Source organism: Suncus etruscus, chromosome 1, assembly GCF_024139225.1.
Source record: "Suncus etruscus isolate mSunEtr1 chromosome 1, mSunEtr1.pri.cur, whole genome shotgun sequence".
Classification (NCBI taxonomy): domain Eukaryota; kingdom Metazoa; phylum Chordata; class Mammalia; order Eulipotyphla; family Soricidae; genus Suncus; species Suncus etruscus.
The window spans coordinates 36,694,964-36,767,052 of NC_064848.1; the positions used below are offsets into that span (position 1 = coordinate 36,694,964).

Here is a 72,089-nt window from a genome sequence, read left to right on the forward strand (position 1 = left end):
ACAACTATGATTACAAACATGTTAATAGTTGGGTTTTAGTTATACAAAAGAGCACTACCACCTCTTCACCAGTGCAACAGTCTCACCACCAATGCCCTTCATAGCTCTCCTATCCCAATCGCTTTGTCTGTATTTGAGACAGGCATTATAATCAAACTTTTGATAGATTCTGTTTTGTACTACAAGTTTCTTTTATATCTAATGAAAAAATAATACTATCTTCTTTTTACTATCATTGTGTGTCCATGCATATAAATGTAGAAGCCAACAATATTTGATAATAATTTTCACTATTATATTTAATTTAGTTTTATATATGGAATATAAATATTCAGAGTATTTGAGAAGTTAAGTATTTGTTAAAAATTAATATATGTTTCAAATTTGAAGTGAAAACCAATTTATGGTCATAGATTGAAGTAATACTTTTGCTTTATTGGTAATTTTATTTAAATAAAATTAAAGAACAACTTTGGTCTAAACACAATTTCTCTAATTTCAAAGCATGTTTACATTGGTTTCATATCGATTATGTAAGGAAAATAGATTGAAAAATAAAGAATTTTTATTAAATATTTATTTTATTAAATCGTATTATTAAATTTATTGTTTATTAATTATAAATTTAAATTTTTATTAAATCTTATTTAAAATTGAAAATAAAGTTTTCTGTGACTACTCTAATAAAAATGTCTTGCTTTATTAGTAAATTTAATTATTTTAGTTTTAATATGATTTAATATTAAAATATTATGACTTATGTGAAGTTTTTTTAGACTTATAGACATCAAAACTATTCCACAGTACATCATATACTTTAAATTAATATCTAATTATATCTAATTATGAAAAAATTGAAAGATAATTGTTTTCATATGATGTCACAAGACAAGAATGACAAGAATGTTGATTCAACTTGTGGAAACGAATGAAAAAGTAAGAAATAAAAAATTAGGTGTGGGGCTGGAGAGATAGCATGGAGGTAAGGCGTTTGCCTTTTATGTAGAAGGTCATCAGTTCGAATCCCAGAGTCCCATATGGTCCCCCGTGTCTGCCAGGGCCAATTTCTGAGCATGGAGCCAGGAGTATCCCCTGAGCACTGCTGGGTGTGACACAAAAAACAGAAAAAAATATTAGGTGTAAGACACTTGTTTAACATGGATTAAAATTACTCTACATAAGATGTACATGTTGAGTATTTCGTTTTAAACTATTGGTAAAGTCACTAAACTAATTTATTGCAGTTTATGTAAATTGAGCAGCGGTTAAGATTTATATGGACTGTTTTATTCTAGTCAGTGGAATGAATTAAATGCTATAAACTAGAGGCAAAGTCTGAATTCTCCTTTTAGAAATGATTTCTTCCATTAATTGTTTTCTTGTTTTCCATAATTCATTATTATAGCCCAAACATACCATTGAATTATATGGTTGTAATTAGGTTGTTCATTTAACATGTTTTATGTCTCAGTGTTTTTATGCCTCCAAAGACATCTGATACTGGTTTTATATAAAGCTGTCTAGAGAGAATTGCTTTTTGCCTTAGAAAATTATACTGTACTAAAACATACTCTGTCTAAATTTTAAAAGCCAAAATAAAATGAAATTATATTTTTATATATTTAGGTGTGCTATTACAACATTAAATACTTTTGCTGATAAAAGATTTTGGAAAAATAATTAACAAGAAAGCCTTTATCAGTTGTTCAAAAGTCACCCTATTTATACAGACATGTATAAAGTGTATAACAGCTATGAATCATCTCATTAGAACTAACCATTTTAAATTTAAAACATTTCATTTTTTAACTTTATAAAGTAGTATTTAAAAAGCTTGTCATCAACTTAACTTTAGAATATGATTATAGAAGTCAATTGTCCTATTATAAGGATAATTTTTCAGGCAGAGAAGATAGTTTATAGCACTCAACTTTCCTGTGGCTATGGGAGCTCTGAAACTGTTTAACTCTCCAGCATCACACACTGAACACAGTTAGGTCTCACTCTTGGGTACAGAGTCAGAAATAGACCCACTGCACTGCCAGTTGTATTTCAAACCTTGTCACTCTAAAAAAAAGATTTTCAAAAAAACCCGTTTCTATTTTCATCATTAACAATTTTTAGTGGTATCTTAACTAGCTATATTCCCAACTTTCTATAAAATTGTCTGGTAAAGGATTAATTCCTATAGGACAATGACTGAACTTTCAGCCATGTATGGTGATGTATTTTATATTTATAATCAAAGATATAAAGAAACTTTATATCAAATTGCCAATGACAATAGAAATGTCAATTGGCTAATGAGAAATAGCGAATGGCCAATGGCAATAGAAACACATAGCAAGCCTCCTATAGGTATTCACTAGGAAGTTTGTCACTGAGCTGAAGTTAGGGGCAAGACATAGGAGGGAATCTGGAGTCATGGATGAAAGATAATGGACATTAGTGCAAAGATTGGTATTAGAAAAGTGTATTCCTGAAACTTGTGTATGTTTTTTTAACTTTGTAATTTACAATGATTTAATAAAAATATTCTTTATCAGTGAAAACTAAACCAATTCTTCACATAATGTTCGGAATTTAATTAAAATAAGAAAATTACTATCTCAGCTCTCTAACTTCTGCACTCTTATAATAAAATACTAAAAAAATTACAATGTATTGCTTATCTTTATTTCATTATCTCCATGATCTTTCAGAAAGTTCATTCTTAGATCTACAACAGTAGATATTTATTAACTGCAGAATTATAGAAAATCATATGTATAATTATGTATTAAGTCTTAAGATTAATAATTATTAATTTATTAACATACTATATGCCTTTTTTGCTAGGTGCATTTTACTTATAATTCCATCAAGACAAGTTCCTGCTGTACCATGATAAGTTTGTATCTTTTGTATGACTAAATTATATTTGCTGATGTATATGTGTATCTTCTTTATTCAAATATTGGCATTTCTTATGTTCACATATATAGGATATTATAGATTTTATGTTAACATTTTAATATTCTATAGATAAATATTCAGGAACAGGAGTGGTAGACCAAATAATGGAGTACATTACTAATATTTGCGATAGCTGGAGTTTAATCCCCTGCAGCAAATGGTTGTCAAAGCATTGAGAAAGTGTTTCTGATAACTCTGAGTATTACAGTTTTGAGTCAAGCACTTAACCATCAAGCCTGCACCAAAAATTCACTATTAAGTCTGAACAAGATTTATAATTAAGGGGCTGATGTGACAGCACAGAAGTAGGACTTTTGCCTTGCACGAGGCTGACCCAAGATGGATCTGGCTTTGATCCCCGTGTCCCCTATGAACCCCCAAAGACAGGAACTATTACTGAGATCAGAGCCAGGAGTAACCTTGAGTATCACCGAATGTGCCCCAAAAACAAAGGAAAAAGATTTATAATTAAGGGTTTGCATATTCTAAATGATTTTGAAAGTACAAGGCACTTTTCTACCTGAAAAAAGGTCTCACTGTGTACCTTAAATATAGCTGTGAAACCTTGTAATTCACATTGGTTTCAATAAAAACTAAAACTAAAACTAAATAAAAATAAAGACTAAAATAAAAAAATGTATTTTGTTCTGCTGAGTCAAGAATTTTTACTTGGATTGCATCTTTTTAATAAAATAAATTATTACTTAAATGTTTCAAGACAAGGTGCCTATTTGTCCTTTATTATAATTTAGTTCTCCATTGAGTGGTTGTTGCCTTGAGAAAATAACATCTCTTATAAAATAAAACAAACCTTTTCAGATTATAAATTCACAACCTTTTATAGTAACTGCATAATTAACTCATAATATCCTACCTTTAAAATGATAAAAATCTATATTAAATTCAGCACTGCAATCAAGTGTCCCAATTTGCTAGTTCTAAGTGCTTCATCTCAGATGTTCTGATTCTGATTTCCACTTTTCTCCAGCTCCTGATAGAAATTTTGACATTTTAGAAATATTGAAATATTTCACCTGAGTATGACAGATATTAAAAATGTTCATTTGAATGTACAAACTAGAAACAGACAAATTTAAATGCAGATAGTACATCACTCAAAATTTTCACTCATTCTAAAATAATTCATAGTTTCAGATTTTTTGTACAGGTAAAAGTGAGTTAGAATATCTACTTAATGGAGCACATTCCCAACCCTAAGCAATGTTTAACTAATTTTTAGGTAGTTGAAAATCTATGTAATTTTTAAATTCCTCATCTATATAGAGAAAATAAAAAAAAGAACTAAATTATCTTTTAAGAGGATTTGCTTAGAGTGATTGGTATACAGGCATTCTTTAATGACTTTTCAGGTATTTGGCTATAATCTTCTAATCCTAAAACAAAAGAAAATGATTCAAAGAATAGCCTAGAGGTAATTAATTAATTACCTATGTTATAGTTTGGATAACATCTCAATGTCCTATTTGGGACTTATAAAAGATGATATAAGTATCTTAACAGAATAGAGAATAAGAAAGCTGAGGTAGATAAAAAGAAAGAAGATTAGGTACAATATTAGATCTTTTATTTGCTAAACAAAGTTTCTATCATTTCTCAAAGTAAGTAACATCACTCTCTTTTGGACTCAGGACGTGTCATTATATGTATATATATATATATTTTTTTTTTTACATTGTTACTGAAAGATGAGGGAAGGCAGGCAGATTGTGTTGTTGCTGTTTTGTTTGTTTTCTGAAAAAGAAGCAATACATCAAAAATATTTGAGCACCTCTTATTTAAACAATGATTCATAAAGCTTTCTTACTTATACAAAAGCAGTGGTGGATATTTGTAGAGTTCATCAAGGTCTTGAGAAACTGCAGATATATTGACTATAAAAGAATCAGGTTTTAATAAGTATTTTAGGCCAATATCCTTTAGTGAATATCTTTACTAAACTTCTCACCTAGTCCCAAAGCTTAGCACTTTGAAACAAAGGGCCTGTGGCAAGCTGGAGAGCTTTAAACACAAAGACTTAAGGGAGTATGTAAAAGAAGCTAATAATTCCACACTTACTAAACTTCAAAAAGCCCAAATTTAACAAGAAGAGAACTCAAACTAATCCAAGGAGTAGAAACGTATAATGCATTTTATCAGATATATTTACTCATATTTGGGCCACATGAGGGATACTCTGGGCTTATGTCTGGATATTGAGTGCAAGTCAAACCACTTATTTGATGTAGAATCTGTCAGGTCCCAACACAATAAATTTTAAAGTTCTTGTGTGATTAGATATAGTTTTCACTAAGATAAACATATCAGAAAAATAAAGATGTCTGAATTTTTAAAGGACAGAGAGACAGTTGCTAGCATATTTAACATAAAGTTTAGTACAAGTGCTTTTTATTTATTTTCTATTTGAAATTGAATAATAAAATTAGAAGTGTTTATAAGAATAAAACTGAATTCACAAGGGGGCACTGTTTCCTTAGTACTGCAGCCCTAAGATTAATTTCAGTCATGCGGAAATCGTGGTCCTCAGATTTCTATGTTGTTCTTACTATACCCAGTATTATATTGCATGCCATTGACACAACCACTCAACCACAATGGGTAAGTCTGCCTGGATTCCAGGTAGATTACACATTTACAAGAACTGTTTCCTCAGAAAAAAGGAAGTTGTGGTCTTGTAAGCAAGGAAGACACTTGATTTAGTGATATAAAATTTTTTAAAAGAACACAAGATGGATGTGATATTGTAGCAGACCGCAAAACCGAAAGTGCTCCTCAGGTGACAGAGAAATTGTTTCAATCGATTTTAACATCCCATTAAGGGCAGCCAGCAAACCAGGGGATGTATTGTCTGCAACAATAAAGCATTCCTCCAGAGAGTTGGCCTTTGTAGAATAAATAAAAAGGGGTAATTCTTTCTATTAATTCAGTTCACGCTGACTATTGATATAAGCCAGACTCCTTGAAATAAAGTATTAGGTTTGTAAAAATCTCACATAATAGACTCTGAGGAGAATAATTCAATTAAAAGGGAATTAGAGAATAATAAGAACCATCAATTTAATATCATGCATCTTAGGGGTAACTAAAATTCCTTAGAGTAATAAAAATGAAATTAGTGACAAAATGAATAAAACATTTTAATGATCAAAACAGCTAAAGTAAAATCAGAAGCATTAAAATTAGGAGTAGAAAGAGATGGATAGGCTATCAAACAGTATTTGGCCATTCAAAATTTAAATTTAAAAATGGATAACATATGATTTATATTTAGATGTAAAATGTCATACATTTTATACAATTTAAATAATTAGAGAAAAATACAAAAATTTGAACTCATGTCTTTTTTATAATTTACAAGCCCTTCATATTTATATGTCAGGCACATAGTGAGAGTGAATTAGAGCCATTCTCACCACCAGTGTTGACCTCCCTCCACCAGAGTTCCCAGCATACATCCCATCCCTCCACCTTTAGCACCTAGTCTATCAGTGTAACAGGTCCATTTTGTGTTGATTGTTATAGTTGGATCTCTTGATTCTATCGTTGTTGACTTTGGCTTCAGTATTTAGTTCTGGCCATTGTTTTTCCACCCAATTTACCATATACTGCTTAGTTCCCAGGCCCTATCCACTTGTTTTTATTTTCTCAATTTGTAGGAAGACATAGAAATGTGAGGTACAGTAAAGTGATTCCTAAGGTTCTATGAAAGAGATGGGAGCCCCTATCTAGAGATATAAATAAAATAATTTAAAGAAAGGAATGTGGCAGGTTTTTTTTTCTTTTGATTTGCATAGGTGCAGTAATCATTGGAGGAATTAGAATTGTAATACCGTAGCCTAAAAAACAAGATTGTCTCTATCATAATACATATTGTCATAAGACAGACTACAGGCTCGACGCATATAGATTGTCTAACCCCAAGTCTTTCTTTCTTCATGGTCCCAGAAAAAGTTCTACTCGGTTGTGGTTGTCACAGTCTGACTTTTGTAATTAGAGATATTGCTTTTTGTGCAAATTTTATGTTGAAGCTGGGGTGTCACAGGGCATTTCTAATTTCATCTTATCATTAGGTAGCAAGGCAACCTGCCCTTAGAGCAAGTTGGTGCTGTTTTCTCATCACCAGGATGTCATATGAATCTACCCTGGAGCAATTGGTACCAGGACAGTATTAGGGCCTCCCCCCAGGGTAGATTTCAATCCTGGTGCTGGTCCAAAAAACCATGTCATGAACTTATGTACTTCATAGTTAAGAAAAACACAATTCCTAGTACTGTAATTGTAAAAAATAATGTCCTGAATATGGGATTACAAATAGCACCATTGTCAAGAAAAGAAGAAAAGCAATCTCAAAGACATGTTGAATCAATTATCTCAGAAAGCATTGATTACAAGTCATCAGTACATGCTCTACCCATTAGCAGATATCAGTACTGGCTTTGAACTAGTGGAGTGATGGTATTTCTTACCATTTTTCAATTCTTGTTACTAGATTATTCACATATATGTCCATAAAGGACTGTGGAATTATTCTTTAGCTAAGAAGATAAGAGAAAATCATACAGAATGGGAATTTCCAACAATAAAGGACTATCTTGAAAATGGTTTTCCTTGAACCTACAGAACCTATGAATATTTTATAGTGAACTATTATGACTCACTATATTATTGAGTCAATAGTGCCTGCTTATGTGTCTAAAAGATTTGTGAACCGCTAGCACTACCTCAATAGATCTTTCAGAAAGTATACCCTTCCCAAAAGGTAAAAAGAAAAATAAATAAATAAAAAATTTTCTTCAGAAGCATTTTTAAGACTTCTGGTCTGAATCATTTTTTATATATAGCAAATAATTTTCTTCTTGTTGATGTCATTATATGATGGAAAAAATCTAAGCATTAAATTTGATGTTGTTATATGGAAAAAGTATATATTCTAAAAATTACATGAATAATTAATCTATATTAATGAAAATAATATAGTTTCTAAAAAGTACATGAATTATAGTTAAGGATAAGAAAAAAGAAAATATTAATATTAAATTATTGAGATTTGAGCTTATAATAAAATTAATTCAATTATAAAAGCAATTTCACTACAATTACAAGAGGATTATTTTTGTCCTTTATTTAGACTTTAGCATCTGTCACATATACTATTGTCATTTTGTTTCTGATTTAAGTTTACACTTAAAATACACATCACATTTTTTCTAAATTCCTGTAGCATTTTACATCTATCCAGAGTTAGAAATCACAAAATCTCAATGAGATATAATAACATATGTGAGAAAACAATCCATGATATTCTTTAGATTAATTTTGGAGAAACACTATGTAAAAGTGAGTCTTACATCCATTTGCCCATTTATAGAACTTAAAACATTAAATTTTGTGATTGGTGTTCTTCCATCTTGAATAATACATATGAAATACCGAATTAAGAGAGAAACCAACCAACTTGCTATTCTCATGTCATTTAATCTTTACCATGGAATTCTATGGCTTGTGATATTTACCAGTAACAATGAGTATAAAGTTCCTTAAATTTCCATCTGTGTTACAAGATTGTAGAAAATAACCTCTCTTTTTTCATTCTTTTTTCAATAACATACAACTCAGATGTCTTTATGAAGTCGCTGACTGCTCAAAACACCGAACAGGAAAAATTCAATTCAAAATGAAAAAGCAAAATTTATTGCTGTTCTTTCTTTCTGTTTCCCTAGAGGAAAGTCACGACAAATTCTAGGGTATAAGCATAGAGAAACTAGCTAGATTACATTTGCTATGACTTGGTGAAGCAGAAATTGATCCCCAAATGTCCCTGAATTTAAATAAGTCATCTATCAGCTGGGTGGCTTGTGATGAAAGCCATGATCAATAGAAATCATTAAGGATTCATTGAGTTTTTTCCCCAGACAAGTCTTTTTATTTTTAATTTTTGACAGTTTGCTAGATTTGTCTGTTAAAATTATAGTATAAATGTAATAAATTCATATTTCAACAAGGATTTTACAGAAGTTTATACTTTTTATTTACTTTCAAAAAGACTAGGATGGATAATTTGTTCCTGAATAAAAGCATTTAAATGAATTACTAAAGGCTCTCGAGTGTTAGGTTACTGAAATAGACAAGAGCTCAAATAATTGGAATCAATGATTACAAAGGCTTTTAGACTGAACATTTAGTGAAGGTTGTTTTATCTGGAAAGTCTTGAATTTCCTATTAGAATCTAACTACCTATCTTGAAGCCTGTCTTCAACACTAAACTGAGACTTGACTACAATTAATTGTGAGCTCAAATGATAAGAAAATGGGGTCAAAGATTTTTGTTTCATACTTCGTAGCAAAGAAGTTACATGATGTATTGTGAAAACAAATGTTATAGAATATTGATTTACACATGTAAAACAATTTGGTTAAGTACTTTTTAACCCTAACTGATTAACATTCTTTTCTTTCCTCAGAGTATATTATCAGGTAAAGTATTAATATGGACCCTATTTAGATAATATGGGGTGCTTATGAATAAATACTTTTATTATATGGTGACTGCAAATGACGGGGATTTATTTTGTCCAAGATTTCATCTTGACAGGTTATCTTCAAAGTTACCATATTACACAGGAATTCATTTTACATTTTTTAGTCAGAAACATAAATCATATGAATTCTTCTATTTCATAAAGTTTCAAAAGAATGAATAGCAGTGACTGACTGCAAAATCTTGATCCAGGCAATCCTGAACTTATAAATTGTGCATACATTCACACAACATAAAGCATATAGACACATATACACACATTCTTGAAGTGTGAAAACATAATTAACTACATAATACTACATAATATGTAGTATTCCATTTAACCTAAAACTTACATTATTTGCTTAGTTTCTTAGCACTTGGTTACCAATGAACAGTATAAGTTAGAAACAATTGACATATTAGACAATTCAGAAGTTTTATAAGAATGGAATTTACATTGTTCTACTCAGTTTCTACAATTTTATGTGACTTTTTAGCTATGATTTATATTTTAATGTTTTAAAGTATACACAATTTATAAATACCATATAAATCGATACTTAACATTTTAGTTGATAAATTATTTCTTCAAAATCTTTAGGATAGGGCCATAGGACTAGTACAGTTGGTAGGACATTTGTCTTGCATACACTCAACTGGAATTCAGTCCCCAGTATTCCTATATCATTCCTTGAGCAACAATAGGAATAATTTCTGAGTGCAGATCCAAAACACTTCCAGATGTTGTCCAAGACATACATTAAAAACAAACAAACATAAAACACCACCACAAAAATAAAACAACAAATAGCCTCAGGAGATCATATTGTGCCCCAGAAACTAGTTTAAAATTTTTTGGGAAGGCTCAATTGAACTAATGGGTTCCTGGATATGATGATTCTTTTGATATATTTGGGTTCAGGATGCTTTCGGGCACAACTGTCTATGTTCAGGACTTAACACTTGGCTCTGTGCTCAGGGATTACTCATGGCAGTGCTTGGGGTATTCATTATATGTGGTTCTAGGGATGGAACAGAGGTCAGTTCTGTGCAAGGTAGAAAATAGCATTCCCATCTAATGTCTCTAAGGACCCTTGATATTGTTATAAGTGAATAAATCAATGAATGGATGTGTGTGCTTGAAAAAGACAATGAGAAAAAATATAGAGAAACATAAACAGAGAGACAGAAAATTAGTTGAATGGAATCCTATTCACAAAATAATATCAGAATATATTAAAGTTCTGATATATATGAGAGAAAATTAGATATTTTAACAAGTTACCATATATGACTCGGGAATACATAAGAATATTTTAACTTTATAACCAAAATAATTACTATATATTGCACAGAGATAATGGATTTATTAGCTTTTATTTGACTGCAATATCAATATCATGGATGCATACCCACCTATTGTTTGTATGCTGATATATCAAAATAATATAAAGATACAATAAAATACTACCACAATTTTGAAAAATGTATCAATAGGCTTATTTCCTCTTTAATTACTAAATGTAATTGAAATATTTTCTTTAGATTTTAATAACTCTTGCAAAACAAAAAGTCTCAATGTCACAAATTTAGTGTTAAAAAGACATTCTCTAATCATGCAAAAATGCTGTCATATATTTAAGCTTGGTTTTCCAATAAAACTATCAAATTACAGATAAAATAGAATTTTGAGAAAAAGCAGTTGGGATAATTGGAACTTACCAATGTACAGCTTTCTCACACACAATGACTGGAGGATGAAAAGTGTCAAACTCCTCAAGATTTCCCTGAAAGGAAGAAAGGGAAAATATTTTTAAATCACATATTTATAGTTATATAATGATTAATCCAAGTCAGTTGATAAGATCAAAAAGGAAAGTGATACAAATTGATGCTATTAGATTAAATGAGAATAATAAAATTGACTAACATAAAGTATAGATCACAAGACATATGACACATACTATATAGATATAGAATAAATGTAATTTATATAATGCCCTTAATTTAATTATTATAAACTATAATAATTAAATTAAGAAATGACCATATATTTTTATTTAATAAACATTTCAATAATATATCTTCTATGGAGACCAAAGAAATATTAAAAAGACTCCTAAACACAAAGGCAGGAGTCAAACCTGAGAGCCACTCTTTCGGCCACAAACCAAAAACCGAAATCTGCACTAAGAACATTATTTCTTTTCATTAATCACAAACTATCATATTTTATTAAGAACACGAGTTACTTCTACTCAGAACTTTTTCTAATATTATACTACTCATTATACAGATAGGTTTCTCAGAAATTTAGAAAGCATCATTAAATTATTATTATTACTACTTATAAAACTCAAACAAATACCTTCTCAATGTTATATTCCTGGATAGTTGACAACTTTCAAATGAACAATAAGGTACTATGAATCTGAAGTCATATCAAAAAAGTACTCCTTAATGTTTAGGAGAAGAAATCAATAGCTGAATATTTGTCAAATGAGCATAGCTCAGAGAAAAGTAATATATAGCTAAGTATTTCACTAACAGCATAAATTATTGCAAAAAATTGAATTGGGTGACAAAGATCAAGTGGTCTCACTGACTGTTTAATGATGTGCTGGCCATTTACTTATATGGTTGAAAGACAAAGCTGTATTATTTCTTCCCTTAGTGGATACAAATAAGAGAGCATTTATGTTAATGGTTTATTATTATTCTTGCATCAGATCCAAATACCCTTCTTCCTACATACTGAAAAACTATATTTTTCTTCTTAAGTGCTCCCTTGCCACTTATTCAAATGTTAATCAGTTTCTCAAAATTCTAATCCTTATGTAAATAATATATGCCACCATGATTGATTTATTATTTTGATTATATTAATAGTTTTTTCTAAAGCAAGCACATACAATGTATGTATATATATATATGTATACAAATATATATATATATTGGTTTTTGGGTCACACCCGGCAGCACTCAGGGGTAAATCCTGGCTCTATGCTCAGAAATCGACCCTGGTAGGCACAGGGGACCACAGGGGATGCCGGGATTCGAACCACCATCCTTTAGCATGAAAGGCAAACACCTTACCTCCATGTTATATCTTCAGCCCCACAATTATATATTTTATATTTATTTCCTTTTTAATTAAAAATTTACCTTATTATATAGTAATAATACTGTATAATTTATATGTTTAGGAAAATTCAATCTTCAGTAGAATTGATTACTTAGCAAGAAAAACACATCTATAACTAATATAAATTATTATATATGCACACATATGACTATATATTTTGATTACTTAGCAATTAGAGAGCCTTGCCACTACAATTAATATTTGAAATGATCAATCTCGAAATATCCTTTGCTTGACTGAGATAAGACATTAAACTTCGAAGAAAGGTAATGCTATATTGTATAATTTGACAAGTACGCATGGTCAAAACGAAAAGAAAATTACATTAGAATTAGTATATTTGGTATGCCTTTAAAAATGTCAAAGGGGCTGGAGTGGTGGTGCAGGAAATAGGGCATTTGCCTTGAACGTGACTTTGCACATTTGCCTTGAATGGACCCTGGTTCGATACCCCAGAGTCCCATATTGTCCCCCCAAGCCAGGAGCAATTTCTGAGCACATAGCTAGGAGTAACCCCTGAGTGTCACCGAGTGTGGCCCACAAAATCCAAAAACAAAAAAAAAGTCAAAGTCTTACAATCTATAACAATCTTGCTAAACTTACAATACATTTAAATTTTGTGTATGCTGGGCAAAAAAAAAATAGTAATTATTCCCATGCATAAATATTATGTAATAAAGCTAAATATAATTTATTTTCCTTTCTTTACATAGGATGATTATTAGGTTAATAAAATTTTAGTTACATCATCAAAGCTTTCTATATCAGGAAATGGTAAAGTTAAAATTTAAATGTAGCTGTTTGAGTCAGTTTTTAATTCTAAGTTCAATTATATATTACTCTCATCTACAAATTATCTGTCCCAGATAAAGGAGAAGAGAATACAAGAAAGGAGAAATGAGAAATAAAAACTTCACAAGCTGTCAAAATATGAAATGATTAAACCAACATATTTTACCTTTAAACCAGTAGCAATATTTAATGAATTCTTCACTTAATATCCTTCTCCAATACATCTTAATTTAGAACCTACATTTTCTTTTTTTATTGTAAGAATTTATTCAAGAGACAAAATTGATTAACATATTGAGGTAACTGACATAACACATTATAGTAACATAACATAACATAACAACATAACATAACATAACATAACATAACATAACATAACATAACATAACATAACATAACATATAATTAATATAATAATACATGAAGTCAAAGAATATTTCTAAATAAAACACAATTTTTTATCATGATGACTTACATATCTTTTACAGTAGTATCTTAGGTACATATTAACATTGAATCAGGGCATATCCATCACCCCCAGTGTTGTCCTCCCTTCATCACTGTTCCCAAGCATATATCCCTTTCTCCCTCCTTTATCCTCCAGAATGCTAGTTTAACTAAAAGCATATATGTTAACACTAATGTAAACCTTTTTTTTTTTTTTTTTTTTTTTTTTTGCAGATCCAGATATTTTTACTAGTGGTTTCTTAAAGGTTTAGAGTCAAAGAAGCACTGTATAAACAATGCTAGAGTGGCAATTATTGTTTGAATGGGCCCACCAAAGTATGGGGGTCATGGAAAGGAAAAACTTTTGGCCTAAGTACAAGGAGACCTTACCCCTAAAGTTTCCTGACATAAGACCATTTCTAGGCTCCAGGCAAACTAGATTGTCCAATCCTGGTCATTTTCTGTAGTGCCCGTACAGTTATATTTTTTCACAGTCTCTGTTCTTGGTATCCTGTTTCTGTACTGAAGATCCTGGAATCTATATATCCTACATTGAAGTCAGGATAGTGCGGAGCGACGTCTAATTTCAACTCAGAATTAAAGGGCAACGCAGAAAGCCCTGTCCAGTATGCAGGTCGTTGTTGTTGTTTAAATCTTCTCAGTGTTAAGGGAAGACTCTTTTGAGTAAATTGATGTCAGAGCAGCAGTAGGGTCTTCCCTGGTAGAGAATTGCTTCCAGGTGATGTCATAGACAACTTTAGATGTTTTGTAGATGGCTTCCATGGTTCAGGGTCCAGTATGCAGGTCGTTGTTGTTGTTTAAATCTTCTCAGTGTTAAGGGAAGACTCTTTTGAGTAAATTGATGTCAGAGCAGCAGTAGGGTCTTCTCTGGTAGAGAATTGCTTCCAGGTGATGTCATAGACAACTTTAGATGTTTCGTAGATGGCTTCCATGGTTCAGGGTGACTGGAAAATGCCCTAACCTCTGAGGCCTGTGCCAGGTCATCATGTCAATATTCAGGGTATAAGTTCCATTGCACCACTAGATTTGTGTGTTCCTATATCTATTAGATAAGAACTTATTTGTATGTATAGTATTTTCCATTTTAATAGAACCTACATTTTCATTTACATGAACCCAAAATATTATGACAGTCATCTAGATACAAAATTTTAGAGAGTAGTTTTAAAAGAAAAATAAAAATTATTTTGTTATTTACATGAATTTTCAACGTAATCAAACATATAATCTTTTATGATACATTAGAATTTAGATGACATAATTATTTTTCTAAGTAAGACAAAGCAGTGTTTAGATTAACTCTCGAGTTCTTTCTGTTTCCTTTAGCCCTTTGATCTATAAAATTTGTTTATGGGTTTGGGATTATGAATGAGAGAGATCTCATTGCCATTAGAGGAGATAAGTACTCTCTAGTGGTGGGTGTAGCATTGGGAAGATGCATGTGAGAATGTGTCATTAACAATATTGTAAACAATAAGATCATTATGAAGGGGCTAGAGTGATAGTAAAGTGGTAGGATGTTTGCCTTGCACGTGGACAACCCTGGATGGACCCAGATTCAATCCCCGGCATCACTTGTGGTATCCTGAGCCTGCCAGGAGCGACTAGTGAGCACAGAGCCAGGTTATGTCCCTCAAACGAATAAAAAACAAAAACAACAAAAACAAAGAGTGAGAGTGTATTTAAAAAAATCATAGTAAAAATGCAAACAATAAAATAAAATCTTTTAAAATTTTATCTTACCTTTACTTCTCTATGATTGAACACTGTAGATATTTTATAGTACCTATTATTTGTTTTTCTTTTAACACATAGTATCTTAAAACAGTATAGTTTTAAACTAGCTCTTACCTGAGAACATTTTAGGAAATAAAACTTTTAACTATGGAGGTTTTCAAATTTTATGCCTAGGGAAATCCCTTTTTCGTTTTTCTTTGTTCTGTGGCCATCCCAGGTAACACAGTCTGTTAACATCTGGATATGTTCTGAGGATCATACTGTGCTGATCACTGAACTCAGTACACTGTATGCACAGTATGCAATCTGGCATTTGAATACCATTTCTCTGGTCTCTGCCTGGGGAAAATCTCACCTTTCCTTTATTAAAGCAGATTTGTAATTTAATATCACAATTTTAAAAACTGTATAATATGTACTCAACTTGAGGCAAATTATATTGTCAGCATTCAATTTGAATTAAAAGTTCACGAGGAAAAAGTATCAGATTTGTTGGCTCACTACCTAACATTATGTAAAATGTTCTTAGAAAACACTGCCTCTGTTCTCTTTTGCTTTTTGTATTTAGGATGGCCCCAGATATGCTATAACTGGTAAACCCTGGAGGCCATAAGGTGCTAGGGAAAAAAACCCGAGTTCATACGTACTAGGCATGTGCCCTAACTCCTCTACTAACTCTTAATCTCAAGATTGTATGTTTTGGTGATCAATTAAAGACCATTATTGAGGTTTTTGAGAGCCTGTATCCTCGTTTATGTTTAAAAGCAAAAGTATGTATGTATCCATTAAAATCAAAGGATAGAGTGAGAGTGATAGCATAGAAATGCTTGCCTTGCACCCATATGCTCTCCAGAAACCCAGTATATATAAAATGTAATAATTAAAATAATTCAGATGACAAATTAATATCTAAAATGAGAAACATTGAAATGAAGAGGACAAAATTAAAAAAGTATTTGATATCCATAACCTAGAATACTCAGTGATTACATTTCAGTGAAATGAATAAAAAAACATCTAGGTTGAATCACAAAGCCTGACTAGTCCCGCTGAACAATTATCTATAAAATTGTTATTAAGTGTTGAGTGAATGTGTTTAAATTCTAATGATAAAGAGAAAATTAGAAAGAAAAAAATAATCATGGGAATGGAGATAAAAGATGTTTTGATAAGGAAAACAGCCAACATAACCAAATGCAAATAAAGCTCATAAAATAAGCAAAATATGTATTAGAATTGTCAATAAGAACTCCTTAACTCCAGATTCAGTCATGTCAGTGCCAAAAACTATTAAAATAGTTATATAAATTGGCTAAAGAGAAAATACAGTGAGTTAGATGCTTACTTTACATGCCATGTAGTAAACCAGGTTCAATCCTCAGTACCTCCATATTCTAACCAGGAGTAGTCCCTGAATACAGCTAGCTGTGGTCCCAAGACCTTGCAAGGCGGGGGGAAAAGGATAAAGACTTTGTGAAAGAAGATTTGAAAGTATCATTAGTGAAGAACAGAACTTTATTTTTTAGTAGACTTGACAGAGTATGAAAGGGGGAAAATCAACATTTTATAAGATGTAAAGTTTTGATATGTTTTATTTATTTGTTTTAAAATGAGACATTTGATGTGCCTTCATGGAGTCTTTATTTAAAACTACTTTCTAAATACTGTATTTGCATGTTAATGAAACAAATGCATTTCTATTTGTAAGATAGATCAAATATTTTCAAGTTTGTCTTCATTATACCATTTTGTAAGTGTAAAGTAAAATGAATCTATTTTCACCTTCAAAGGACATGTGGGAAGGTTGTGGAATTTGCAAATTCTTTAATGATATCTAAATCTTTTAATGTCATTTCATGCCAAACACTGTTGATTCACATTTTTATAGATTCAGATTTTATTCTTAAATGCTGATAATATTAGTGTTGAGCAAACAATTGGACCTTTGGGTACTGAGCCAAACTTATGAATCAGAAATATCAATAAAATAAGTATGGCAGGTAACATTTTGATCACTGATAGCAGTCAGCAAAATACATTCTAGATATATCAGAGGTAAAGGAGAAAGTAAATGTAAAAATGTCTTAGGGAAAGGGGTGCTGTTAAACTATACATTACTATAACTTTTATTTAAAAATTAATATATATATTATAAAATTTATAAATATTTACATTTATTTTTATGTTTAATTCAATTTTATAAAATAAATGTATAATTTGTATAAAACATCATTAAAGATAATTTGTAACTTTTTCTTGAATACTATTTTGTTGAGTAGTATCAGAGAGTACAGGAGGTAAATCACTTGCCTTAAAACTAACTGACCCCACTCAATTCTAGTACCACATATTGTTCTCCAGTCTCATCAGAGCCAAGGTTAAGATCAGAGCAGCCCCCAACCAAAGTATAAGTTAATAAGATATTATTAAATAAAAATCAACTATGTAATCTTTAAAAATTGTAGACCCAAATATCATCTTTGTTTTCACTTAGTTACCTAAAAATGGCAGATGCATATTTAAGATAGAAAATAGTTCCAATCTTATTTTTTTGTTTGTTTGTTTTTTTGGGCCATACCCGTTTGATGTTCAGGGGTTACTCCTGGCTAAGCACTCAGTAATCGCCTCTGGCTTGGGGGACCATATGGGACGCTGGGAGATCGAACCGTTGTCCTTCCTTAGCTAGCTCTTGCAAGGCAGACACCTTACCTCTAGTGCCACCTCTCCGGCCCCAATAGTTCCCATCTTTATAGCTCAATTTCTTAGGATATGAGATGATAGTCTAATGACCAATATTATGACTGAATTATAAAAGATAAAAAATTATTTGTAGATAGCTGAAAAGATAGTAGAGAGAGCAGGGCACTTGCCTTGCATGTGGCCAATCCAGGTTCAATCCCTGGCAAACTACATAGTTCCCTGAGCACTGCTAGAAGAGATTCCTGAATACAGAGCCAGAACAAGCCTTGTGCATTCTCTGGTGTAGCTCAAAAACAAACATCAAAAGAACAAAAAATATTTGCAAAACTTACAAGTCATTGTTCATTAGTATCTTGACAATGTTTAGTCACATTAACATCACCACTGGGTATATATAAAATTTCTCTTTTTTTCAATGTAAAGTTTAATACAGTTTCTTTTTTATCTCTACATTAATTATTTTTAAAATATAAAAATACAGAAAATATCCTTGTGGCTTTTAGCTGCTCATTTTTTTTTAAAGAAAAGCTCTAACACCTACAGATTGATAAAGAAATAAATTGAACTTGCATTACAAAATGAAGAGAGTTGAACAATAAAGCCATATTGCAACCATGTATACATAAAAATTTTACTTAATTTCCATCCAAAATAATTTTACCTTACATAATAACCTATACATTTAAAGTTACTAGTAAAACGATCATCTCTGTTCATGTTCTAAGAAAAGTCATTAAGATGCATATTTGTCAGTTTTCTTTTCCGAGGAAAATTTACATAAATTCCAAGATTCTTTCTGCTCAACCCTTGTAATTTAGCTAAATTTATTATATTGGATAGAATTGCTTTGGTATTATGTGAATTAGGAGAGGACAAAAATATGAACAATCAACAAGATAATATTTATGCCTACTTGGACACACAATTTATATTATTTTAATTTCTAGGAAAGAATATAAAAGTGTTTATGACAATCTCTTTAATTGCCTTTGCTAGAGTGTACTCAATCAGAATTACAAAGGCATGCACATTATTTCAATAATCAGTGGCTTTGCTTCAAACTGAGATATAATTGGAACAGAAAAAGTCACTGACTGCAGCAACTTTAGTGTTTGGTCAAATCCTCTTTAGAAAAATTAACTCTAACTAAAGGACAGAATAAGGCAAGTAAGCATTTTTTCATTCAATGAATCAATAAAAATGAAAGTACACGTGGAATCCTCCTGATAAGAAAAACTTAGATTTTTTCATTTTGTTACATGTTTGATGTTATTGAATTAGGAACATTAACAGTTTGTATGCATGTTGGAAATAGTTTTTGAATAATTGTAATCCAGCACTTTCAAAGATTGATCAAAAACACTTTAGATATATCTAATAGTGTATCCTAGGAACAGATGCTCTCTGCCCAAACCACTGAGAATTCCAATTACACAGACAGCCAAATCACTACAGCCTAATTGCCACTAGCCTTAATGTGGGATGCAATCACTGCTTACCCGCCCTTGTTTTTCCCAAATAAGCATTAGTGAGCCTCTTAGTTTAGCAGAACACCCAGAGCTGTTGGAGAACCAGAGCAAATTCCTTAGCAACCAGAAGAGGTTACACATTGGTTTCCATGTGCATCCTAATGAAACTCATGTGCACAACTTTTTTCTGATCAGTATCCATAAAATAAGGTGGTTGAATATTTACTTCCCTAGCAAGGAAAAGTTTTTAAAAATGATACATGTAGGGGCCGGGTAGGTGGCGCTGGAGGTAAGGTGTCTGCCTTGCAAGCGCTAGCCAAGGAAGGACCTCGGTTCGATCCCCCGGCGTCCCAAATGGTCCACCCAAGCCAGGGGCGATTTCTGAGCACATAGCCAGGAGTAACCCCTGAGCGTCTAACGGGTGTGGCCCAAAAACCAAAAAAAAAAAAAAAAAAATGATACATGTAGAATATGAGTTAAACTTGTTAGAGAAATGTAAAATGGAACTAAATTCTAATTAAATTGAGTACTGATAAACCTTACAACAAAATGCATTTATACAAATTGAACTATTTTTTTCTATCTCAGTTTCACACAAAATGCAATACATAGTATCTGAAAATTAGATAATCAGCTTAGAAGCTATTACTGTAAAACACCACCTTCTTCTTCACCAAATTTACTGTAATGTGGGTGCGATTGTTTTTCTTCACAACTTCTATTTGTTGATTTGAAGAGTGATATATTTAAAATATTTTATTCCCCTAAGGTAAAAATATTTCAATGTGTTTGGGAAACAAAAATTGCGAACATATATAATACTTCCATATAAAATTCATTCTTTCTTCAGGAAAAAAGGCAACACAAAAGCCCATTTATTACTAGTAAAAGATAATAGGTTTTAAAGTAAGTTATGCCTTTTTCTTATTCACATACAAAATATTGCAGGTTTAAAAGTATATAACTATATTATGAGACAGTTGGAGATTAAATAAATGATGTTTCTAGCAGTAACATGGAATGCTCTAAAAGTGAAGTAAATACAAATATAAAAGTGAAATTTATAAAGTTAAACTTAAAAGAAACAGATTTTTAGATTTTATCTGTAGAAAACTGTTTTCTCAGTAAGTAGATCAATAACCCACTTTTTAGGGACAGGTCTGTCTAAAATTGAACGATGGGATAGAGTAAAACCATCCCAATTGCCCTTTAAAATTTAAGGCACCCAAGGAGTTAGAGGATTTAATAAGGACAGGAGCCATAGCTTTTTTTTTTTTTTTCAAAAAAAAAAATCTCAGTAACTTGAGTTTCAGTAGTATGAAAATGCTACAAATGGATTTAATTTTGTTAGAGATTGCATTTTTTTAGATTGCTTTTTTTTGTTTGTTTTTTTGGGGACCATCTTCCTGGATGTGCTCAGGGGACCTATGGGAAGCTATAAATGGAACTCCTGAGGTCTTAGCTGCTAATCTGGTCCTAAGAATGTACATTTTACATTATCAAATGCACAGACTGATTAAGCACTTCACAATATGTTTTGTTTTGTTCCTGTTATTTTTGAAAGATTCTGAACCCTGGTGTCCCACATTGCAGACATGAATCTACCACACAATGCTATTCACCCACCCCAGTTAAGCACTTTAAAAAATCTGATCACCTAGGAAGAAGTTAAGTTACTGCTTCTTAAAGCTAATGTAGGTTAAAGTAAAGAAAGTTTAGATTCAGATTGCAATACATTAACAGTTGATTTTCCTATGAATACTAAATATAAAACATGATCTCATTGTCTCGTGGCAAAATAACATTCTTCTTAGAAGCACATTTTCGATGACAGCATTTCTGGAATGCTTCCTAGCTCAAGTAAAGCCACAGCATCCGCAGTATTGCACGATCATCCTCAGAAGTATTGCTATTTAGAAGCAGAACGACAATGAATAATGGTAAGAAATAGGGCATTGCCCCTGTGGGAGCACAGAAGCAGAGGTAGCAAAATACTTAAACTCTTGCCTGCTTTTTTCCAGAGATTTAAACACCAGCAAATAAGACCCTGTAGGCATATAAAAGATAAGAGTGAATTTAACCCCCTTTTCAACTACAGGGGTCATTTCTCTGTGTATAATTTAAAGCACAATTCATTTCTATCCTACTCTCATACTCTTCTAAGGAATCAGCATAAAGGGAGGCTGGACAGGTAGCAGGGTCAAAGATTAATTCTCAAAGTAGATTAACTATTAAATATAATATTTTAAAACACTATAGATTGCCAATCAGCTTAAAGTAGCCCAGTAGAGTTGTAGAGGAAGAAGTTATTTAGCCAGATCATTTCCTGAGAACCTTAAATGGCTTTATTCCTGCTCTGGGCTGGAATTTCCCTCTCAGCACTCTGCTTGGATTCCTTGTTCAGGCATTTTTATTCAGATGTCAGTTACCTGAGGACAGGTAAAGAAGACAGTGGTAGGAAGACTTCGTATGTATTAGTACTGTTAAAGATGATGTTGACTGTAAACGGTGTACACCAGGAAACTAAAAATGATCAGATAAGAAACTAAAATATTGAGAACCAGAAAGCTGCTTGAGTGAGTTTAAAATAAAGTCACTAAATAGCATGAAACCTAAGTACACTTCCTACCCAATGTCAGTCATGTAAATCCAAATTAAAAGTTACCACCCAGCCCTTTAATAATCCTGACTTTTCACACAGAAAACAGAAAAAGTTAAGTTTATTAATTTACCTAATATGAATATTGTCCTAAGAGTTCTTTGAGTTCTTGTTAATACTATGAAGAGTTAAATTGAGGCTACTTGAAATTGAATCTTCAACTTTTTTTACACAATACATGTGGTAATTTATTAGATATTTCTGGAGTTATTTTGGTTTTTCATCATTATAAGCAAAAGACGGGCGTAACAGAACAGTGGTAACATATCAAATCTCTAAAAAAATGAAATTACTTTTTGAAGATTAAAGAAAGTCTGAATGTTGATACCTTCTCTCTGTTAAGGTTAGACATCAAATAGCTTCTGCAAAATAACCTAATATTTATATGCAAAATACTATGCACACAACAAACTTACACCATTATTTCTGGAAGATAGAACATCTATTTCTTTATCTTTTAGATTAGGATCATTTTTGAGGAAGAAATCAATTTGTTGTTTCAGTTACAAAATTTCCAAGTCCACTTACCTATAAAAATTCTTACAGAAAACATAGGTAGACAGTCATCTCTTGGAAATAATGACACTGCTAAATTAACTTTTATGGCACATATGGGTAATGTTTTGGGTACCTATGAACCTTTTAAAAAATAAAACAACTATAGAGGCCACAGTGGTGTTTCAGCAGTAGGGCATTTGCCTTGCATGCGGCTGACCTAGATTTGAACCAGAGGCATCCCATATGGTCCCCAAGCCAGGAATAACCCCTGAGCTTCACTGGGTGTGTCCCAAAAACCAAAACCAAAACGAAACCAAAACAAAACAAAATAAAACCAAAAATGACTATAAGTAGTGTATTCTATAGTACAGTTTCAAGAAAGTTTTTATATCCACAATTCAAAATGGTTTTTAATACCCTTCCCCAAACTAAGAAGTTTGTTCTCATTTTAAAATTTAAAATAATACAAAGATGATGGGGCCAGGTAGGTGGCGCTGGAGGTAAGGTGTCTGCCTTGCAAGCACTAGCCAAGGAAGGACCGCGGTTCGATCCCCCAGCGTCCCATATGGTCCCCCCAAGCCAGGGGCGATTTCTGAGCGCATAGCCAGGAGTAACCCCTGAGCGTCAAACGGGTGTGGCCCAAAAACCAAAAAAAAAAAAATAATAATACAAAGATGGAAGACACGTTATTTGCCCACCCACAGGTCAGGTTGGCTGCATGAAAAGCAATTACCTTATTCAGTGTATGACTACCTCAGAACTCCCAAACAAACACTTTGATGATAAATTATAATTATTGTGATTAATTTAACTCACTATTTTTAGGGTAGGATTTTTGTTTGTTTTTTCTTTGGGCCACACCCGGTGACACTCAGGGCTTACTCCTAGCTATGTGCTCAGAAATTGCTCCTGGTTTGGAGGACCATATGGAACGCTCGGATATCTAATTGTTGTCTGTCCCATGTTAATATGTTCATGGGAGAAGCCCTACCACCTGTGTCACTGCTCCGGCCCCTAACTCACCATTTTTATTATAGAGTATTTCTTTTGCCTTGTTCAGAAATATATTAATTCATAATTATAACAAATATTTAAACTCTCTTCTTCCCTTCAGAACCAGTGCTTACCATGAAATCTAACAAATCAGCCTCAGAAAAGTAATGGTAGCTACCATGATGCTTTCTTATTTACTTTTTGAGATAATTTTAATGCATTCAAACTGTGACACTAAAAGAATTGATACTCTCTAATTGTATCTGTGAGGGCATTAATAAAAATGTTAGATATTAAAAAGTATGCTATCAACTTTTCTTTATACTTTTATTGAGTGAGACACATAAGTTTTGATTTACATTTTTGTGTTTATGTACATCCTATCTTAGTGTTTTTCTATATAAAATGTTATCAGATTTCATTTATATTAATGATATTTTCACATAAAAATTAAAGAAAAGTGTCCTGTAATAAAAAGCTTAAATATAGACTAATTCTATAATACTAGAATAATCAAATAAATAGCCTTCAATTTGCAATTCATGATGCTAACAAATTCAATCTTATTTTGCTATCATTCTGTTATAACATCAATAACAGTAGCTACAATAGGACACTAGGCTCAGGGAAACTGATAGATACTCTTAAAATTTTAGAGATAATTTTATTTCTACGCTACATTAAACTATAAGGTACCTTAATTAATACTAAAATATGTATTTTCTCAGTATGACTTCATAGTGTACACGGATGTTGATTATTTCAAGTAACATGATTCATACCACATATTTACTGTAAAAATATGACCACTAGTCTGTGCTATTGTATAAGAAGTAATTTTATCAAATTATTTCCAAAAATTTAGTTTATGCTAAGGTAAAGATTATACCTCTCTTCTATCTCAGGTTTATATTTTCAAATTTAGTCAGTATTAGGAAATATTAAATTAAAACAAAATATATCAATGTCTCCCAATAAGTAAAAAATTTTAATGTCAATTTTAGAACTAATGATTTTGGTAGATTATGAAATATAAAGTCAGTTAGTCTATACTTTCATTTAATTTGATATATTATACTAAAATGTTCTGGCAGCTGTGTTAAGATAATGATAAATTAATTTTTCTGTATGTTTTAAAGAGCAATCCACGAAAAATAGCTCTTTTTACTTTTATTAATAATAAGAGATAAATATTCTGAAGCACATGCATTAAATGATAGTTTCTATAATTTTGTATATGTTTCTTATAAATAAAACAATTATGTCTTTGGTTTTTTAACTTTTTATCTTCAACAGTTTTTATACTTCACTGAGTCACTTGAAGAACTGTTAAAATAAAGTCTTAACACTCAAAATTGTTTCAGACTTGAAAAAAAAGGCATTTTAAAATAAAAGCAATATAGTAAACTCTTTCACTTTTCAACAGTGCAGTCTCAAAATGTCCTAAATTGATTTTCTAAGTACATGACAGGCTGAAAATAAGAATGAGAAATGTGAAAGTGTATAGGAGTTGTCTCAGGATGCTCCAATATTTTTAAGAAGACAATGCATATCTAAATATAGATAATAGTTATTTGCAATTGAGCGATGGTTTCTTTCAGAGAAAATGTATTCAATCAAACATGCACCATTAATCTGAAAAGATATGATGGATGATTGCACCAAAGAAAAATTAATATTACTCACTCAATTAATGAAGATGAACAAGTATATGCTACATATAACATTTCTATAATGAATTCAGATAGTTTAACTTAACACCCACCTTCTTTAAAAATGGAAGTCTCAAGCAAGAGAACTTGTTCATGGGAACAACTGCATGTTTTACATGCAGGAGATCTATATTCCAGTTCTGGCATCACTGGTCTCTGAAGTAATTCCAGGATTGACCTCCCAGTATATAGTAAATTGTACAGCCCCTCAATACCATAAGGTGTACACTTACCCATAAATTAAATAATTTTAAAAGCAAAACTAGTCCCAAAAAACCACAATACCAGTCATATAAAGTATGTTTTGTACTTACAGAAAAACAGTAGCTATTCAAGTTAGAATATTCTATAAGTAATAAATAGATAAACATACTTTAGAATACAATTTTAAATGTCATGATAAACTGTTTCCATGGATATCTTACTATTCTTATATATGTTGCTTATTGTAAGATAAATATTACTTAATCATTAAGAATAATAATGCCATGGTTATGCTATATATAAGCACAAAATACAATAAATAGTAAATAGTGATATTTACATTACAAGGTTTTTCTTGTATATGAAATTGTACATATAATCATGCCTACAAAAATTCTAGCAAGTCTAATATTTTTCTATACAATGTTTAAAGAGTATGCTATAATTAATTACTTTTATATTTTATTAGTTTTAAGTTATAAGATTCTTCAGAACTAATCCATTTCTATAAAATTTAATCAAGGAAAATACTCTCCTTATGTTCGAAATTTATCATCTATAGACAATACTGCCATTATAATTATTTTTTTCCTTTTTTCAGGGGAAAGCACGCATGCAGTCCCCCACTACCATAAATTACGCATTGGAGTTTCCCACATTTGGGGAAATAGCAGGGGTCAGCACACCTGGAGTGCAATAGGTGAGCCTCACCCTGGGGAAACCACCTTCGTGATCATGGAATCGCCCCTGCCAGGTTAGTCATTTAATTATTTTCACCACTATTTTGTTTAATTTACACCACTTCCAAAACTGTGTTACTCTGAGTCATTAAATATTAAATACTCACTGTAGGGTTATATTGGAAAGTGAGTTTTCTTCCTTCCTCCTTTACTTGAATTTGAGTACCTGATCAGTCTGCTGTATGATCATGGACATTGAGTTTAGTGTTAATTAGACACAGCTATTTTAAATGCCAAATATGACTGTTAATTTTTAAAAGAAATCACAGAAGTTATTAAGAGTATTTATATAGGTCAAAAGCCTAGTAAAAATATTGATCCAACACCATAGAAGTTCCATTTTTCTATCTTATATATTTATTTTTGTTTCATTTAAAAGATCTGACAAGTTATCCTAACTCTAATATTTTCTATTACAACTCACTGTGTAGTTTTCTAAAACAAGATATCTGTATCCCAGTTGTATGTTAGTTCTGTTTTAAAACCAGCTGTCTATTTTTTGCTTCGAGGGGAAACATATAAAAGGTTTCCTGTGTGAGACAGATGTTGTCACATTTTCTTTGACAGGTTTCTTACAGCTAGTATCAAGTACTTATTATTTATTTATTTATTTATTTATTTATTTACTTATTGTCCTGTTTTGTTGTTAAAACTTTACTTTAGTCCACATCTCTTTTGTGTTCTTGGCTGACTTAATAAGGGATGTTAAAAATTTGTGATCAACATTGGTTGATAGCATCCAACAGAGTTAATTAACTAAGATTAGTGAATTACTTATTAAGTTATGATGATCTCTATATCCTCTTTTATCCAAAGTGCTCTATATCTCTTCTTAACCAGGGTTATATGGCTCACATGGAGCTTGCTAGGGTGGATCAAGGAAGCCAAATTCTAAATCACATAAATGGGAGCATGGCTCAAGGTTAGGAATTGTCCAGACAGAGATGCTGCCAAAAAAAAAAGTACAGACCAATAACCCTGATGAACAGATTCAAAGATCTTCAACAAAATCCTGACAAATAGGATTCAATGCCTCATCAAGAAAATCATTTATAACAATAAAGTAGTTTTCATCCAGGAATGCAAAGATGGTTCAACACCCATAAATCTATCAATATAATACACAGCATCAACAACAAGAAAAGTAAAAATCGCATGATCATATCAATAGATGCAGAGAAAACATTTGATAAGTTCCAACACCCACTCTTGATAAAAGCTCTCAGCAAGGTGAGAATGAAAGGAACTTTTCTCAATAAAGTTAAGGCCATCTACCACAAGCCAATGGCAAATATTATCCTCAATGGAGAAAAACTAAAACCCTTCCCTCTAAGTTCTGATACAAGACACCATTCCTTTCAACATAGTACTGCAAGAAGGTATCAAGGGAATCTAGTTAGGAAAGGAAGAAGTCAAGCTCTCACTGTTTGCAGATGACATGATACTTTACTTAGAAAACTCTAAAGACAATACCAAAAAGCTTCTAGAAACAAAAGATTCATACAGCAAAGTGGCAGGCTACAAAATTAACCCACAAAAATCAATGGCCTTATTATACACCAATAAGAATAGGTAAGAAATGAACATTAAGAAAACAATCCCATTCACATTAGTGTCACACAAACTCAAGTATCTTGGAGTCAACTTGACCAAAGATGTGAACGACCTATACAAATAAAACTATAAAACCATGCTCCAAGTAATAAGAGAGGACATGCAGAAATGAAAACACATACCGTGCTCATGGATTGACAAAATTAACATAATCAAAATGGCAACACTCCTAAAAGCATTGTACAGATTTAATGTGATCCTTCTAAAGATACCCATGAAATTCATTTGGAAAAATAAATACCCTCGAATAGTTAAAGCAATCCTTGGGAAAAGGAATGTGGGAGGCATTACTTTCCCCAACTGTAAACTTTATTACAAAGTAATAGTTATCAAAACAGCATGGTATTGGAATAAAGACAGACCCTAAGATCAGTGGAAGAGGCTTGACTACTCAGAGAATGTTCCCTATATATAAAATCACCTAATTTTTGATAAAGAAATTGTAAATGGGGCAAGGAAAGCCTCTTCAACAAGTGATATTGGCACAAGTGGCTAGTCACTTGCAAAAAAGCGAACTTAGACCTTCAGCTATTACTATGTACAATGACCAAATCCAAATGGACCAAAGACCTTTATATCAGACTTGAAACCATAAGATATATAGAACAACACGTAGGTAAATCACTCCATGAAACCTAGACTAAATATATTTTTAAGGAGGAAACAGCACTCTCTAAACAAGTGGAATCAGAGTTAAATAGATGGGAATATATTAAGCTGAGAAGGTTCTGCACCTAAAAGGAAATAGTGTCCAGGATACAAGAGCCACCCACTGAGTGGGAGAAACTGTTCTCCAAATACCCATCACATAAGGGGCTAATATCCAAAATACAAAAGATGCTGATAGAACTTTACAATAAAAAAACATCTAATCCCATCAAAGAATGGGGAGAAAAAATGAACACTTTTTCAAAGAAGAAATACAAATGGCCAAAAGATACATGAAAAAATGCTCCACATCACTAATTAACAAGGAGTGGCAAATAAAAACAACAATGAATTACCATCTCACACCACAGAGATTGGCGCACATCACGAAGAATGAGAACAAGCAGTACTGGCAGGAATGTGGAAAGGAACTCTTATCCACTGCTGGTTGAAATGCCGTCTAGTGCAGCCTTTATGGAAAGCGATAGGAAAGCGATATAGAGATTCCTCCCCAAACTGGAAATTGAGCTCCCATATGATCCAGCTATACTACTGCTAGGGATATACCACAAGAATACAAAAATACAAAAATCCCTTCTACAAACCTATATTTATTGCAGTGCTATTTACAGTAGCAAGACTTTGGAAACAACCAAGATGCCCTTCAACAGATGAATGGCTAAAGAAACAGTGATATATATATTTATATATATATGCAATGGAATATTATGCAGTCGTCAGGAGAGATTAAGTCATGAAATGTTCCTGTCCCATGCTGAGTGAAATAAGTCAGAGGGATAGAGAGACGCAGAATAGTCTCACTCATCTATGGGTTTTAAGAAAAATGAAGGATATTTTTGCAATAATTCTCAGAGACAAAAGAGCGGAGGGCTGGAATATCCAGCTCACGACATGAAGCTCACCACAAAGAGGGATAAGTACAGTTAGAGAAATAACTATCCTGAGAACTTTTATAAGAATGTGAATGAATGAAGGAAGTAGAATGCCTGTCTGGAGTACAATCAGGTGGGGAGGGAAATTTGGGATATTGGTGGTGGGAATGTTGCACTGGTGAAGAAAGCGTGTTCTCTACATGACTGAAACCCGATTATAATCATATTTATAATCAGGTTTTTAAATAAAAATATTAATTAAAAAAAGAAAACAACCCCATTCACATTAATGACACACACATGCACACATACACACACACACACACACACACACAAGAAATTGTCCTGTGGAGCAGAGGGGGGTACAAAGAAAAGGAAAATAACTCTAAAGGTGGTGGAAGGGCAATGTTGAAAACATTTTGAAAGTCTATCCCGTAGATTATCTGATCTTTGGCTCCTTGCATATCTTTACTGATTTCTCACATGTTTATAAAAATTGGTAGCCTGAGTCCTGGCTTCTAATATAATATTTAACCTATCTTTTGAATTTTTTCTGTCTTGTTTTTGTATCCAATGCTTTGGACTAGTTTCTAATTTCATCTTATATTTTGAATTCTAACTAGTATTGATTGATTTTACCTTAATTGTATTAATATTTTAGAAAATATATAACCTAATAACCATTCTGGGAACTTCTGAGAAAAAAAAATAACTACAACAAAAATTTCAAAATGACCTTGAGTGAACAATCTAGGACCATCAGCATTTACTAAAGCAACTGGAGAAGTTTCAATTGAATTATTTTACTTCTTGTGTGTATCCATTTTAGTTTATAGAGTTTTTGATATGATAGAAACCAAAAGTTAAATTTAATTTATTTCTACAGCCCAGTTTTGGGTTGTCTTTTACTAAAGGACTATAAATATTTTATTTGTTTGGAGGGTACAAGTAGTTTATTCCTGGTTCTGGACTCAGGAGAAAGAATCTCTCCTAGTGGAATTTAGGGGACCACAAGTAGTTCCAGGGAACAAACTGCAGTCTGTCACATACAAGTTAAATAATTATTTTAACCACCATCAAGTACTAGAAGTTCCTAATAAAATAACTACACTTTTTAAAATGTAATTAAATATTTTAAAGAGTTTATTTTCAGTCATTCAAAAAATGTGCAAAGTTGTTGGAGTATATTTACCAAAAAATAATATCCATTCAATTGTACTAGGACAGAAAAACATTTGAGTCTGATACCAGGTTAGTTCAAGTTTGGAAAAGAATTGTAGTCCATTAATGAGAGGTAAAAGAGATTTGAGAAGATGGCTCAAATGTATAAATTTCAAGTGGCAAAAAAGAAGCAAGACAAAACATTAAAGAAAAAAGCACGAATGTCATTTGAGAGCTGACATAGGTTTAGCACCAATTTATGTTCTTAAAGGCAAAGACACAAGGTATTAGAACTAGAACAAATTTCTGTAATCATTTACTGAAGCCTCATTTTTTTCAGGATGTCTAACACACATCATTTCCTTCCTGTCTCTTGGGATTCATACTTAGAATCTTAGGTCCTGCATGTTCAATGGTTTCAGAAATAGTAGCTGCTTAGAACATATCGAACTGAATTAAAAGGAGAAACAGCTTCCCCAGAAAAAAAAGACTATATGTGTGTGTCGAAGACACTTTGCCATCTGCTTCTTTTTCCACTTTAAATTAGGTTCCCTTTTTATACAGAGTGACGTAATGCTGCCAAAGCTTTTGGGTCATTGTCAATAGGCATAGTTAGTAAAGAAATCTTTGCAGGGGAAAGTTAACTTAATGTATTCGATAGAAAATACTTAAAATTTTTTCAGCAGTACTTTTATATTTATATACATGTCTCTAAATATTACTAATTAGAAACAAATGTATAAATAGATTGTTTAATTGCAATATGTTATAAAGTTTTTTATAGCCATAGCTCTAAATATCCCTGTGTCAACTTTATTATAGAAGTGTAGAAAGTTTCATAGACAAGTCAACACCTGAAAAATACTTTTAAGTATTCAGTTAAGCAATATTCATTTTATCATAGCATAACCAACATAAAACTTACCACATTATTTTGGCACTTATCATAAATTGAATAACAGTATAGGGCATAAACTTTCTTATGGATTATTTTTTCCTTTACATATTCTGTCTTGTTTTTGTTTATTTTGTTTTTGGGAATCACCTGGACATATTTAGATGCTATTCCTGGCTGTACTCAGAAGTGAACTCTGCCTGTACTTAGGGAACAATATGTGGTACCATATTCAAACCAGAGTTGGGTCACATGCAATTCAAAGTGCCTTATTCCCTGCATTATCCTTTACCTAATTGGTCTATTCCTTTCTAGTGATTCTGTAAGTTTCAAACATTTGCAAATAATATTATATATAGCTTTGAGTTTTATATATTTAAAGTTTCCTAATGTGAGAATAAGAGACCAGAGCTTGAGGCTCCCAAATTATGGTAGAATGAAATCTAAAAACAAATAATGTACAGGCACTATTGTTGGACTGGGAATCAGGACTATTCTTGGCTATGTTTTAGAATTGTGAGTTCAGCAATGAAAAAACGGAGGAAGGAAGGAAGGAAGGAAGGAAGGAAGGAAGGAAGGAAGGAAGGAAGGAAGGAAGGAAGGAAGGAAGGAAGAAGGGAAGGAAGGAAGAAGGAAAGGAGGGAGGGAGGAAGGAAGGAAGGAAGGAAGGAAGGAAGGAAGGGAGGGAGGAAGGAAGGAAGTAGGGAGGGAAGGAGGGAGGGAAGGAGGGAAGGAAGGAAGGAAGAAGGAAAGGAGGGAGGGAGGAAGGAAGGAAGGAAGGAAGGAAGGGAGGGAGGAAGGAAGGAAGTAGGGAGGGAAGGAGGGAGGGAAGGAGGGAAGGAAGGAAGGAAGAAGGAAAGGAGGGAGGGAGGAAGGAAGGAATGAAGGAAGGGAGGAAGAAAGGAAGGAGGGAGGGAAGGAGGGAAGGAAGGAAGGAAGAAGGAAAGGAGGGAGGGAGGAAGGAAGGAAGGGAGGAAGAAAGGAAGGAGGGAGGGAAGGAGGGAAAGAAGGAAGGAAGGAAGGAAAGAAGAAGGAAAGGAGGGAGGGAGGAAGGAAGGAAGGAAGGAAGGAAGGGAAGAGGGAGGAAGAAAGGAAGGAGGGAGGGAAGGAGGGAGGGAGGGAGGAAGAAGGAAAGGAGGGAGGGAGGGAGGGAGGGAGAAAGGAAGGAAGGAAGGAAGGAAGGGAGGGAGGAAGGAAGGAAGGAATGGATGAAAGGAGGGAGGGAGGAAGGGAGGAAGAGAGGAAAGAAGGAATAAAGCAAGGAATGGAGGGATGAAAGGAAAGAAATAATCAAGGAAGGAAAGAAGGGATTGAGGGAGGGAGAAAGGAAATAACTTAGGAAGCAGAATGACATGCACATAAAAATAAAAAATATGTATAATTCACAGAGTACTATGAACCATGCACATTATTCTCTCACGCTATGAAATATAGTAATTTTTAATTTAAAATTTTGTATGTTTGGAATAATAGGAGAATATTTATAATCTTAAGATAATATTTGTTTTAGGAAAACATGGCTTAGATGCAATTAGATAAATACTGTTCCATACTTAAATATTAGCCAATATTTATTCATCTGTACTCTACTATCTAGTATACTTAAATTCACCTTTAGTCATAAGTAAATTTTTTTACAATTTTAATTACTTTATTATCTTTTTTGATATCAAAGAACACAATTTTTCCTCTTCTGCTCCAAGTACCCAAAATTTATTTTATCTACTGGACACACTTATTTTTGATAGTTTGCATTGGAGTGGTGGAGGACACAGTGCTTGGGAACAGTATGTTCATAGGTTACTCTCAGCTCGTGATTAGGGGCTACTCCTCCTAGTGTCATAGAACCAAAGACTGAACCCTGGGTTTCTTCATGAAAAACCTATAGTAAGGCCATTGGAATATCTATCTGAACCTGAAATTTAGTTTTAATTGTTTTATTTTTAAAATGGAATGCTAAAAAATGTTAATTTTAAAACTTACATAATTTAAAGAGATACCAGCATAACTATGTGCATGACTTAGTTAAACTTGTCTTTGATTATTTGCATTAAATTGTAATCCACAGATAACATTGCAATAAGCCTCAAGTTCACATGACTATAGAAATCAATAGTGTCTATTGATGAAATAAAGTGAAATACAAGAAGGAAACTTTCTCAAAAGATGAGCTCATTCAAACAGATGAGGTTAAAAAAGGCGCCTGCTTAGTGGCAAACTCCCAAAAGAAGCAGCACAGGAGGGAGATGTGTTAAGAGTTGGAACAGTGTCATTCCCCACCTTCGAATCATCTGTTTAACTGTAACTTGAAAATACCAAAAAACCTGCCTTTAAGGTAAAATCAGGCCAAGATATGCAAAAGAGGAGAGAAGCTGACATTTATGAAACACCTATTATAATTCAGGTATTGAGAAAGTGGTCATTTTTTCCCCAAACATTAAATTTAATTCTTATAATGTGAGATAGTTATTAATCTTATTTTTTCCTTCTTTTGTTTTTGGAAACAGGTGAGAAAACTCAAATTAAGGTCACATTGCTAAAGGAACTAATTCAAATGCAAATATTTTTCATTCGAATTTTATGTTTGCCTACTTTAAATTTCTCTTCCATAGCATCTATCTACTCATCTTTTCATCTTTCTTTTCTCTTTTACTTTCTGTTTCTATGATATTCATATTCATATTATGTAGAATAAAAATAAGTCATGAAACTGAGCATAAAATTATATATTTTGCTTTCTATACCAAGTATAGAATAGTTATAAATGATTAACTTCTGTTGTGTTTAAAATGATCTGTTGCCAATAAACATAATTGAATAGAATTTAAAATATAAAAGATGCTTGGATTTGGATGTTTTCACTAAATATAGAGCAAAAAAATAAAACACAAAACCTAATTTCAGCTATCATTTTTTAGTTGATTCATAGAAGTCTATTATTTCCCTTTATAGAAATCGAATAGCATTTAGAAATGAAGAAAAAAACTGAGGTCTTTAGTCAGATGTTTGAATATTTTATTTTATAATTTGTGCTTTATAATATAAGGAATATAATTTTAATGTCCTTAGTTGGGAAATATAGAAAAGTATTTTGTATAATCAGTATAAAACGAATATATAACCATAAACAATGACATCTTAAATAAAGAGCAACTGAGATAGTCAATTATTATTTTAAAATAGTTAAAGTCTTTTTGTTAAAGCATAGGATGCTTTAAACTGGGGGGGGGTTGTGGACCTCCCAGGTGGCACTGTTTAGAGGAGCAGAAATTTCCTATAGTAACATATAATATATGTCATATGTATATTTAATATACACAAATAATCTAATATGTGTTTATGAAAATTTACACAGACATTTATGGTATAGACAATCTACCTTGCATACATATAAGATATACATCATGACCACTGTCACTTCAGCAGTTCATCTTGATCAAGAAACTGTTATGTGACATATTGCAGAAATATATATAATTTTCTTTTAGAGATGGGGCTTTATGATATGAATATTTTCCTAGTATTCTTTCCATCATAATCTATGTTGTAAGTATGAATAGTGTTCACTAATGTTTATATTATTTTATCTTTCATGTTTAATTTTTACATCTCTGTTCTGTGCACTCTTTTTATCCCAGTATACAGTCAAAGAGAACTTAGAGACTTCAATGTCATGCTTAAAACCACAAATTTAGTAAGTAATAAAAAGATGTAAAACGCATTATACCAAATAATAATAACAATAAATAATATGTAGAAAACTGATCTCAAAGTCCTTATTCTTAATCTTTCACTATGATATATGATGGGTTTATCATACTTTCTGGTTTCATTTAGTTGTTACACACAGACTTACTGCATCATCATATAAATTAGATAGCAAAATATAGATATGTATGTGTATACATACACATGTATGTATATATGTATGTATATACACAGTGGTGAAAGAAGCACTTAACTAAGCATACTTGTTCTTATGTCATAATACTTTATGTATGGTATGTCATGAAACATAATATTTCCATCAGAGAATTTGACTAGCTAAAATCTGTGGGTGTAATGAGCCTCAACAAAATAAAACTACTGTAAAAATGGAACCTCTTATTAGGTGTTGAAAAAAATTTAAATAAGAACTTCCAAATTCTTAGTCCTTTTTAAAAATAGTCATTAAATTTCCTTTTTAAACAATATTATGACTAACTGTAGGTACACCATTTATCTTTGAAAAGAGTTCCATATCCAGAAGGAAAAGCTACCTTCCCAAGAGTAACTGTGATTCAGTTAAGTCCACAGGAACAAAATATTGATCCAAAAACACACTTCTCTATTGGGAGTCTTTGAAATGGATTTAATGAGCCATATTCTCCCTATGTATAGGCTATGTCCTGGGAATAAATTAAGCTCTTTTTCAAGCTGAATTAACTCTTTCAAGCCACTTGAGTATTATTTAGTGCAGTGATGCAGTATCTTACAGGAAAATTGTCTTAAAATTTATATATTGTTGAACCTTTAAACTTTTTTTCTAGGTATTTACTTTGGGATTATTATTTCTGGTTATAAAAATAGGTAAATTTTTATCAGGTGGAGAATTGCAAGAATAAGTAAAATTATAACATAAGGTACTGACTGGTTAATTCTAAGATTAAAAACAAAACTAGTCCACTAAGTTGGGAATCAAGAGAGCTAGTTACTAGTTCAAACATCACTAACCCCAGATTTTAATTTTACTTGTGTTAGCATCTTAACTTTTTTGAATTTGGTATTCTAATTTCTGAGAGTCTATAGTTGCAAGTGTGAAAAATCTGGAAAACTCGATAATTATACTATAAAATAGCTGTACATTCACACAGACATCAAGTATCATCTACAAATAAAATAAATAACCAGGGCACTACTATCTTAGTCTAGATCTAGTCATGTGCAAAGAAAGCAGGACATTTTAAAAGAGAATATTTAATGCAGAAAATATTGACAAAGGTTGGAAATGTAAGAAGTCAATTAAGTAATGCAAGCAAGAATTTAGAAGTAATGCTAACCGTTTTATATTAGCATAAACTGAAATAAACTCTAGAAAATTACATTCCCTATTTTTGAGTTCTTTAAATACCACAAGAGAAAAAAATTCCAAAGGAACACATTTAAAAATGTACCTTATTATTTTTCTTTATTTAGACAGATATTAAACAAGAGTCTAGGTTATACATTAATTCCTAGTGGGAAAAATTGAAGGACTGGTAATTAAAAACGGGAAAAAACATTGATACTGTTGAAAAAACATTTTTAAAAAGGTTCTACATTTGAACACAAGTATTTTTATTTACCACAGTGGTCTTCAGAAGGTCCTCTACACTATGTAACTTAGTGAGATGTGGAAGTCGAAGGGTGGAGTTGTTGGTAAACTAATTAATTTAATCGATCATTTAAAATCTCTCTCCAAGAGGTGATGGCCTCTGACTATCACTGGGTTTGATCCACAAACTTTTATAGAGTCCCCCAAACTGAAGAATGTTATGTCTGCCAGGAGTGCAGACAAAGGAGTCAGATCAGAATAAAAAGAATTTGGATACAAAAAAAATTCAAGCAAACCAAAAAACCTACTTTACAAAAAGGCTGGAAGAGAGAGGGGTAGAAGAGTGGGTAAGACTTTTGCCTTGCACATGGAAGACAGGAGGACCAGAGGACCTGACTGATGTTTGGTTTCCAACACCCCACTTCACTAGTAGACACCTCAGAATACACCGGAGGGCCTAAAAGCAAATAAAGGATTGTGGGTGTGAGAAAATATATAAGTTAAGGTGCTTGCCTTGCATTCAGCCTATTTAGGTCCTAGTCTGGAAACCTGAGCACTCCAGAAATGAGTCTTGGAGGTAAGTAAGTAGTAAGTCCTGAGTACCACTATGTGTGATCATAACTAAAATACTAAGAAAAGGGAAGAAAAAAGAAAAATCAGTCTCCATAAAACATCTAAAGAAAGTGTGGGAATTTTCTTTTATTTTTTTTCGTGTCTAAATATTTTTTTTATTTAAACACCTTGATTACATACATGATTGTGTTTTGGTTTCAGTCATGTAAAGAACACCCCCCATCACCAGTGCAACATTCCCATCACCAATGTCCCAAATCTCCCTCCTCCCCACCAAACCCCCACCTGTACTCTAAACAGGCTTTCCATTTCCCTCATACATTCTCATTATTAGGACAGTTCAAAATGTAGTTATTTCTCTTACTAAACTCATCACTATTTGTGGTGAGCTTCCTGAGGTGAGCTGGAACTTCCAGCTCTTTTCTCTTTTGTGTCTGAAAATTATTATTGCAAGAATGTCTTTCATTTTTCTTAAAACCCATAGATGAGTGAGACCATTCTGCATTTTTCTCTCTCTCTCTCTGACTTATTTCACTCAGCATAATAGATTCCGTGTACATCCATGTATAGGAAAATTTCATGACTTCATCTCTCCTGACAGCTGCATAATATTCCATTGTTTATATGTACCACAGTTTCTTTAGCCATTCGTCTGTTGAAGGGCATCTGAGTTGTTTCCATAGTCTTGCTATGGTAAATAGTGCTGCAATGAATATAGGTGTAAGGAAGGGGTTTTTGTATTGTATTTTTATGTTCCTAGGGTATATTCCTAGGAGTGGTATAGCTGGATCATATGGGAGTTCGATTTCCAGTTTTTGGAGGAATCTCCATATTGCTATCCATGAAGTGTGGGAATTTTCATATGTTCATTAACTTCTATCCTATTGATTCTCGTCCTATGATCTATCCTCTTCGACTTTATTTTTCCATTATTTCTAACCAGATAAATGATACAATAATATTTTAGTTCAGGGATCATTCCTGTTTTGCTGAGACGTGGTGCACATTTGGTATCAAGGATGGGTCCTGAGGTCAGCTGCCTCAAAGCAAGAACTTTACCTGCTGTTCTATCTCTCAGATTCTGAAAGCACACAATCTAATTAGAAAGCTAGGGATTGTTGCAGATTAAAAAAGACAAAATTTGCCTCTGGTATAAGGATTATTTTGAGGTGATATGCTTATTTTTTAAGAATTAACCTATATAGGAAAACTTAAAAAAAGTAAGGTTTTGAAATTAAACTTTTCTAAAGGACTTTTACAGGTATAAAGGCTATCTCCAGATGTATGGATGTGTAATTATGGTAATAGGAGAGCTATGATTAAATTTCTAAAAATCATTATCAATGCAGACGTAAAACTTAAGTCTGCATAACAACCATACCTTTGTTTTGAGTGATTTGCCTGGTGGCCTCCCAGGTGTACACATTGTTCCCCCAACTACAGCATTATTTTTCTATTCAGCTGATAATTTAATATAGAGGAAGCCCTAGGTGAATTTGAAAATTTACTAAGATTTCCAGAGTATCTTTTAAGTATGTGGGAAGACTAAATGCCATAAAACTTGCTTGTTTCAAATTTGTTAATCTAACCTTCATTAAAAGATATTTTAGCTGAGAGCTTAGAGGTATAGGGAAAGATTTTATTTTCTGCCAAAACAAAGCAACTTTTTTGTCCCTATTTGGGTTTTCTCTTAATCCAAATAGTTCTATTGATGCTATGTATTCTTATTTTTTATTAATATCTTTATTTAAACACCTTGGTTACAAATATAATTGTATTTGTGTTTCAGTCATGTAAAGAACACCCCCCTTCACGAGTACAACATTCCCATCACCAATGTCCCAAATCTTCCTCCTCTCCACCCCACCGCCTGCCTGTACTCAAGACAGGCTTTCTACTTCCCTCATTCATTCACACTGTAATGATAGTTCTCATTGTAGCTATTTCTCTAACTGCACTCATCACTCTTTGTGGTGAACTTTATGTCGTGAGCTGGACCGTCCAGCCTACCTTTCTTTTGTCTTTCCAAGTATTCTTATTTGTTTGATTCCCCCCCAAACCTGGTGTAATGAAAGAGCACCACAATACAAAAATTAAAAAATTAAAAGTCAACAAACATATTCAGTAATTTAATTCAGTAATTCAGTAATTTAATATATGCCCATACAAACTGCATAGAAAGATGCATTTAACATTAGGTGGCTATAGACTAGACAATGATATTTCAGAATGAACTGCATAATAGATACTCTTTATATGTACAAAAACAACTGATTCTAATATCTTCAGAACAGGATGTTCTGAATGTGTCACATGACATTGTAGCTAAAGTCAACTAGGCCCTCTGGGTCTCAGGAATAACTTTTACCATAAAGACTAAACTTCACTGGCACTCAGAGTGATAGAGCACATAAGGTTATTTTCTTGTAATTGACCTTCCTAACGATCTCCAGCATCTCATATGAAAACATAAAGACCTTCTGAAATGACCCTGTAGCACAGAGCCAGGAATAATCCCTGAGCACTTCCAGGTATGACCTTGTGACAGACAAGTAAATAGGAAGCCTCCCCCATGGCAATGAAATCTTGGAAACAATAAAACCAGCTAGACTCAATAATAACTAGTGACCAGGGCCTGATAAAACATTTAGTAGGAGCAAGAATAGATAGAGACTGAACTTCCTTCCCCCAGCTGAGAAGTTCAGGGAAGTAATGACAATAAATAAGAACTAATTATCAACAACTACTTGTCTCCAACTAAAAATCTTTTTATGTGAGGGAAGGTGAACACCATAAAGAAATTAGACCCGAACCACGTGGTATATAGAACATGTAGGTAAAACACTCCATGACTTTGAGACTAAAGACATTCAAGTAGAAAAGAGCACTGTCCAAAAGTTGGAAGCAGAAATAAACAAATGGGACTATATTAAGCTGAGAAGCATCTGCACCTCAAAGGAAATAGTGATGAGGGTACAAAGGCCACTCACAGAATGGGAGCAAATATTCACAATACCTATCAGATAAGGGGCTAATATCGAAGATAACCAAGGTACTGACTGAACTTAACAAGAAAAAAAATCTAACCTTACTAAAACTTTTTCTTTTCTCAAGGAAGAAATATAAATGGCCAAAAGGCACATGAAAATTGTTCCACATCACTAATCATCAGGGATATGCAAATCAAAACAACAATGAGGTACACCATCTCATGCCACAGAGAATGGCACACATAACAAGGAACAAGAACAATCAGGGCTGGCAGGGATGTGAAGAGAAAAAAATTCTTATTCACTGCTGGCGGGAATATCATCTAGTCCAGCCCTTATGGAAAACACTATGGAGATTCCTCAAAAAACTGGAAATTGAGCTTCCATATGATCCAGCTATACCACTGCTAGGAATATACCCTAATAACACAAAAAGAAATACAAAAATGCATTCTTCACACTTATATTGATTGCAGCACTATTTACAATAGCCAGAGTCTGGAAACAACCAAGATGCCCTTCAATAGATGAATGGCTAAAGAAACTATGGTATAATAGAACATTATGCAGCTGGCAGGAGAGATGAAGTCATGACATTTTTCTATACATTGGTGGTCATGGAAAGTATTATGGTGAGTAAAATAAGACAGATGGAGAGAGACACAGAATAGTCTCACTCATCTATGGGTTTTAGAAAAATAAAAGACGTTATTGTAGTAATGCCCAGAGACAATAGAGATGAGAGCTGGAAGGACTGGCTCAAGATATAAAGCTCAGGACAGAGAGTGGTTGAGTACCTTTAGAGAAATAACTTCAATGACAGCAATCATGACAATGTCAATGAGTGAGAGAAGTAGAATGCTTATCTTGAATTCAGACGGGTGGGGGAGGAGGTAGATGAAGACATTGGTGATGGGAATGCTGTAATGGTGAAGGGGAGGGGTGTTCTTTTTATGACTGAAACCCAACTACAACCATATTTTAATCATTGCGCTTAAATAAAGATTTTTGTTAAAGGCCTGGTAAGATCTAGGATTGACTTTATTTTTCCTACAAAGAACAATTCCTTGCTTGTGATTCCCCACCTCCCTGAAAAAAATGGGTGGTAAGAATTATTTCCCATTCTAGAGAAACCAAGTGGCCCTCACATGCTGCTTTATACTTGCTTTGTGGTACTACTGGAACTTGTTTCAATGACTGTGTCAGTTCCCAGATCTCCATAGCTCTTTTCAGGTATGAGGTAAAGGAGAAAGTTTTTCTCCTTTAATTGCACATATGTCACCCCAATAAACCCACCAAGCATCAAAACAACATTGGGGCCAGAGCTGTGATGCAAGCAGTATGGCATCTGCCTTGCCAGTGCTAGCCTAAGACAGACTGTGGTTTGATCCCCTGGTGTCCCATATGATACTCCAAGCCAGGAGCAATTTCTGATCACATAGCCAGGAATAACTCCTGAGCATCATCAGATGCACCACCCTCCCAAAAAAAATCTCAAAAAACTCCAACATCATCAACAAAAGACAATATAAATTGAGTAATTCAGTACTATATGAAGAAGTATAGTCCTAATCCATACCAAGGATAGGATGGAAAAAAAATGTGTGCTACATTGGGGTAGACTTTTGAGTAAAATATGACTTTTAAGTAAAAAAATGCTTGTAAAAAGAGCTATCTTGAAATATCAGATTATGGCCTTTCTTTTTCTTCCTTCCTTCCTTCCTTTCTTCCTTCCTTCCTTCCTTCTATTTCTTCTTTCTTCTTTCTATTCCTTCTTTCTTTTTCTTTTGTTTCTTTCTTTGTTTCTTTCTTCCTTCCTTCCTTCCTTCCTTCCTTCCTTCCTTCCTTCCTTCCTTCCTTCCTTCCTTCCTTCCTTCCTTCCTTCCTTCCTTCCTTCCTTCCTTGCTTCTTTCTTTCTTTCTTTCTTTCTTTCTTTCTTTCTTTCTTTCTCTTTCTTTGTTTCTTTCTTTCTTTCTTTCTTTCTTTCTTTCTTTCTTTCTTTCTTTCTTTCTTCTTCTTTCTTCTTCTCTTTTTTCCTTCTTTTTTCTTTCATTTTTATTCATCTTTTTCCTTCATTCTTTTGCAGACAAACTGACATGCTAATTAGTTATTTGGAAATAAAAATGAATTGCCTAGCCCTGAAGTTTCCCAAAATCATGTGAACACCATCCTTTCAGATGCAAATTTTAAACTTCTTTGAAGATGGGGATAATGAGCCACTACCCAGATGTAGAAATTGGGCACCACGAACGAAAGGTGAATTCCCTAACAAAACTTTAAATGTCATGATAAGACTATGAAAGAACCATCAAATATCGCTTGCTTTTTCCTTGTGACAAGATCCAGATTAAAGGCACTTCATGCAGAAAACACTAAGGTGAGACAGTTTGTAAGAAGCTCTATTATAAAATCAAATTTATTAAGTCATGCAGACATTTTCTACATGGGAGACTGGCCTGTATCTTGACCTGTAATGTGTACTTTATTATTTCTCTCTTTGGAATATGGAAAAGTCCCTATTCTCTCTTGATCAAGTATCACTTTTTCTTCCTCACATTTTTCTGAGTAAGTTTCTTTACATAAAATTATTTTACTTCACTATAATGTCTCCTCCTGAAACTAGTTTTGCTAGAGTAAGCAATAGACCTGGAACACCTGTGCAGAGATGAAGTCTGACTTTACATGCAAAGCAATTGCTTTCTCTAACCTGAGAATTTGGTAGTGACAGAATACATGAACTTAAAAAAGATCTTGATAGTTTCCTTGTGTGCTGGTGAAATAGCTCACCTAAGTCACATAGGTGATCAAAGCAGACTTTACCAGTCCTAACCAGTGCAAGGCATTTCTCTAGATGGCTGAGTTGGTCAGAGCACTGAGGTAGAAGCACTTTTTTCCTTGAGTCCTTTACTAAAGCCACCCTCTACGTGGCAAAAATATTCAGGTGTCATACAACATGAAATAGAATTTGGAGGTCGTTATGGAAATTACTTCTGGTGAAAGTCACCCTTCCTTTCCTACCAAAAACAAGGGGGATCAGACTTACATTTCTGACATGCAAATCATGGTAGTTAAGACTTGAACTACTCCTGGCCTCTCAATACTTTTGAAACTTTCCAAGACCAAGGATTAAACTCTATCATCTGATGGAGCATAGTTTTTTTGCTTTTGTTTTTGTTTTTTGTTTTAAAAACAGAGCTCTCTTTAGCACTCTGTATTTCTTATTTCTCTGTATTTAGCTCTCTGTATTTCTTAAATTGTGCTCGTGCACCTCCCCCTTCTGTTTTGTGAGTTATTCCAGTTTGAGATAATCTCTTCATCTAGTTTTTCCTTGTACAACTATTTTATTATTTTTTTCTATTGTTTAAAATGAAAGAACTTTCCAATTGCACTTGACATGGTCTTGGGTTTTGTTACACATCTACTTTTTTCCTTTTTTTTCTTTTACCTTGCTTTTTTTCTCCTTTCTTTTTTGTTTCTAATTGAACCACACCCAACAGTACTCCAGCCTTATTCCTAGTTCTGTGTTTAGGGGGTCACTCCTAGTAGTGTTTGAGGTCCATAGCATTGCAGAGAATAGCTGCATACAAATGCCCCTCCCATTTTACTCTGTCTGGCCCCATATCTTTTTATTTCATATCATCATTTTAAAATCATAAGTCAAATGGATTAAGTGCATTTATTCTTGTTCTCTGAATAAGTTTGTACATGCTCAGTTTTATTTAACGAAATTCCTTTTTTTTGGATCAAAGACGATTTGTAAAGTCTAATCTCATCTATCTTGTTAACTGAATTTTAGATTGTCCTGAAGCATAAAGTTAATTTTATAGACCATCATGAGTAAACCAGAACAGGAATAGGGGATTAGCTTAGAGATGTTCACACACATGTTCAGCAGACTGTGATATTCACAACTTCACATTTCAGAATGCTCATGGGAGTTCTCCTCAAGGATTTTCCTTCCAACTGCACAGTAAGTTTAAGAAAAACAGATGACTTCATGTACTCCTTAGAGGCACAGTTAACATATTCATGTCGCAATTGGGTGTCCTTATAATAAGACACTTGCTTCTATGAGACATTCTATAAAGCAATATGCAAAGTCACTCAAAATATAGTTCCTTTCTTTTAGCACTCTTGCTTCTTTAAAGATGCCATCATGGAAATTTTCCAGAGAAATTTTTTCATGGTAGATATATGATCTTACATTAAATTAGAATTCAGGTGCTTTGCATCTGAATAAATTATATATTCATATTTCCCCTCTGTTCTTTTTTCAAAATGATTTATTTTGAAATATTAATACTAATACTGTAGATATGAGTATAAAATACTGATTCTCAATTTATGCAAACTTGTAAGTACTGAGCATTATAAATATAAAAATGCTTGAACTGAACAAGACTCTACTGATTATTGGTAATATATAACTTACTTAAGAAGATATACACTAAATAATTATAGGATTTTAAAACAAAGATTTTTTTACCCCTCTCCTGTTTCTTCCTAAATGAAGTCTTCAAAATAACTGATATCATAGAGATTAGTAGAGGGGATCTAAAATTTTAGTAGTTACCTATAAAAATTTACATATCCAAAGGCTAGTGTGGACAAAATTGCAGTATCAACTCTGAGCTAAAGAATGAGCTAAACTTGTAAGGCTTTCACAAAGCGAAGGAGGGTTCACCTGATGAAGGTGGCAGCTCACCATGCATGTCATGCTCTGCAATCAGAAGCAGAGTTAGGTAACTATAGAAATAGCGATCTCTGATATAAATGCTATTTCTGATTGTAATCCTAGTTCTAGGTAATGCCCCCAATTTTCACTTTTCCAGATTTCTCAGATAATGGTTAGTGTTTCTCATGAGATGACAGTAGCGTGATTCATCTTTATTTTGAAATAATTCTTACGACCAAGATGCACTGCTTGGGAATGCCTTTTTTGAACATATTGAGGAAGCTTACCTAAAAACCTCTTAAAAATGTTGTTTACTATGCATCATTACTTATCATTACAGAAAATGTTAGTCTTAAAATATTATTGCAATCATAAAAAAATTAAGTAAGTTTAAGGTATTGAAAAAAAAAGGGACAGAATACTTTGGGTAAGGTTTATGCCTTACATGTAGTTAACTCAGGTTCAATCCCTAGCATGCCATATGGTCTTCAAACTCTTCCAGGATTAATACTTGAGTGAAAAACCCCAAATACTACAAATGTTGCCAAAAATATATGTAATAAAAAGATATTGATAGATATTTTTCATTTTCTCTAATGTGTTGAATATCAACTATGGAAAAGGCCTGATTAAGTATTTTGTTAAATAACTCTTAAATTCTATTTGCCAAACAACTCTTAGACACAAATTATGAAGACATGATTGTTCTGCTAAAATAGTTTTGTTTACTACAGACAAACTTCCCAAATGACTCAAAATTGATAAGAACACATTTTTATATATACTCAGTTTTCAATGGCCAACTTTGTATTTGCTTCAAAATTTGAATTATAATATATTTGTTAATAAAAGAGAGGGAAAAGCTAAAAGTATGGGAAGAGACTAAAGGGGTAGGGGTGGGAAGAAATGTACTTTTTAAATTTCAATCTACTCAATGACACTATCCCATCCACCAGTTATCTTTCCTTCAAATTTGGCATCATCTTTCTCAAAATATAATTACTGACTTTCTACTTGAGTTAAATATAGGTCAGTTTATGTGTAGGTAATATGAATGTTTTTGAGATATTAAGTATATAATTTCAAATATTTGGTTTGTCCACTAGAGTGCACCATTGTAATCTTATGGATATAACAGAAATATGTTGATGTATTTTTTAAAATACGTATAAAAGATAAATACAATTTTAAAAATAAAATTGCATTTCTTAATTGCCACCAGCCTATAACTACATGACAAATTGCATGCAAATTAGATTTAACTTACCTTATGTTTTATAGGTTTGCAAAAAGCATTTTAAAATGCCACCTTTAAGAATTTCAAAGTTATGCCAGTTTTTTTTTTCCATTATCAGCAGAAAGTGATAGGATTTGCTTTACTTTTTTTTATGGAATGTGAGAATATGAAAAGAAAACAATAGTTACATCTTTAGGTCAAGTGTTTAATATTCACCCAGGGGTATCAAGTTTCCTTTCTGGTTTATAAATAGGAAAGAGATATTTGCTGACTAAATTACTCTACTTGTGATCCTGACAATGAAAATGCAAACTGAATTCTATAGCTACAAGAGAGAAAGATAATGAATATCCTATAACAGGAAAAGAGAAAAAATGAAAAATATATTACGTCTTCCAATGAACAAATGAATCATAGAAATTAGAATTGGAAAGACCTTTTATGCTAGGAAGACTATAGCACAAGGAAAATACAGTTCCATTTATGTTTATTTTGGATTACACTGCTCAGCATTTACACTGTTCTCCCAACAATAGCTATAGTCTTTCCCTTTCTAACATCACACACATATCCCATAATTGTCTGAAGTAGCTTTTTCCTCTGCCCAAATGAGATTTCTTTGAAGGCTAAATTCACACACTAGAGTAATTAACTACATAATTGGTCTAGAGTGATTTTTATATTGTCTTCTATGATACTTTCTTATTCCCCAGCACATCACTTAAAAGAAGCTGCCACTATTTCTAATGCCCATATCTGGAGACATAAGAGGCTGATTTATCCAGGCATACGTGAAAAAAAAAAATGAAAAGACTGGAACATACTTTTTACTGAAAAACAGTTCAAGTGTTAGAATGAATATATTACTACTTACAAAATATGAAGGTTTGGGGGGGGGTGTGTGTATGTGAATTTTTAAACATCAGTCTACAATTTATTTGAGGATTTCTGACAATATAGTCTCTGGACCAGCACAGAACTCTCCATTTCACTTAACAATTTGCTAAAAAAAAATGTAAATTCTTAGGCTCAACCCAGAAACACTGAATAAGAAACTCTGGAAATGGAGCTCAGTGATCTGTGTCTTAACAAGCCCTCAAGGGGATTTTAATGCAAACTAGAATTTGAAACCACTGATTTATAATCTTAAAATAAAATTTTTGGAAAAGGTAAGATCATGACTCTCATACAATTTTAAATAACCATGTGTTAATTTACCTAACTCATTAACAAGGGAAGTGGTAATATATTATAACCAGTTGAAAAGAAAATTCAAATAATGGTATAATAATGAAAGGCAAAGTGAATGTTGGGGCATAACAGACAAACCCAGATTCTAAGGGTTTTTCTCAAGTGGGACAAATAATCAAAAAAGTATCAGGCATTAACAAAGGGTGAAAAATAAATGTAATAACATGCAGAGAGAAATTTACATGACTGTGAGTTCTAAAGGAAAATTGGTTTAAACCAGTTATATATATTCTGTGTTTAGCCCTGAGTGTCAGGGGAAGAGGAGGGAGAGGCTTCCCATAATAAGATAGGTATAGCTCTAACTTTCATTCTGAGAATAAGATGATGAGATTTTCAGATAAAAAGATATATTCACTGATAAACCTATACCTTGAGAATGGATATCAGCAAGCCCATTGATTCATGCCTCAGCTATCGACTGAATATGTTTATGAGTAAATTCTGAGAAAACATAAGGATCATAACAATTAAATAATATGTATATTTTCTAAGAATGATGAATATTTTAAGTCCTATGTATGACTTTATATAGAAAGTAATGCAGAAATAAAAATCTAAATGATATCTTTAAAAGTTAATGTAAGAAATAACTTACTATTATATAATAAAGATACAATTTTCAAAATATTTTTAGGATGTGGAATCTTAATAAAGGAAAAGCATCCACCTTTTTAGAGTCAGTTGTAGTATACAAATACGTTCCTGATATGCTATGATACATTATAAAGTCATGGTCTGAAAAGAAGAATGAACTATTTTCACAAACTAAGTTTAGTGATATTCAACTGTTCACATCTGTCAAAGATTTAATCAATTCATGACATAGGTAACTCTAGTTATAAAACTAAAATTGCCAAAAGAATAATTAAATACTCTTCATAATTTATTTTTAAAAAGGCTTCATCACATTTAATATCAATTTCTAAAATTAATTGTTTATATTTATGTTTTAAGGTATCATTTTAAGGCAAAAGAATAATAAACTAAAATATAATAGTAAAAGTGCTGAAAAGTAAAAAAAAATTGGGATTAATTTTTTTCAGAACTCCTATATATTCAGTGCATGACTTCCCATGATAACTCACAGCTAATTAAACCAATAAAAATCTTTAGACTCAAGAAAAACTCTACTATTTCTCCCACCACCTCCTTCCCCCTTTCCCACCCTCCCCTTTATCTCCATCCCTCTCCCCTCCCTCTCCCCTCCCTTCCCGCTTTTTATTTTTTTAAGGTGAAGTAACATACAGCTGTTCTTGGCTATTCCTGGCACAATTCTTTTGAGTTATGCTTGGAGGAACACATGTGGTACTGGGTACCAAACTAAGATCATTTTTCACAAGGCAAATACCTTAACACATTGATGTCATCACATATTACTGGTGACTCACACTTGGATGTGACTTAATGAACCAAAAATTCCAATTATCTGTTAATGTTCTAAACTCTGTACTCCCTCTATCACTAAATAACCCTTAAATATATAGAATAATGTAAATGGAGTTTTAATTAGTGATTATTAACAAAAATAACATTATTTTTAGAATGACTTCTCTGTAACACTTAGTTGATTTACTTACCTCTATTTGTCATGTAAATTGTTAAAACCCCCCTTCTCCATTGTCTTCTACAAGTCCCAGCTAAACTCCCCACTCTTAAGCTCAGAAAAAAATATAGATTTATTATTATGTTTTTAGCCCTTTGGACCCTTAGTGTCTATATAAAAATTATTTTTAACCTCATCATCTATCTGATATTATTATTTTTAAGAGGTTTACCAGTGTAAGAAGTACTTGGAAATATGGGGGCTGGAGATATAGCCCAGCATAGAGCATTTATTTGCTTTTAATAAAGCTGACCCAAGATTGATGGTAGTTTGAATCCCGACATCCCATGTAACACCCAGTGTCTGTCAGGAATGATTTCTGAGCTCAGAGCCAGGAGTAACCCCTGAGTGCTCCTGGGTTGACCCCAAACCAAAAAACAAACAACAACAACAAACAAACAAAACAAACAAAAACAAAAATACTCAGAAATAAAGAGGACATTTTCCTTTTCACTACCACAGGAAATTTGAGATCCAGATACGTTTGGAAAGTGGACAAATTACTTAACTCCACAATCTTAAAAGGTTTTCTATCTTTGAAATAGGGAGATCTCTATTGTACAGCAAATACTTGACTTAATAGGACAACAATTAGTTTCACCATGAAACAAGAGAGTATCACACTTTTAAGAAGCAAAATATTATTTTACTTAATACCATTATATATTCTCTAACTAAGGTTTTGAAATTAAATAGAAGACAACTTAGGGGAGGAGGCCAAGAAAGACCCAACAAGAACTGCCTGCCAGGGGTGCCCCAGCCATAAGCTCCTTTGTCTGTGAAGGCTATCTGGCCCCTGCTGTGAACCTAGCACTGGGCAGAGATTGAGGGGGCCTGTCACCTTTGCCTGTTTGCCTGATTGCCAGTTTCCCTTCTCCTCTGTTCCCTGAATCTCTCCTGAGGAGGCCATGGAAGACCCAGCGAAAATAGTCTCCTAGAGGCTCCAGAAGAGTCCTGCTGCTCTCCTTTGCTCTGCTTCACTTCACAGCTGCACACTCTAACTAATGAACACCACCAAAAAAAAAAATGGGAAAAATCATACTACAAGTGTGACAATGGGGAAACCTTGTAGGTAAACACCATGCACAGAGAATGAAGATGATAGCTCTGATGGACCCAAAAATACCAACCATTTTATTAACCTCTCAGATAAGGAGTTTAGAATAGAAATATGGAGGACACTCATAGAAATCAAAGAAAACATATCTCAAGTTGAACAGAACACAAAGATAGAAATCAAAAAACTCCAAACTGAAATAACAGGTCTGAAAAGCACAGTCACTGAACTGAAAACCTCAATGGAGAGCCTCTTTAACAGGGTAACAGCAGCTGAGGACAGAATCAGTGAATTGGAAGATGAAATGCAGAACAACTCCATTCACCAGAAGATATTGGAAAAGAACCTTAAGGCAAATGACCAGACAATGGAAAAAGTAATCAAAGAATGTGAACAGATGAAAATAGAAGTCTTTGATAAACTTAAAAAAATAACATAAAAATTATTGGAGTCCCAAAGGCCCAGGAAAAAGATCCCAAAAAAAACAACAAAGACATCATCACAGAGAAACTCCCAGAGCTAAAGGCTGCATGCAATCAAATCCTGCATGCCCGAAGAGTGCCAGTGAAAAGAAACCAGGAAAAAAGCACCCCAAGACACATCCTATTCACAATAATGAATCATACAGATATAGAATACAAAAAGCACCAAGACCAAAAATGGAAACTACATTCAAAGGAATGTCCTTAAGATTTACAGCAGACATGTAACAAGAAAATCTCAAGGCCAGAAGACAGTGGTGTGATAATGTGACAAGACTCAATGAAATGTATGATTTACCTAGAATACTGCACCCAGCCTGACTCACATTCAGGTTTAAAGGTAGGATATATAGCTTCATGGATAAGCAAAACTCAGAAACTTTACAGATGCAAAACTTTACAAATGCAAAACCATCCTTAAAAGAAAAGCTGAAAGGTCTAATTTAAAGACAAGACAGACCAACAGACACACCAAACTTATACACAAAGATGACATTAAATCCCATGATAATCATCTCCCTCAAATCAGTAGACTAAATGCACCAGTTAAGAGACACAGAGTGGCTAAATGGATCAAAAAGATGAAACCATACTTTTGCTGCCACAAGAAACACACCTGAATAGTCAGAACAAACATAGACTCAAAATCAAAGGCTGGAGGAAAATCCTCCAAGCAAACTTGCCCTTAAAAAAGCTGGAGTGGCCACATTAATATCAGAAGATACAAACTTTAGACTCAGAAAAGTTGTAAGTGTCAAAGTTGAACACTTCATACTAATTAAGGGATATGTGAAACAGAAAGAAATCACACTACTAAACATATACATACCCAATGAAAGACCAGCAAAATATCTAATACAATTATTGACAAATATGAAAGAGAATATCAATAATAACACAACAATTGTGGGAGACCTCAACAGGGCCCTGTCAACATTTGATAGGTCAACCAGACTGAAACCCAACAAGAATATACTAATCCTGAAAAGAGAAATGGAAGAAAGAGGCCTAGTAGATATATAGGACACTCTATCCCCAGAAACCTGAAAACACATTCTTCTCTAATGTACACGGGTCATTCTCCAGGATAGGCCACTTGCTGTTACATAAAACATACTTCACATAAAATATACCTCCATAAAAACAAGAGGACAGAAAATTTGCAGGCTACCTTCACTGACCATAAGGCTCTGAAATTAGATGTGAACTACAAAGGGACACAGAAGGAGAACTGTAACACTTGGAAATTAAATAGCCTGCTACTGAACAACCAGTGGGTCTGAGATGAAATCAAAGAGGAAATCAAAACTTTCTTGGAAACAAATATAATGAAGACACAAACTATCAGAATCTATGGAACACAGCAAAAGTAGTACTGAGACAAAATATTTATAGCTTTGCAAGCACACATCAGAAAGAAAGAAGGGGCATACCTGAATAGCTTAATGAGGCAGCTTATAATAATGATTAACAAAAGGAACCAAAATAGGTAGACAGTAAGAAATAACAAAGTTTAGAGCAGAAATCAATGAAGTAAAAACCCAGAAAACAATCCAAAAATATCAACAAAAGCAAAAATTGGTTCTTTGAAAAAAATAAACAAGATTGATAGACCATTGGCAAAACTCACAAAGAAAGAGAGAAACTTGAAAACCCACATTAGAAACGAAAAGGAATAGATCACACAGATATTGCAGAGATTCAAAGGGTAATCAGAGACTATTTTGAGAAACTCTATGCCACTAAACATGAGAACGTGGAAGAAATGGATAAATTTTTGGACTCTTATAATCTTCCCATAGTTGAACAACAAAGATGTCACATAGCTAAACATCCCCATCACTATTGGTGAAATTAAATGGGTAATCAAATGTCTGCTCAAAAACAAAAGCCCAGGCCCAGGTGGATTCACTAATGAATTCTTTCAAACCTTTCAAGAGGTACTACTACCAATCATAGCCATTCTCTTTCATGAAATTGAAAAAACAGGAACACTTCCAAATAGCTTTTATGAAGCCAACATCACCTTGATACCAAAACCAGACAAAGATGCTGCCAAAAACGAAAATTACAGAACAATATCCCTGATGAACACAGATGCAAATATCCTTAACAAAATCCTGGCACATAGGATCCATTGTTTCATCAAGAAGGTCATTCACTATGATCAAGTAGGTTTCATCCCAGAAATGCAAGGATGGTTTAACATCTGTAAAACTACAGATACTTCTCTCTTAACAACCAAGTTGTTATGCAAATTGGTCGTTAGGTGAGGAACTGCATATTCTGTATATAGTAGTACATATATGCATAGTACTTGACAATATAGTATTCTGAATAAGTAAAATAATGAGAAAGATCAAACTGAAAACTTCCACTTGTTTTAATTTGCATAGGTTGTGTAATTTACACACAGTACTGCAATGTATTATAGAACATGAAGTTAGTAAAGTAGATACATTAAAGCACCAAAAACAACAGTACTGAACTGTAGAGTATACAAGATGGAAAAAGGATATTTAAAATAGAATAATGATGAACAACAGGTAGGTTGTTAAGTGAGGAGTATCTGTATCAACATAATACACAACATAAACAAAAAGAAAAATAAAAATCACATGATCTTATAAATAGACCAGAGAAAGCATTTGATAAGGTCCAACACCCATTCTTGATAAAAACTCTCAGCAAGATGAGAATGGAAGGAACCTTTCTCAACATAGTTAAGGCCACCTACCACAAGCCAATGGCAAATATTATCCTCAATGGAGAAAAACTAAAAGCCTTTCCTCTAAATTCTGGTACAAGGCAAGGCTGTCCTCACTCACCGCTCCTATTAAACATAGTACTAGAAGTACTTGCTATAGAGATTAGGCAAGAAAAAGATATCGAGGACATCCAGATATGTAAAGAAGTCAAGATTCATTGTTTGCAGATGACATGATACTATATTTAGAAAACCCTAAAAGCTTTATCAAAAAGCTTCTAGAAACTATAGAATCATAGCAATGTGGCAGGCTACAAAATTAATACACAATAATCAATGGCCTTTTTATACACCAATAATAATAGAGAGGAAATGGACATTAAGCAAACAACCCCACTCACATTAGTGTCAAACAAGCTCAAATATCTTGGAGTCAATTTGACTAAATACAGGAAGGATCTATACAAAGAAAACTATAAAACCCTGATCCAAGAAATAAGAGAGGACACGTGAAAATGGAAACACACACCTTGCTCATGGATTAGCAGGATTAACATAATTAAAATGGCAATACTCTCCTAAGCATTGTATAAATTTAATGTGACTGCACTAAAGATACCCATGACATTTTTCAAAGAAGTGGATCAAGCACTTCTGAAATTCATTTGGAACAATAAGCAACCTCTAATAGCTAAAGAAATCCTTGGGAAAGGGAATATGGGAGGCATTATTTTCCCAACAATAAACTGTAATACAAATCAATAGTTATAATAACAGCATGGCATTGGAATAAAGACAGACCTTCAAATCAGTGGAGTAGGCTTGAGTACTCAGAGAATGTTCCCCAGACATACAATCACTGTATTTTGATAAAGAGGCAAGAAATCCTAAATGAAGCAGGAAAACCTCTTCAACAAGTGGTGTTGCCACAACTGGTTAGCCACTTTCAAAAAAAGCAAACTCAGACCCCCAGCTAACATCATGTACCAAGGTAAAATCCAATAAAGACCTTGATATCAGACCTGAAATTTGGGGAGAAGAAATGAACAGTTAATTTGTCAAAGAAAAAAAACAAATGGCCAAAAGACACATGAAAAAATTCTCCTTATCACTAATCATCAGGAAGATGCAAATCAAAACAATAATGATGTATCATCTCACACCACAGAGACTGGCACACATCACAAAGAACAAGAACAATCAGTGCTGGAAGGGATGTGAAGAGAAAGGTACTCTCATTCACTACTGGTGGGGATGCTGTTTAGTCAATCCTTTATGGAAAACTATATGGAGATTCCTCAAAAAACTGGAAATTGAGCTCCCATTTGATCCAGTTATACCACTCCTAGGCATATACCCTAGGAACACAAAACTACAATACAAAATTTCCTTCCTCATATCAATATTTATTGCAGCACTATTTACAATAGCCAAACTCTGAAAACAATTGAGATACTCTTCAACAGATGAATGGCTAAAGAAACTGTGGTACCTATGCACAATGGACTATTATGCAGCCATCAGGAGAAATGAAGTCATGAAATTTTCCTATACATGGATGTATAAGGAATCTATTATGCTGAGTAAAATAAGTCAAAAGAATATAGTTAGACACAGAATAGTATCACTCATCTATGGGTTTTGAGAAAAATAAAAGACTTTTTTAAATAATAATTCTCAAAGACAATGGAGGTGATGGCTGGAAGTTTCAGCTCATGATATGAAGCTCACTACAAAGACTGGTGAGTGCAGTTAGAGAAATAACTACACTGACAACTAACATAACAATATGAATGAATGAGAGAAGTTGAAAGCCTGTTTCAGATACTGGTCGGGGGTGTAGGGAGGTGGGAGATTTGGGGAATTGGTCATAGAAATGACGCATTGATGAAGGGGGGTGTTCTTTATACGACTGAAACCCAATGACAGCCATGTTTGTAATGAAATTGTATAAAGAAGTTTATAAAAAAAAAAGACAAATTACCAACTGAATATAATGATTTAGAATATAGACCTATCTTTGTAAATTTCCATATGAATTTTCTGTCTACTATCCCATTCTTGTTTAGACTGAAGAGAAAATAAAAAAGTTTTTTCAGGAATCCAGAGACTAGTGATTTTAAGTTTGTACATACTTATTGCTTGAGAACACAAATCTAATCCAGAGTAACTGAGGCAGAGTTACACAGTAAGTCATTGGTTCATGGTGGCTTCCTGTCATTGGCCACAGTCTTATCAAAGTCAGAATTATTGACACACACACACAGTAAAAAAAAATTCCATGCAGCTTTGTCATGGTCATATAAGCATCATTTTTCATGCTTGAAGAAAAATCTCCATTAGATCTTCTCCTACCTCCCCAAGTACTGAGAGAAGGGCTATTTTATTTGACTGCACCAGTAGACCATTTGATACTTATAATAGTGTTCTTCCATTTTCACTACAAATAAAGCCAAATTTTTGGTCGGATAAATTTAGGCCCACAGGGTTTAAGAGAAGATAAACTTTTAAGGGATTTATAGATTTCTGCAGTTATAGAAGAAAACTCCAAATGTTTAATAATATACAGAAAAAGTGAAAGGTGCAGGCAAAGGACTGCAAAATCCAATTATAAAACAATGAAGTGGTTTTTTAAATGTGTTTACAGGAATATTCTTAAATTTGTTCCCTAAAACAATGACAGTCATTAATAAAGTGAAAATTATGACTTATTCCAGTTCAATGGTGTCAGAGTGGAGGTTGAGAAACTTGATCTTTATTTTAGATTAGACTTTTATTTATTAGTTATTTATTATTATTATTTTTGCTTTTTAGACACCCTGTGATGCTCAGAGATTACTACGAGCTATGCATCTAGAAACTGTTTGTGGCTTGGGGGACCTTAAGTATGCTGGGGGATCGAACTGCTGATCTGTTCTATGTTACTGTGTGCAAAGCACATGCCCTATCACTTGCGCCATTGCTCTGGCCCCTTATTAGTTATTTGTTTGATATACCTGCTATAACAAAACAAGTGAATCAGTCAAAAATTTTTATAAGAAAATTTGAATCTTTTCTGCAACAAATGACTTTTGCTGAAAACAAAAATATCAAGTATCCTGATGTTAATACCGCTAGTAAAGTGTCATCTCTCCTGGAACTCAAGAAAATATTTCTTCTCAGTAATGCAGATCGAATATTGAAAGGCAGTTGGTCTTTTTGCCAATTTTGTAGGATAATTTTCCTTTGGAATGTTAGCCAGTGATATGGTACAGTACTTTCAAAAAAGAAACAACACAACATAGTTTGTTACCGAAATAACCTCATATTTAATAATTAAATTACTCATGTAGATATTTATCTGCTGCAAACAAGGCAGTGGTAGTCTAACACTCATTTCAATGTTTTCTTAATTTTCAACTATCATTCTATATTTTTTTACTCTTGCTGGATCTGCAGTTTGCTTTAAAATTAAAATGTGTCTAAAGGACCAAAAAAGCACCAGATTTTTCTGAGTCTAACACACTCACATCAGTCAAGTTTTTGATATTAATAATAAAAAAACCAACAACAACCAAATTTTATTTGTCTACTTTACTGTTTTGCTTCAAGATTGCTGGGTTATTTCTGGTTTCACTATTACTAACAACTCTATATTCTTTTGTTTATTTTGGAGTCACACCTAGCAATCCTCTGGGTTAATTTCTAGATCTATACCCAGGAATCACAGCTTGTAGTACATGGGAGACCCTATGGGTTGCAAGTGATTGAACTTGGTTTGGCCATGTCTAAGATAAATGCCCTACCTGCTATTCTTGGATTTTTTTTTTTTTGGTCAAACTCGGCAGTGCTCAGGGGGGTTACTCCTGGCTCTATGTTCAGAAGTCGCTCCTGGCAGGCACTGGGGACCTAAGGGACGCCAGGATTCAAACCATGGTCTGTTGAATCAGCTGTGTTCAAGGTGAACGCCCTACAGCTATGCTATCTCTCTGCCCACCCCATTCCTGATATTCTATCACTCTGGTTCTACTCAGTATATTCTTAAAATTTATCACAGTACTTGTACTACCCATCTCATGTGTCTAGAATCTTTGAATGTTGAAGTAAATGACTCCTTAAGAAAATTTCACTACTGAAACTCTCACTTTGATACAAGATTTGGTATGTCATTGTGTGGGGAAGGAGGAAGAAAAAAGAAAACAAAAAGAAAATAAAATAGTTTAGTCTTCATACATACTCTTCTAAGAGGAAAAAAGGGAACTTGGATATTTGGCAGTGTTTATAAGAACACAGTCGGTGGCACTATACTCTCCAAGCAAGTATTGAATAGATGCCCCGGGAAAAAAATTAGGACTTCAATTTGGCACTGTGAATCATATGAAACAAAATAACCAAAACCCTATGCTTCCAACCAATTTATAAATCCACAGATCATTTGGAGGAGAGCAGTACCATTTACCTCCTGTTACTTTGATTTGGCAAAAGTAGGTCTCTCTAAGCAGGATTTTTTATTATGGTGTTTTGTGAGTAAAAGTAAATAGCTAGACATAATAGTACCTATTTCTAAAATAGCTAATTTTATCATTTTAATTCATTCTTCTTTTGTCTGATATCACATATCTTTCAGAGAATATTATCTTTCCAAATGTGAAATCTGGTCACAAAAAAAGAGAGAAACCAGAAATCTATCTAATAATTCTCATATTGATACATAAACTGGATTTCTTTTTTTTTTTTGGTAATCATTTACATATATAAATATTAGTCCAACACTCTGCAAGAAAGCTTTTAGCTGCTGATAAGAGGGAACAGAGACTCAGAAAGGACACACAATTTGGCCAGTCACTAATAGCATCTGATTCAAATAAAAATCCATTTACCCACAAGTCCATTTTTTATATTTCCTGTCTTCCCATCATGCCAAAAATATTATGCAGATATTTATCTTCTGTCTGTATGCTTTTGGGTCATCCCTCACAATACTTAATAAATATGCATTGCTCTGTATTCAGAAATCATTCTGCCAGTGCTCTGGAGACCATCAAGGGTACTATGAACTGAACCTGGGTCATCCATTTGTAAGGCAAGCGAAATTCTTGCTGTACTATCTCTAAGGCCTAAAATACTACTATTTCTATTTCTGTTCATACATAGTGATTATTTATTTGATGTATGTACTCCTTCATAGTTATTTTCAAGCTATTGACCATGGGGTCATGAAGAGAAGGTAACAATGTCTCTTAGGAATTAATACTTACTGATTTAGTACAAATTACATCAGAAGTCAGGCATCTTTATGCTGTATTTTCCAGGTCCTTTACTATAAAATTCTCTTTTGGAAACTAGAAACTAAATTAACTGATACATTAAAATTAGCAACATTCCTGGGTAACAATATATTAACAGAGATTATTATGATTTATTAGAGATGGGATCAGATATTAAAGAAAATACAACAGATATTTATAAGAGCCATACTTAGGTTAGTGTCCAAGTCTGCCACCTGCTAGACTAAATGTAGGAAGGCAATGAAAAACATTTACCTTCCTGAATAGTTATCACCATGAAGAAGAAAATGCATTCATAGCATTGACGATGACTAAGAGATAATCCATTATTAAATATTTTATTGATAATAATTTGAGATATAGAGCAAAACTGCTATCAGCATCATCCTTTAAGTTGGCTGGCTATGAACTCCATACACTTTCCCATGCCCTCTATTTCATTTCCTATGCACGCATATCAAAAATAAGGCAGACTCTATCAACTCAATAAATATAAAAAATGGATCATTTTTTCATTTACAAAAGCCAAATTCCATCTATTTTAAGCTTGTATAAGCAAACCTTTAGAAAGCAATATACTACAAAGACTAATAATTTGGGCTAAAGAGAGAGTGCAGCAGGTCGGTCATATAGCTTGAGCTAGTGAGCAGCTGACCTGGGTTTGATCTCCAGCAGCACATAGGGTTCCCTGCCTCTTGTCAGGAATTATTTGAGTGCTGGGACATCATCCCAAATAAAGGTGTGCCATCACCCCAAATAAATAAAAATAAACAAAGAACTACCCAGGCATCTTCAACATTGTTCCTATTAACTATACTAGGATTGGACAAGCATTTTGGATACCAACTGAGAGCAGGAGCAAAGGGCTGCTACAATAGAAACAGCACGAAACACCAAAAAGAATGAGCATAAAGACATGTTCTCTCCGTTTTGCACTTTTGTTTAACAGACATGCTGTTTTATACATTGGGTCTTTTCAAATACACCTAGCATGGCCATAAAGAAAAAGAAACTGAATCCAAAGGCATTCTATCCTGTATATTTTTAATCAGTCTTCAGACTTGTTTCAGATTCAGCACATTTTCACCATATAAACCTGTTTAGTATCAACATAATCTTTGCTTATCAGCATTTCTTCCCATCAACCTGCTTTAGCTGCCAACTCCCATAATTTTTCATTTGCTGCTTGTTTTTATTTTCCTTTTTTTTCCCCTCTCATGCCAAGTTTAAAATCTCCATCACTTCATGAAATGGCTTTTATTGTTCTGCTTAGCCCTCTGGACAAGGCATGATTTTCATCTATGGGATAGAAAAGAGATAAAAGACATCTTCCCTTAGTTTCTGAAGAAAAGACAAGCTGGGGATAGTTTCCCAATAGGAGGGATCCTAGACTACAAGAAGGCAGCAAGGTCAGTGAGGTTTGTCACCAATAAAGTGAACACAAGAAGACACTCTTTTTGTGATATCCAATTACAGTTCTGAGAGTGTGAGGACCTGCATGAATCACACCGTGAATATTTTCTTGGTGTTGATGCCATTTTCTCCCAGGCTCCCTAACAAAGAGATTCTTTTCTTCCGCATACCAATTCCAAACTCCCTGACCATTTTTCAGTTGTAAGGAAATCTACTAGAGTTTCTCATAGATATCTTTGGAGAGAATGGTATTCTTTTTATCCACCCACTCACAAAACTGGAGATTATTCAGTCTTAAATTGTGCAAATCTCTCAAGTGGTTGATTAGGACCGGATTAGCAGTATCAAACTAAACATGCCCTGGGATTTTCTTTCAACCTTAACAAAAAAGATTTCAAGTTCCTAATTAATTTTTTTTTAAATAATGGCATTTCCAAGAGATATGAAATCCTGTCCTCTTAGGGAAACACCAAAAGCGTGATAATAAAATTCAGAAGACATACCTCCTGATAATTTTGACAGGTCTTGATAAAGAAACAAGTTGAAAGGCTTCTGTAACTTATTGGCAATAATTTTTTCTCTGTTTTAATAATTCATATACAATAAATTATGCGGTCTATAAAGGAAGGAATTCTGTATAGTAAGTACTCAGCACAATTATGTAAAAAATACATATCCTGTATGAGAAACACTATGAATGATGTTCTAGGTTACTATATTGGTTTCCTAAAGTTGCCTTAATAAAACACCACAATGTAAACCACATAAACTTGTTTTATCATAGATCTGCATGTTGGAACCTCAAAATTAAGATGCTGCCAAATTTGATTTTTTTCCAGATGCCTCTTTCCCTAGCTTTCAGATGGCTTTTCTTTGTATATATATATATATATATATATATATATATATATATATATATATATATATATATATATATATATATATACTCTGGATTTTTCTTTCTCTTCAATCTTGCTAAATAAGTCCCTAATCTTGTGATCTCATTCAAACCCTTTAAAGACTTTACCTCCAGTTCATAGTTATTGAAATTTAGGATTTATTAATGGAATCCTGTTGGGACACAATTCATATTATAACATGTACTTTCTCAAATTATGTCCCACAGACCACATTTATGATTGATCAAAAAACCTGAAAACATTTATAAAGAATGCAATTTTTTCTATGTTAAACTTGGGATGTAAAATATTAGTAACAGCAAATATATGATTTTGTCCAATAAAAATGGAAATTGCTGCTATTGGAATATATATGAGCCAACAAGATCCAAAGATAAGTTTGCAAATTAATTTTTATGGCTCAGGGATCAACTGTTTCTCTTTTGCTCCGTATTTTCTTTTAAGGTCTTTAAAGTGCCATTAACAAATTATACAAAAAGTAAAATATACCCTTTTTGAAAAGAAAACAGAAGATAGATGTGAAAAATTATAAAACACTGAATAAGTCAAATAAAATGTAAGTAAGTTTATAAATACCTGAAACTTATGCACTGGAATGCTCAATATAACAAGGTGTCAATTATTCTAAACATATCTATAGATTTAATGAGATTCAAATAAAAAAAATTTCACAATCTAGTTTGCATAGCTGACAACTAGATCTAAAATTTATGTGAAAAATATAGAAAAGCTAACTCAATATCAAAAAAGAAAGATTTAATAACATCTTTCACTGTAATTTCTCCAATTGATACTATGAAATATAGAAAGATTGGGTCAAGTGGTCTCAGATGCATTGTGGGAAAAATAAGGACAGAAATAAAGACCCAAACTAAACCAATGACAATAGAGTCAAAGGCCTAAACTTTAAAAATCTATACTTAAATGGGCCTGTTGTTCTGGCAGGGCAGGAGGCCAAGAGTGATTTATAGGATGCACTCTGTGATCATTGGTGGAGGGAGGTCAACACTGGTAATGGGAATGCCCCTGTCTCACTGTATATCTGCAATTCAATTATGAAGAACTCTGTGGATCACAATTGTTTCAATCAAATAAAATTAAAATTAAAAAATTATCATAGCAATATTGTAGGCTATTGATGAATGTATGGGGCAGAATGAAATGATCTAATTTTAACAAAAATGTAAAAACTCTTGTGGATAAAATACAGTGTTTTCAATCTAGGGAGTATAGTAGGTAATGTTACTTCCCTCCTCCAACTTCCTGTTTTGTTCACCTTGAGAGGCAGACCAACCCACATCAGGGAGAGGTCTGTGGTTGCTAAGGAAGGGGTTGCCTTCATTAGCAAGAGGAGGATAGATGGGGAGAGATTCAGGGGGAGGATTGAGAGAGGATTCAGCAAGAGAGAGGGCTGGCAGAAACAGGGAGATGTCAGGGCTTCTGATAAGACCTTGCTTAAAAGGTTACCCTAGGTGGCTAGGCTGTATTATCAATAGTGTCATGTCTCCTGTGGATCATTTCCTCGGGGCTACCCTGAACCCTGAGATCTGCCTGCTGGAAGGTGTGGTTGCAGGCACGTGGCCCAGGCCAGTGCAAAAAGACCTCTCTCTCCATCCATGTCACCAACATCAACCTCCATCCAGGATTTCATAATTAATATGTTTTCAACAGGTAAGGCACTGCCTTGCATGTGGCTAAACCTTAGCATTGAATATGGTTCCCTGATCACCAGTGGAAATGATCCATAAGCACAAATCAGGAATAAGCCTAGAATATCGATACAAGTAGCCCACAATAAAAATTTAAAAAATATATTTATTAATTAAATACAGTGCTTTCAAAAAATGTAAGCAATTGAATACAAATGTTTAAGTTAGAGAAAAGTTGTAAAAATCAAGAAAAAAAGGAAATTGTAGACTTAAATGTAAGTGAAAAATAACTTGAAGAAAATATAGCAGGGGACTGGAGAAACACTACAGCTATTAAGGAATGTGCTTTGTACAATTCATCCTCAGGTTTATTCCTGATACTACATGTGTTTCAAACATCATGGATCAGAGCTTTGGAGGTCTTCTGAGTACCATAGGGCACTAGTTGGTGGTCTATGATCATCACTATTTCACAGTCAAAGTAGCACTGCATTCATGATCCCTGACATTAACTGCCATCTAGATGGTGGAAACATGGAAGGAGGGAGGGAGGGAAGAAGGGAGGGAGGGAGGGAGGGAGGAAGGACAGAAGGAAGGAAGGAAAAAAGTGTATAAAATGTTTGGTAATAAGTTTTAGTATATAGTATCCAAAGCATGACCTATGTGGAACATAGTAAAATGAATTTCTTTAAAATATAAATAAATAAATATAGAATATTAAACAATAATAGCACTCAAATCTTTTTTATCTCTTATTTTCTATTTTCTCTGGAGGATTGACATACACTATTCAGTACCTAGAGACACAGCTATAATCAGCCAATCAAGCCAGAATGCTCTTGAGTCCTTGAATACAACATGGCTTGGGTCTTGTGATGTCTAGTTACCCTACTTATGATTAAGGCTACAAGATAATATCTGGAGGTGCTTGGTGACTTCCATTTTAAAAACCATGTTGTGTTGGTTATTGAAATGAAATGTAGCCTTGATCTCTGTAGTATCCCCTTATTCTTCTATGCCTTGACTTAAGTATTTTCTAGTAAAAAGAATGCGATTCTTACATAAATTATTGCAAGATCGATATGCCTCAATTATAAGGTAAGGTCAAAAAAGTCACAGGAGCCAATGGAAAGAACTACCAATGTCTTCAGATAAAATAATTTACACTCAAATTACATACATATGAGCTGATGGTAATATAAATTATTGAGTAAATAACAAATACTTTAAATAATGAATAATGTAAAAGAGGCACATTTCTCTTGCAGAAAATTGTAAATAGTTTATTCATATGTTCCACTCTCAAGGTGATAACACATAATTTTTCATTCCCTGAGTGTTGCCCATTCTTAGAAAAAGCACAGTATGAATATAGGGAAAAGAAACAATTCTAAAGTGTATAAATTTGACAAACTTCTGTTAGGTGACAAAAAAAGTAACTTCCACTTAAAATTCATACTGTTAGTAAGTAACCTTACTGTGATAGCATGAAAATGTTCATCTAGCCATGTGATCTTCCTCCAAAACAATAAATCTAGTTTAGCAAAGAGAAAGAAATTAGACAAATACCAACTGAAGAGTGCTTCATAGAATGTTTGACTACTAGTAGTCCTCAAAATAGTAAAGATAATCAAAATCAAAGATAACCTGAAGAAATTCCTTGGGCAAGAGAAGAACTTAATCCATGACAATCAAAGGTAATATACTAGGTAATAATATAGGGCAGAGAAGCATCATTTATGGAAAATTAAAGAAATTATAAGAAGAATGCCCATTAAGGCCAACAAGATGATAGAACAGGAAAGGTGCTTGACTTGGTGGTAGTTGACCCAGATTAAATTGCTGATATTACTTATGGTTCCTGAGCACTTCCAGACATGATTCCTGAGTGCAGTCAGATATAAGATCTGAATGTAACAAAGTGAGGCCCCCAAACAAAAAATAAGCACAAATCAAAATGCAAACAAATAAACGAAGTAAAAATGACTTATTTTTGTTTAAAAAAACCCTAAACCACAAAACGTTTATAACATTTGATAAAAATTTCAAATCTTGAAAATAGCAGAATACTGGAAATTGGTATCTCTGACATTGAGTCAAAAGTCATGTTCACCTTGGGAGAAGAGATCTCATCCTTTCCATTCCCCAGCCTCAGCTATTTTTGTCACTGACAGTCTTGCAAATATTTAGTTTTCAGCTAGATTTTACCAAATCATTTTATATTTCTTTTTGTGATTGATATATGTCATAAGGTAGGAATGAAAGACTAATTTGGATGCCTTTTGAAGTAGTTTTCAAGTGCCTGATATTATTAAACTATACATAAGGCACTTTAGAGAAGTAGTACCTTGGGTAAGGCCATTGCCTTGCTCTTGCCAACAGACCTACCATATTGACTTTTGAAACAAAAAAAAGTCAACCGAAAATCGGGGTCATCTTATACGCCGAGTATATCCCGAAAAATGTTTCAATATGCTGCTAAACAAAAATTGTCTGAATATTGCCACAAAACGAATTTTCCAACTCGATCCTGCACCAATCACTGCAAGGCTGCTCGGACCACCTCTCTAACTCAGCCAATCCAAGCAGGCTTTTTATGCATGCAAATTAGACAATGTTCTGGACTCGAATCTACACTGTAAAAAGCCTGCTCAGATTGGCCAGAGTCAGAGAGGAAGTCTATTACAGTATAACCTTTGAACCTTTGCTTGTTATGATTGGCTCACTGTGGTACATGAGCACAGGAACACATGCGGCACATGCAGCACAGGAACGTTCTGATACAGCGAATATAGGCCTAAAGCTATGTTTTAACTGCAAAATTAGGGGGTTGTCTTATACGCCGGTAAATATGGTAGTTTAGATTGCCAGAATCCCATAGAGCCCTACTATACCTGTGCCCTGAACAGTGAGTGACCCGGGAGTAACCACTTAGAACAGCAGTGGTAGCCCAATAAAACAGTACAATAAAAATACAAATATACACATGAATCTTTTTGTCATTTTAAAAGACTTACAAAACTTCACATTTGCTTAATTATGATGCTTATCAGAAGGAGAGTTGGAGGAATAGGTAGAGTGTTGTATTGGTGATGTATCGGATAGCAAGTTAATTTTGGGGTGGTATATGTCATATATGTTGAGGTATGAAACTAATCCACACAAATTGCATAGTATTGTAAACCAGTGATTAGTCAATAAAAAAGTAAAAAACATAATAGCTTCAATAAAGAGTGAGAAGTTTCAATTATGCTAGATAATGGGAAAATTGTATATGAAATATTGTGATTCTATAATCATCTGTATAATTAGACAATCACAGCAGTGTTTCTTCACAGATATTTAAAGCAGTTCTTCTCACAGTATACCATTTTCCCTCAAAATATTCCAAGGAGGTCCACACATTAAAATCACATAAATGGGTTACAGCAGCAGTATGGGATGAGGTGGTGGGATGTTGGGTTAATGGAATTACAGGAAGAAAACAATCAAAAAGATCTTGGAAAAATGATCATGTTTAGCACAGATTTAAGAAACACTATGTTAAAGAGAAGTTTTACATTGTATCACAGAATTTAACAGACAATGTGCTTTTAACTGGGTATTAACCTATTACATGTATTTCTGATAGCCATAACCCTTGCATATTTTATATTTTCAATTCTTCCCTATGTTTATTGGATGAATTGTACTATCAGAAAACATTCAGCCTCTCTGACTTCTTTGCTTATACATAATTTGATGTCATGAATCAGTGGACCTCTTTTTCTCTCTGAAGTTTCCTATGGTGGCCAGTGAATGTTAAGATTACAATAATATTCAAAGCCATTCAAAATATTCTTTAATTTCTTAGTCTAAGATCAAATAGTACCATATTTAGAAAAAATAATAAAATAAGTATGAATAATTGCCTTGCACAGCATATTTATTAACACTGATTGGCATTTCCTCTTCTTAAACCTCTGGAATTTCTAACGTTGACAGTGAAATGATATAACTGAACTTTTTTAAAAGTTGTGAAAGTTTAAGAACACTATGCAAGTTTTAGATGTTCTTTTCAAAAAGATAAGAGGAAGTATGCACACTCCCTACATTTTTATTTATTCCCTTGAGGTCTTCCGTGATACCAAATAAATTCACGGGTACCAGGTTAAAGTCTTTGATACTACTCAGAAATAACTTTATATAGAATTTAGACTGAAGCAATAAATGGATTTCTTCAAGTTCAAGCATTCTGTGTACATTTGGTTTATGCATCAGAACCAGAGAAGTGGGATAATTTTTATGAGTTTTTCTAAAAAAAAATACGTGGAGTATTTATAGCAATAGTCTGCAACCATCTGAAATTCCATGATATAACATTTAAGACTTCCAATATATATGGATGCCTTACTTCCCCATGTTATTTATTTAAATAGTTTTATATTCCTCAAGAAATATCTGTGAAATTTTATACACTAAGTTGTCTATTTCAATCCAAAATAAATAAAATAGATGGAAGAGAAGAAAATAATCACAAGATGCAAATTCATTTCTAAATATAGTATACTATATATTTAATGAATATATAATAATTACAACTATTCATATTGAAATAACATAGTAATATTTTCAAATGTTTATGTGCAAAATAAATTTTACAAAGGATAAAAATATAACTGAACAAGTTTGCTACTTTATATTTAAAAAATTTATTTTTATTTTACCAAAAACATACTTAAATGTCCCTGAAGCTATATTGTAGTTAATAATCTTAAAAATGCTGAGCAAGTTTTTGAAATATATCTTTGTCAATTAAAAAATATCTAGAATGGGGGCAATTGAATTGCTTGCATTGCTCTTAGCTGAACTGGGCTTGATCCAGTATCTTATATGGTCCCTAGACCCAAATGGAGTAACTCCTGAGTGGAGAACAAAGAGTAAGCTCTGAAATTGATGAATGTAACCCGCCCCTCAAAAAAGAGAAAAAGGCCCAAAATAGCTAGAGTAAGGTTATACCAAAAATAAAATAAATAAAATCATTTATAAAAATAATAGTAATGCCTAACATGCCTAACTTGTGAATTATTTATTGATTTATTAATTAATCATATTAACTTTCCAACAAATTATTTTTCCACAGGTTATAAGACATGATATTCATTTCTTAATTATTCTTATGACTATGGTACATTATCATTTGTTTTGTACACTAATATTCACAAGTGCCTAGGCAATGCTTAGCATATAGAAAAATAATAAATAAATATGTGCTTCTCTTTCCCATATGTGCTTGTCTTCTATTATGTTAAGGGTAAAAATTAGATAGTTAATCAAACACAATGAATCTGTATGTTTGTTATATATTACAATTTTGGGTTTTATTTTAAATATTAACTACACTTTCTAACAAAACGAATATGCCTAATGATACAAGGTTTTATCATTTCTACACTCAACTCTCTAAAATATTTTAATTTTTTAATAAGATAATTGTTTAATTTTTCTTCTTACATGGCATAGATTTCTGATTCATCTTATTTTCTTCTGTGAACAGAAAGAATATTCCTACTCTCCTCATATTGAGTCAGATTCATTGATAATATAGGTTTCTATATCTTAAGGTTTTGTAAAACCTTTCTGACAAAGGTTTTAAATTCTGCCTTAAAAGCCTTTAACTCCACCCCATGAATGGCCACGCCCCGCTCCGCCGGGTTTCTCCTGCCTCCCAGCACTAGCTGACAACAATAGGGCAAAGCAAGGGATCAGGCCACAGAAAAAGCACAGGAGGAGCCAAACCTCAGCAAGCTCACCCAACAGTACCTCTAGATCCACCCTCAAGAAGGGGACCCATTCCCACACCACAGGGGATTAAAACAGGCTGAAATTAGAAGGAACAGCACTCCAAAGCACACCAATAAACGCAAAGAAATATGGGTAAATCAAAGAGAACCCTAACTTCTGAAGATACGGAGACAAACCCTAACAAGTTTCCAAGTCCGCCAAAATGCACAGATCACTGGGAAGGCCACCTAAAAGCAACAATGAGGAAGAAAATGCAAGAATTAATGAAAGAAATGAAAGAAACCTTAGCAACCGAGTATAAGAAATGTATGGATGAACAAATCAGCCAAATTGAAGAAGAAATGTTAAAGAACATGAGAGAGTCCATACAAAAAGAAGTGAAGGAATTAAAAGACAAAGTAACAAGCCTTACAAGCAGAAACACAGAGTTGGAGAAACATATTGAAGAACTTGAAGGAAAACTGCAAACAAAAAATGACCAAGAAACCAACAAAGAAATAAAAGGCAAAGCACTGGAAGGAAAAGTCCAGTACCTAATGAACAAGGACAAAAGAAACAATCTAAGAATCATGGGTATACCAGAAGGGGAGGAAATAGGGAAAGGGGAAGAACAAGTAGTCAGAGAGATAATAGCAGAGAACTTCCCCACCATCTGGAAAGAAACTTCAATGCTAATCCAGGAAGTGAAAAGAGTCCCTAATAAAATAGACCCTAATAAACCAACACCAAGACATATAGTAATCCAAATGGCAAAAAACAAAGAGAAAGAGGAACTTCTTAAAGCAATAAGAGAGACAAAAAACCTCAAGTACACAGGTAGGGACATAAGAATCAAACCAGATCTCCCATTCAAAATAATTCAAGCAAGAAGACAGTGGAATGACATATTTAAATGACTGAATGAAAGAAACTTCCAACCTAGAGTCCAATACCCAGCAAAACTATCTTTCATATGGGAGGACAGACTAAAAACATTCTCAAACAAGAACGAACTTGAACTATTTGTGCAAACAAAACCGATCCTAAAAAACCTACTCAGAGATGAATTACACAATACAAACCCCCAATTGTAACAAAAACCACCCTATATAACACAACTGCACAACAGTCCTCTCTCTCAATAATCTCCCTAAATGTTAATGGCCTAAACTCTCCAATTAAAAGACACATAGTAGAGAACTGGATTAGGAAAAATAAACCGGACTTCTGCTGTCTACAAGAAACACACCTACAGCTACAGGATAAGCATAGGCTTAGAATAAAAGGATGGAAAGTAATTATTCAGGCCAATGGAAAACAAAAAAAAGAGCAGGGACAGCCATTCTTATAGCAGACCAAATTAAATTCAACATCAAGAAAGTGATCAGAGACAAAGAGGGCCACTACATACTGATCAGGGGAACATTAGATCAAGAAACACTAACCCTGGTCAATATCTATGCACCTAATGTAGAGTCAGCAAAATATGTGAGGCAACTGCTCGTAAACCTGGAGAAACACATGAAGGGAAATGCGATAATAGTAGGGGACCTCAATACTCCACTATCACCACTGGACAGATCCACCAAACAGAAAAATAGCAAAGAAATAAGAGCTCTGAATGAAAAATTAGAAGATTTAGGGCTAATAGACTTATATAGAGCCCTCCATCCCCAGAAAGCAGAATACACATTCTTCTCAAGCCCACATGGAACCTTCTCCAGAATAGACCATGTCTTAGGATACAAAGCCAACCTATATAAGACCACAAAGGTAAGGATCATTAGAAGTACCCTTTCAGATCACTATGCAACAGAGGTCAAAATTGATGTCAAGAAGAAGCAATGAAGAAAACTAATACCTGGAGATTAAATAACATGCTGCTCAACAACAGCTGGATCAAAGAACAACTCAAGGAAGAAATAAAAAGATTCCTTGAGACAAATGATAATGAAGAGACAACATGTCAAAATTTTTTTTTTTTTTTTTTGGTTTTTGGGCCACACCCGGTAACGCTCAGGGGTTACTCCTGGCTATGCGCTCAGAAGTTGCTCCTGGCTTGGAGGACCATATGGGACACCGGGGGATCGAACCGCGGTCCGTCCAAGGCTAGCGCTGGCAAGGCAGGCACCTTACCTTTAGCGCCACCGCCCGGCCCCAACATGTCAAAATTTATGGGACACAGCAAAAGCAGTAATTAGGGGGAAACTCATAGCAATACAGGCCTATGTCAAGAAACAGGAAAATAACAAAACCAACAGTTTAAAAGATCACCTCAAAGAATTGGAACAACAGCAACAGAGAAATCCAACCATAACCAGAAGGCAAGAAATAATAAAAACCAGAGCAGAAATACACAACATAGAAACTAAGAAAACAATACAAAAAAATCAGTGAGACCAGGAGTTGGTTTTTCGAAAAAATAAACAAGATAGAAAAACCACTGGCAAAACTCACCAAAAAAAAAAGAGGGAAAACACCCAAATCAGTAGGATCACAAATGAAAGGGGAGAGATTACAACAGAACCCCAAGAAATACAACATATCAGGAGATCATATTATGAACAACTATACTCAGCTAGGCTAGAAAACCCAGTAGAAACCGACAGATTCTTGGAGAAAAACCCTCTTCCAAGACTGGACAAGGAAGAACTAGAAAGCCTAAACAGACCAATCACCTCAGAGGAAATTGAAGATGTAATTAAAAAACTCCCTAAGAACAAAAACCCAGGCCCAGATGGATTTACAGGTGACTTCTATCAAACATTCGAGAAGATTTACTACCACTTTTCCATAGGCTCTTCCAAACCATAGAAAAAACAGGAATCCTCCCTAATTCCTTCTATGAGGCTAATATCACACTCATTCCCAAAGATGGCAAAAACACCACCAAGAAAGAAAACTACAGACCAATCTCACTAATGAACATAGATGCAAAGATACTCAAAAAACTTAGCAAACCGAATCCAGCACTTCATCAAAAGGATCATACATCATGACCAAGTGGGATTTATACCAGGAATGCAAGGTTGGTTCAACATACGCAAATCAATCAACATAATACATCACATCAACAACAAGAAAGACAAAAACCACATGATCATATCAATCGATGCAGAGAAGGCATTTGACAAAATCCAACACCCTTTCATGTTAAAAACACTCAGCAAAATAGGAAGGAACCTTCCTCAAGATAGTTACAGCTATCTATAAAAAGCCTACAGCCAACATTATACTTAATGGTGAGAAACTAGAAACATTCCCACTAAGGTCAGTAACTAGGCAAGGCTGTCCACTCTCTCCACTCTTATTCAATATAACCTTAGAAGTCCTAGCAATAGCAATCCGACAAGAGAAGGGAATCAAAGGAATCCAAATTGGGAAAGAG

At 33.3% G+C, this 72,089-nt stretch overlaps 1 non-coding gene across 1 annotated transcript; it reads right to left on the reverse strand.

Annotated features, from left to right (window-relative positions):
* Positions 1-26,468: 26,468 nt before the first annotated feature.
* On the reverse strand, positions 26,469-26,632 carry LOC126030080 (U1 spliceosomal RNA). Its single transcript, XR_007503071.1, has one exon. It is a non-coding gene; the product is annotated as a U1 spliceosomal RNA (small nuclear RNA).
* Positions 26,633-72,089: the final 45,457 nt, after the last annotated feature.